Below are 72089 nucleotides of genomic sequence, written 5' to 3'. Positions count from 1 at the left end.
CATGACCAGGAGGAATCTGGCCCAATAATGATGTACTGTTTCAGTGGGATCTTGCCGGATTTGGGATAGATCACTTATGTTTGGGTGGGCGGGTGGAGTTAAATTCCGAACTCCGTCCAATCTAAGACTCAGGGGCCAAGAAGCTTCCGAACTTGGAAGCTTGGGTTCTTGGACGTTGTCCGATGAATCTGGCCCGCCGCCTGACTTTAAGTTCAGGGCTTGAGTGGTGTTCTCCCCTCTGCAGGAATCTGGCATGGAGGGGTCAGGAATCCGGACATAGCTGGTCCTTAGGATAGAAGAAGGGTCGCCGTATTGTTCCTCTACCACAGCAACGTGGTGGGTAGCCTGGGAGAGTTAATCTCTCTCAGATCGGTTTTAGGCCCAATCTGGTCGTAATCTGTAGCGACTCTCAGGGCGGAGATGCAATCCAGGAGCTCGTTTAGGGAGGAGAGCTCCATCGGATCTAACTGCTCGGCAAGTTCTGAGTTGATGTGAAGATTGCTTTTGATGACTCGATAAGTCATCGTCGGCGCGGTGGCCGAACAGGCGGTCATAAGAAAACCACCTAGTCGGAGAGTTTGGCCGATGGCCAAAGCTCCTTTGGCAACGGTGCAGTCTTTAAAGATGGGATGAGGCATCCTTCCTGATGGTGACGGCACAGAGGAACTCTCAATGAAAGCACCAATGTCGGTGTCAAAACCGGCGGATCTCAGGTAGGGGTTCCCGAACTGTGCGTCTAGGCGTATGGTAACAGGAGACAAGGGACACGATGTTTTTACCCAGGTTCGGGCCCTCTCGACGGAGGTAAAACCCTACTCCTGCTTGATTAATATTGATGATATGGGTAGTACAAGAGTAGATCTACCACGAGATCAAAGAGGCTAAACCCTAGAAGCTAGCCTATGGTATGATCGTTGTTCGTCCTACAGACTAAAACCCTCCGGTTTATATAGACACCGGAGAGGGTTAGGGTTACACAGAGTCGGTTACAATGGTAGGAGATCTACATATCCGTATCGCCAAGCTTGCCTTCCATGCCAAGGAAAGTCCCATCCGGACACGGGACGAAGTCTTCAATCTTGTATCTTCATAGTCTAGGAGTCCGGCCAACGGTGATAGTTCGGCTATCCGGACAGCCCCTAATCCAGGACTCCCTCAACCAGGCACATCAAGCGTCGCTTCAACTCCATCCGTAAAAATCTTCAAGATGGAGACAATGATATTTGTAAAGTACATACGAATCTGAATGTAGCAGATCCGTTGACTAAACCTCTCCCTAGAGCAAAACATGATCAACACCAGAACGCAATGGGTGTTCGATACATCACAATGTAACTAGATTATTGACTCTAGTGCAAGTGGGAGATGTTGGGGAACGTAGTAATTTCAAAAAATTTCCTACGTACACGCAAGATCATGGTGATGGCATAGCAACGAGAGGGGAGAGTGTTCGTCCACGTACCCTCATAGACCATAAGCGGAAGCGTTTAGCACAACACGGTTGATGTAGTCGTACGTCTTCACGATCCGACCGATCCAAGCACCAAATGTACGGGGCCTCCGAGTTCAGCACATGTTCAGCTCGATGACGGTCTCCGGTCCTCCGATCCATCAAAGGCTCCGGAGATGAGTTCCGTCAGCACGAGGCGTGGTGACGATGATGATGTTCTACCGGCGCAGGGCTTCGCCTAAACTCCACGACGATATGACCGAGGTGGAATATGGTGGAAGGGGGCACCGCACACGGCTAAGGAACGATCCGTAGATCAACTTGTGTGTCTTTGGGGTGCCCCCCGCCCCCGTATATAAAGGAGCCAGGGGGAGGAGGCGGCCGGCCTAGAGGGCGCGCCAAGGGGGGGAGTCCTACTCCCACCGGGAGTAGGACTCCCTCTTTCCAAGTAGGAGTAGGAGAAGGGGGGAAAGACGAGGAAGAGGGGAAGGAAAGGGGGGGCGCCGCCCCCCTTCCCTTGTCCTATTCGGACTAGGAGGGGGAGGGGCGCGCGGCCCCCTTCTGGCTCCTTCCCTCTTCTCCCTCGTGGCCCATGTAGGCCAATCAACCCCCCGGGGGGTTCCGGTAACCTCCCGGTACTCCGGTAAAATGCCGATTTCACCCGGAACCATTCCGATGTCCAAACATAGGCTTCCAATATATCAATCTTTATGTCTCGACCATTCCGAGACTCCTCGTCATGTCCGTGATCACATCCGGGACTCCGAACAAACTTCGGTACATCAAAACTTATAAACTCATAATAAAACTGTCATCGAAACGTTAAGCGTGCGGACCCTCCGGGTTCGAGAACTATGTAGACATGACCTAAAACCATTCTCGGCCAATAACCAATAGCGGGACCAGGATGCCCATGTTGGTTCCTACATATTCTACGAAGATCTTTATCGGTCAAACCGCATAACAACATACGTTGTTCCCTTTGTCATCGGTATGTTACTTGCCCGAGATTTGATCGTCGGTATCCAATACCTAGTTCAATCTCGTTACCGGCAAGTCTCTTTACTCGTTCTTTAATACGTCATCTCATAACTAACTTATTAGTTATAATGCTTGCAAGGCTTAACTGATGAGTATTACCGAGAGGGCCCAGAGATACCTCTCCGACAATCGGAGTGACAAAACCTAATCTTGAAATACGCCAACTCAACATGTACCTTCGGAGACACCTGTAGTACTCCTTTATAATCACCCAGTTACGTTGTGACGTTTGGTAGTACCCAAAGTGTTCCTCCGGTAAACGGGAGTTGCATAATTCTCATAGTTACAGGAACATGTATAAGTCATGAGGAAAGCAATAGCAGAATACTAAACGATCAAGTGCTAAGCTAACGGGATGGGTCATGTCAATCACATCATTCTCCTAATGATGTGATCCCATTAATCAAATGACAACACATGTCTATGGTTAGGAAACATAACCATCTTTGATTAATGAGCTAGTCAAGTAGAGGCATACTAGTGACTATATGTTTGTCTATGTATTCACACATGTATCATGTTTCCGGTTAATACAATTCTAGCATGAATAATAAACATTTATCATGATATAAGGAAATAAATAATAACATTATTATTGCCTCTAGGGCATATTTCCTTCAGTCTCCCACTTGCACTAGAGTCAATAATCTAGATTACATAGTAATGATTCTAACACCCATGGAGTCTTGGTGCTGATCATGTTTTGCTCGTGGGAGAGGCTTAGTCAACGGGTCTGCAACATTCAGATCCGTATGTATCTTGCAAATCTCTATGTCTCCCACTTGGACTTGGTCCCTAATGGAATTGAAGCGTCTCTTGATGTGCTTGGTCCTCTTGTGAAATCTGGATTCCTTTGCCAAGGCAATTGCACCAGTATTGTCACAGAAGATCTTCATTGGTCCCGATGCACTAGGTATGACTCCTAGATCGGAAATGAACTCCTTCATCCAGACTCCTTCATTCGCTGCTTCAGAAGCAGCTATGTACTCCGCTTCACATGTAGATCCCGCCACGACGCTTTGTTTAGAACTGCACCAACTTACAGCTCCACTGTTTAATATAAACACGTATCCAGTTTGCGATTTAGAATCGTCCGGATCAGTGTCAAAGCTTGCATCGACGTAACCTTTTACGACTAGCTCTTTGTCACCTCCATATACGAGAAACATATCCTCAGTCCTTTTCAGGTATTTCAGGATGTTCTTGACCGCTGTCCAGTGATCCACTCCTGGATTACTTTGGTACCTTCCTGCCAAGCTTATTGCTAAGCATATGTTAGGTCTAGTACACAGCATTGCATACATGATAGAGCCTATGGCTGAAGCATAGGGAACATCTTTCATTTTATCTCTATCTTCTGCTGTGGTCGGGCATTGAGTTTGACTCAACTTCACACCTTGTAGTACAGGCAAGAATCCTTTCTTTGCCTTATCCATTTTGAACTTTTTCAAAATTTTGTCAAGGTATGTGCTTTGTGAAAGTCCTATTAAGCGTCTTGATCTATCTCTATAGATCTTGATGCCCAATATATAAGCAGCTTCACCGAGGTCTTTCATTGAAAAACTTTTATTCAAGTATCCCTTTATGCTATCCAGAAATTCTATATCATTTCCAATTAACAATATGTCATCTACATATAAAACTAGAAATGCTACAGAGTTCCCACTCACTTTCTTGTAAATACAGGCTTCTCCAAAAGTCTGTATAAAACCATATGCTTTGATCACACTATCAAAGTGTTTATTCCAACTCCAAGATGCTTGCACCAGTCCATAAATGGAATGCTGGAGCTTGCACACTTTGTTAGCACCTTTTGGATCAACAAAACCTACCGGCTGCATCATATACAACTCTTCTTCTAGAAATCCATTCAAGAATGCAGTCTTGACATCCATTTGCCAAATTTCATAATCATGAAATGCAGCAATAGCTAACATGATTCGGACAGACTTAAGCATCGCTACGGGTGAGAAGGTCTCATCATAGTCAACCCCTTGAACTTGTCGAAAACCTGTCGCAACAAGTCGAGCTTTATAGACAGTTACATTACCATCAGCGTCAGTCTTCTTCTTAAAAATCCATTTATTCTCAATAGCTTGCCGATCATCGGGCAAGTCAACCAAAGTCCATACTTTGTTTTCATACATGGATCCCATCTCAGATTTCATGGCCTCTAGCCATTTTGCGGAATCTGGGCTCATCATCGCTTCCTCATAGTTCGTAGGTTCATCATGGTCAAGTAACATGACTTCCAGAATAGGATTACCGTACCACTCTGGTGCGGATCTTACTCTGGTAGACCTACGAGGTTCTGTAGAAACTTGATCTGAAGTTTCATGATCAATATCATTAGCTTCCTCACTGATTGGTGTAGTTGTCACAGGAACCGGTTCTTGTGATGAACTACTTTCCAATAAGGGAGTAGATACAGTTATCTCGTCAAGTTCTACTTTCCTCCCACTCACTTCTTTCGAGAGAAACTCCTTCTCTAGAAAGGATCCGAATTTAGCAACGAAAATCTTGCCCTCAGATCTGTGATAGAAGGTGTACCCAATAGTCTCCTTTGGGTATCCTATGAAGACACATTTCTCCGATTTGGGTTCGAGCTTATCTGGTTGAAGTTTCTTCACATAAGCATCGCAGCCCCAAACTTTAAGAAACGACAACTTTGGTTTCATGCCAAACCACAGTTCATAAGGTGTCGTCTCAACGGATTTTGATGGTGCCCTATTTAACGTGAATGCGGCCGTCTCTAAAGCATAACCCCAAAACGATAGCGGTAAATCAGTAAGAGACATCATAGATCGCACCATATCAAGTAATGTACGATTACGACGTTCGGACACACCATTTCGTTGTGGTGTTCCAGGTGGCGTGAGTTGCGAGACTATCCCGCATTGTTTCAAGTGTAGACCAAACTCGTAACTCCAATATTCTCCTCCACGATCAGATCATAGAAACTTTATTTTCTTGTTACGATGATTTTCCACTTCACTCTGAAATTCTTTGAACTTTTCAAATGTTTCAGACTTGTGTTTCATTAAGTAGATATGCCCATATCTGCTTAAATCATCTGTGAAGGTGAGAAAATAACGATATCCGCCACGAGCCTCAACATTCATTGGACCACATACATCTGTATGTATGATCTCCAACAAATCTGTTGCTCTCTCCATAGTACCGGAGAACGGCGTTTTAGTCATCTTGCCCATAAGGCACGGTTCGCAAGTACCAAGTGATTCATAATCAAGTGATTCCAAAAGCCCATCAGTATGGAGTTTCTTCATGCGTTTTACACCGATATGACCTAAACGGCAGTGCCACAAATAAGTTGCACTATCATTATCAACTCTGCATCTTTTGGTTTCAACACTATGAATATGTGTATCACTACTATCGAGATTCAATAAAAATAGACCACTCTTCAAGGGTGCATGACCATAAAAGATATTACTCATATAAATAGAACAACCATTATTCTCTGATTTAAAAGAATAACCGTCTTGCATCAAACAAGATCCAGATATAATGTTCATGCTCAATGCTGGCACCAAATAACAATTACTTAGGTCTAATACTAATCCCGATGGTAGATGTAGAGGTAGCGTGCCGACTGCGATCACATCGACTTTGGAACCATTTCCCACGCGCATCGTCACCTCGTCCTTAGCTAATCTTCGCTTAATCCGTAGTCCCTGTTTCGAGTTGCAAATATTAGCAACAGAACCAGTATCAAATACCCAGGTGCTACTGCGAGCATTAGTAAGGTACACATCAATAACATGTATATCACATATACCTTTGTTCACTTTGCCATCCTTCTTATCCACCAAATACTTGGGGCAGTTCCGCTTCCAGTGTCCAGTCTGCTTGCAGTAGAAGCATGCAGTTTCAGGCTTAGGTCCAGACTTGGGTTTCTTCTCTTGAGCAGCAACTTGCTTGCCGTTCTTTTTGAAGTTCCCCTTCTTCTTCCCTTTGCCCTTCTTCTTGAAACTAGTGGTTTTGTTAACCATCAACACTTGATGCTCCTTCTTGATTTCTACCTCCACGGCTTTCAGCATCGCAAAGAGCTCGGGAATAGTCTTGTTCATCCCTTGCATATTATAGTTCATTACGAAGCTCTTGTAGCTTGGTGGCAGTGATTGGAGAATTCTGTCAATGACACTATCATCAGGAAGATTAACTCCCAGTTGAATCAAGTGATTATTATACCCAGACATTTTGAGTATGTGTTCACTGACAGAACTATTCTCCTCCATCTTGCAGCTATAGAACTTATTGGAGACTTCATATCTCTCAATCCGGGCATTTGCTTGAAATATCAACTTCAACTCCTGGAACATCTCATATGCTCCATGACGTTCAAAACGTCGTTGAAGGCCCGGTTCTAAGCCGTAAAGCATGGCACCCTGAACTATAGAGTAGTCATCATCTTTGCTCTGCCAGACGTTCTTAATGTCGTCAGTTGCATCAGCAGTAGGCCTGGCACCCAGCGGTGCTTCCAGGATGTAACTTTTCTGTGCAGCAATGAGGATAATCCTCAGGTTACGGACCCAGTCCGTGTAATTGCTACCATCATCTTTCAACTTTGCTTTCTCAAGGAACGCATTAAATTCAACGGAACAACAACACGAGCCATCTATCTACAAACAAACATAGACAAGCAAGATACTATCAGGTACTAAGTTCATGATAAATTTAAGTTCAATTAATCATATTACTTAAGAACTCCCACTTAGACAGACATCTCTCTAGTCATCTAAGTGATCACGTGATCCAAATCAACCAAACCATGTCCGATCATCACGTGAGATGGAGTAGTTTCAATGGTGAACATCGCTATGTTGATCATATCTACTATATGATTCACGCTCGACCTTTCGGTCTCCGTGTTCCGAGGCCATATCTGTATATGCTAGGCTCGTCAAGTATAACCTGAGTATTCCGCATGTGCAACTGTTTTGCACCCGTTGTATTTGAACGTAGAGCCTATCACACCCGATCATCACGTGGTGTCTCAGCACGAAGAACTTTCGCAATGGTGCATACTCAGCGAGAACACTTCTTGATAATTAGTGAGAGATCATCTTAAAATGCTACCGTCAATCAAAGCAAGATAAGATGCATAAAGGATAAACATCACATGCAATCAATATAAGTGATATGATATGGCCATCATCATCTTGTGCTTGTGATCTCCATCTTTGAAGCACCGTCATGATCACCATCGTCACCGGCGCGACACCTTGATCTCTATCGTAGCATCATTGTCGTTACGCCATCTATTGCTTCTATGACTATCGCTACCGCTTAGTGATAAAATAAAGCAATTACAGGGCGTTTGCATTTCATACAATAAAGCGACAACCATATGGCTCCTGCCAGTTGCCGATAACTTCGGTTACAAAACATGATCATCTCATACAATAAAATATAGCATCACGTCTTGACCATATCACATCACAACATGCCCTGCAAAAACAAGTTAGACGTCCTCTACTTTGTTGTTGCAAATTTTACGTGGCTGCTACGAGCTTAGCAAGAACCGTTCTTACCTACGCATCAAAAACCACAACGATAGTTCGTCAAGTTGGTGTTGTTTTAACCTTCGCAAGGACCGGGCGTAGCCACACTCGATTCAGCTAAAGTGAGAGAGACAGACACCTACCAGTCACCTTTAAGCACGAGTGCTCGTAACGGTGAAACCAGTCTCGCGTAAGCGTACGCGTAATGTCGGTCCGGGCCGCTTCATCTCACAATACCGCCGAACCAAAGTATGACATGCTGGTAAGCAGTATGACTTGTATCGCCCACAACTCACTTGTGTTCTACTCGTGCATATAACATCAACGCATAAAACCTAGGCTCGGATGCCACTGTTGGTGAACGTAGTAATTTCAAAAAATTTCCTACGTACACGCAAGATCATGGTGATGGCATAGCAACGAGAGGGGAGAGTGTTTGTCCACGTACCCTCGTAGACCGTAAGCGGAAGCATTTAGCACAACACGGTTGATGTAGTCGTACGTCTTCACGATCCGACCGATCCAAGCACCGAACGTACGGGGCCTCCAAGTTCAGCACACGTTCAGCTCGATGACGATCTCCGGTCCTCCGATCCAGCAAAGGCTCCGGAGATGAGTTCCGTCAGCATGACGGCGTGGTGACGATGATGATGTTCTACCAGCGCAGGGCTTCGCCTAAACTCCGCGACGATATGACCGAGGTGGAATATGGTGGAAGGGGGCACCGCACACGGCTAAGGAACGATCCGTAGATCAACTTGTGTGTCTTTGGGGTGCCCCCCGCCCCCGTATATAAAGGAGCCAGGGGGGAGGAGGCGGCCGGCCTAGAGGGCGCGCCAAGGGGGGAGTCCTACTCCCGGTGGGGAGTCCTACTCCCACCGGGAGTAGGACTCCCTCTTTCCAAGTAGGAGTAGGAGAAGGGGGGAAAGAGGAGGAAGAGGGGAAGGAAAGGGGGGGCGCCGCCCCCCTTCCCATGTCCTATTCGGACTAGGAGGGGGAGGGGCGCACGGCCCCCTCCTGGCCCCTTCCCTCTTCTCCCTCGTGGCCCATGTAGGCCCATCAACCCCCCAGGGGGTTTCGGTAACCTCCCGGTACTCCGGTAAAATGCCGATTTCACCCGGAACCATTCCGATGTCCAAACATAGGCTTCCAATATATCAATCTTTATGTCTCGACCATTCCGAGACTCCTCGTCATGTCCGTGATCACATCCGGGACTCCGAACAAACTTCGGTACATAAAAACTTATAAACTCATAATAAAACTGTCATCGAAACATTAAGCGTGCGGACCCTACGGGTTCGAGAACTATGTAGACATGACCTAAAACCATTCTCGGTCAATAACCAATAGCGGGACCTGGATGCCCATATTGGTTCCTACATATTCTACGAAGATCTTTATCGGTCAAGCTGCATAACAACATACGTTGTTCCCTTTGTCATCGGTATGTTACTTGCCCGAGATTTGATCGTCGGTATCCAATACCTAGTTCAATCTCGTTACCGGCAAGTCTCTTTACTCGTTCTGTAATACGTCATCTCATAACTAACTTATTAGTTATAATGCTTGCAAGGCTTAAGTGATGAGTATTACCGAGAGGGCCCAGAGATACCTCTCCGACAATTGGAGTGACAAAACCTAATCTCGAAATATGCCAACTCAACATGTACCTTCGGAGACACCTGTAGTACTCCTTTATAATCACCCAGTTACGTTGTGACGTTTGGTAGTACCCAAAGTGTTCCTCCGGTAAACGGGAGTTGCATAATTCTCATAGTTACAGGAACATGTATAAGTCATGAAGAAAGCAATAGCAGAATACTAAATGATCAAGTGCTAAGCTAACGGGATGGGTCATGTCAATCACATCATTTTCCTAATGATGTGATCCCATTAATCAAATGACAACACATGTCTATGGTTAGGAAACATAACCATCTTTGATTAATGATCTAGTCAAGTAGAGGCATACTAGTGACTATATGTTTGTCTATGTATTCACACATGTATCATGTTTCCGGTTAATACAATTCTAGCGTGAATAATAAACATTTATCATGATATAAGGAAATAAATAATAACATTATTATTGCCTCTAGGGCATATTTCCTTCAGGAGACTGTTGGAAATATGCCCTAGAGGCAATAATAAAATGGTTATTATTATATTTCTTTGTTCATGATAATTGTCTATTGTTCATGCTATAATTGTATTATCCGGAAATCGTAATACATGTGTGAATACATAGACCACAACAAGTCCCTAGTGAGCCTCTAGTTGACTAACTCGTTGATCAACAGATAGTCATGGTTTCCTGACTATGGACATTGGATGTCATTGATAACGGGATCACATCATTAGGAGAATGATGTGATGGACAAGACCCAATCCTAAGCATAGCACAAAGACCGTGTAGTTCGTTTCGCTAGGGCTTTTCCAAATGTCAAGTATCATTTCCGTAGACCATGAGATTGTGCAACTCCCGGATACCGTAGGAGTGCTTTGGGTGTGCCAAACGTCACAACGTAACTGGGTGACTATAAAGGTGCACTACGGGTATCTCCGAAAGTGTCTGTTGGGTTGGCGCGAATCGAGACTGGGATTTGTCACTCCGTATGACGGAGAGGTATCTCTGGGACCACTCGGTAATGCATCACCATAATGAGCTCAATGTGACCAAGTGTCTGATCACGGGATCATGCATTACGGTGCGAGTAAAGTGACTTGCCGGTAACGAGATTGAACAAGGTATTGGGATACCGACGATCGAGTCTCGGGCAAGTAACGTACCGATTGACAATGGGAATTGAATACGGGATTGATTGAATCCTCGACATCGTGGTTCATCTGATGAGATCATAGAGGAGCATGCGGGAGCGAACATGGGTATCTAGATCCCGCTGTTGGTTATTGATCGGAGAGGCGTCTCGGTCATGTCTGCATGTCTCCCGAACCCGTAGGGTCTACACACTTAAGGTTCGGTGACGCTAGGGTTGTAGAGATATGAGTATGCGGTAACCCGAAAGTTGTTCGGAGTCCCGGATGAGATCCCGGACATGACAAGGAGTTCCGAAATGGTCCGTAGGTGAAGAATTATATATAGGAAGTGCAGTTTCGACCATCGGGAAAGTTTCGGGGGTCACCGGTATTGTACCAGGACCACCGGAAAGGTCCCGGGGGTCCACCGGGTGGGGCCACCTATCCCGGAGGGCCCCATGGGCTGAAGTGGGAGGGGAACCAGCCCCTGGTGGGCTGGTGCGCCCCCCCTTGGACACCCCTGCGCCTAGGGTTGGAAACCCTAGGGGTAGGGGCGCCTCCACTTGCCTTGGGGGGCAAGCCACCCCCTTGGCCGCCGCCCCCCCTTGGAAATCCCATCTCCTAGGGCTGGCGCCCCCCCCAGGGGGCCTATATAAAGAAGGGGGGAGGGCAGCCGCACCCTAGCCCCTGGCGCCTCCCTCTCCCTCCTGCTACACCTCTCCCTCTCGTAGTGCTTGGCGAAGCCCTGCCGAGATCGCTGCTGCATCCACCACCACGCCATCGTGCTGCTGGATCTTCACCAACCTCTCCTTCCCCCTTGCTGGATCAAGAAGGAGGAGACATCTTCCCAACCGTACGTGTGTTGAACGCGGAGGTTCCGTCCGTTCGGTGCTAGGATCTCGGGTGATTTGGATCACGACGAGTACGACTCCCTCAACCCCGTTCTCTTGAACGCTTCCGCACGCGATCTACAAGGGTATGTAGATGCACTCCTCTCTCTCGTTGCTAGATGACTCCATAGATTGATCTTAGTGAAGCATATAATTTTTTTATTTTCTGCAACGTTCCCCAACAAGGGGGTGGCGCGCCCTAGGGGGGGAGTCCAATCCCCACTGGGAGTAGGACTCCCTCCTTTCCTATTAGGAGAGAGAGAGGGAAGGAAGAGGAGGGAGGGAGGAAGGAAAGGGGGGCCGGACCCCTTCCCAATTCGGATTGGGCTTGGGGGGCGCGCCCCCTCCTTTGCTCCTCTCCCCTCCTTTCCACTAAGGCCCAATAAGGCCCATATACCTCCCGGGGGGTTCCGATAACCTCCGGGAACTCCGGTATTGTCCCAATCTCACCCAGAACCTTTCCGATGTCCAAATATAGTCGTCCAATATATCGATCTTTATGTCTCGGCCATTTCGAGACTCCTCGTCATGTCCGTGATCACATCCGGGACTCCGAACAACCTTCGGTACATCAAAACTCATAAACTCGTAATAAAACTGTCAACGAAACCTTAAGCGTGCGGACCCTACGGGTGCGAGAACTATGTAGACATGACCAAAACACGATTCCGGTCAATAACCAATAGCGGAACCTGGATGCTCATATTGACTCCTACATATTCTACGAAGATCTTTATCGGTCAAACCGCATAACAACATACGTTGTTCCCTTTGTCATCGGTATGTTACTTGCCCGAGATTTGATCGTTGGTATCCCAATACCTAGTTCAATCTCGTTACCGGCAAGTCTCTTTACTCGTTACGTAATGCATCATTCCGTAACTAACTCATTAGCAACATTGCTTGCAAGGCTTATAGTGATGTGCATTACCGAGAGGGCCCAGAGATACCTCTCCGACAATCGGAGTGACAAAACCTAATCTCGAAATACGCCAACTCAACATGTACCTTTGGAGACACCTGTAGAGCTCCTTTATAATCACCCAGTTACGTTATGACGTTTGGTAGCACACAAAGTGTTCCTCCGGTAAACGGGAGTTGCATAATCTCATAGTTGTAGGAACATGTATAAGTCATGAACAAATCAATAACAACATACTAAACGATCAAGTGCTAAGCTAACGGAATGGGTCATGTCAATCACATCATTCTCCTAATAATGTGATCTCGATAATCAAATGACAACTCATGTCTATGGTTAGGAAACATAACCATCTTTGATTAATGAGCTAGTCAAGTAGAGGCATACTAGTGGCTTTAAGTTTGTCTATGTATTCACACATGTATCATGTTTCCGGTTAATACAATTCTAGCATGAATAATAAACATTTATCATGATATGAGGAAATAAATAATAACTTTATTATTGCCTCTAGGGCATATTTCCTTCATGGTTACCCAAGAAATTCCCTCCAGTAATGGTGTCAAGAATATATCTATTCCAAGGGGTAATGCCTACATAAAAATTGCGAATAAGAACGGAAGTATATTGCTTCCTAGCAGATCTGTTTTGGGCATTGCAAATTCTATGCCAAGCATCTTTTAGATTTTCTCCCTTCCTTTGTTTAAAATTAAGAACTTCATGATCGGGAGTATTAACAATGATAGGAGGACCAGCCATAACGACGAGCACACAAAAGGCAAGCGGAAGAGAGGGGAGATTGGGAAAGGGAGTGCGAATAAAACGGCAAGGGTGAAGTGGGGGAGAGGAAAATGAGAGGCAAATGGCAAATAATGTAATGCGAGGGAGATGAGTTTGTGATGGGTACTTGGTATGTCTTGACTTGAGCGAAGACCTCCTCGGCAACGGCGCCAGAAATCCTTCTTGCTACGTCTTGAGCTTGCGTTGGTTTTCCTTGAAGAGGAAAGGGTGATGCAGCAATAGTAGCGTAAGTATTTCCCTCAGTTTTTGAGAACCAAGGTATCAATCCAGTAGGAGGCTCCTCAGAAGTCCCACGCACCTACACAAACAAACAAGAACTCACAACCAACGCAATAAAGGGGTTGTCAATCCCTTCACGGCCACTTGCAAAAGTGAGATCTGGTAGAGATAATATGATAAGATAAATATATTTTTGGTATTTTATGATATAGATTGGAAAAGGAAAGATGCAAATAAAAGTAGATTGAAAGCTTTATATGATAAGAGATAGACCCGGCGGCCATAGGTTTCACTAGTGGCTTCTCCTCAAGATAGCATAAATATTACGGTGGGTGAACAAATTACTGTCGAGCAATTGATAGAAAAGCGAATAATTATGAGATTATCTAGGCATGATTGCTGCGTCTTGAGCTTGTGTTGGTTTTCCTTGAAGAGGAAAGGGTGATGCAGCAATAGTAGTGTAAGTATTTCCCTCAGTTTTTGAGAACCAAGGTATCAATCCAGTAGGAGGCTCCTCAAAAGTCCCACGCACCTACACAAACAAACCAAGAACTCGCAACCAACGCAATAAAGGGGTTGTCAATCCCTTCACGGCCACTTGCGAAAGTGGGATCTAATAAAGATAGTATGATAAGATAAATATATTTTTGGTATTTTATAATATAGATGCAAAAAGTAAAGATGCAAATAAAAGTAGATTGGAAGCAAATATGATAAGAGATAGACCCGGGGGCGATAGGTTTCACTAGTGGCTTCTCTCAAGATAGCATAAGTATTACGGTGGGCGAACAAATTGTTGTCGAGCAATTGATAGAAACGCGAATAATTATGAGATTATCTAGGCATGATCATGTATATAGGCATCACGTCCGTAACAAGTAGACCGACTCCTGCCTGCATCTACTACTATTACTCCACACATCGACCGACTCCTGCCTGCATCTACAGTATTAAGTTCATAAGAACAGAGTAACGCATTAAGCAAGATGACATGATGTAGAGGGATAAACTCAAGCAATATGATATAAACCCCATCTTGTTATCCTCGATGGCAACAATACAATATGTGCCTTGCAACCCTTCCTGTCACTGGGTAAGGACACCGCAAGATTGAACCCAAAGCTAAGCACTTCTCCCATGGCAAGAAAGATCAATCTAGTAGGCCAAACCAAACTGATAATTCGAAGAGACTTGCAAAGATAACTCAATCATACATAAAAGAATTCAGAGAAGATTCAAATATTATTCATAGATAAAATTGATCATAAACCCACAATTCATCGGATCTCGACAAACACACCGCAAAAAGAGTTTACATAGAATAGATCTCCACAAGAGAGGGGGAGAACATTGTATTGAGATCCAAAAAGAGAGAAGAAGCAATCTAGCTAATAACTACGGACCAGTAGGTCTGTGGTAAACTACTCACAACTCATCGGAGGGGCAAGGGTGTTGATGTAGAAGCCCTCCGTGGTCGATTCCCCCTCCGAAAGAACACCGACGAAGGCTCCAAGATGGGATCTCGCGGATACAGAAGGTTACGGCGGTGGAAATTGTGTTTCGGTAGCTCCCTGGATGTTTTTGTGGTACGTAGGCTTATATAGGGGGAAGAAGTACGTCGATGGACACCCGAGGGGCCCATGAGACAGGGGGCACGCCCTATAGGGGGGACGTGCCCTCCTATCTCATGGAGTCCTCGGCAACATCTTGACCTGCACTCCAAGTCCTCTGGATCACGTTCGTTCCAAAAATCACGCTCCCGAAGGTTTCATTCCGTTTGGACTCCGTTTGATATTCCTTTTCTTCGAAATACTAAAATAGGCAAAAAAATAGCAATACGGGCTGGGCCTCCGGTTAGTAGGTTAGTCCCAAAAATATATAAATATGTAAAATAAAGCCCATAAACATCCAAAAGGGGTAATATAATAGCATGAAACAATCAAAAAATATAGAAACGTTGGAGACGTATCAATGATCATGTATATAGGCATCACGTCCGTGACAAGTAGACCGACTCCTGCCTGCATCTGCTACTATTACTCCACACATTGACCGCTATCCAGCATGCATCTAGAGTATTAAGTTCATAAAGAACAGAGTAACGCATTAAGAAAGATGACATGATGTAGAGGGATAAACTCATGCAATATGATATAAACCCCATCTTTTTATTCTCGATGGCAACAATACAATACGTGCCTTGCTTCCCCTGCTGTCACTGGGAAAGGACAGCACAAGATTGAACCCAAAGTTAAGCACTTCTCCCATTGCAAGAAAGATCAATCTAGTAGGCCAAACCAAACTGATAATTCGAAGAGACTTGCAAAGATAACTTAATCACACATAAAAGAATTCAGAGGAGATTCAAATATTTTTCATAGATAAACTTGATCATAAACCCACAATTCATCGGATCTTGACAAACACACCGCAAAAAGAGTTACATCGAATAGATCTCCAAGAAGATCGAGGAGAACTTTGTATTGAGATTCAAAGAGAGAGACGAAGTCATCTAGCTTATAACTATGGACCCGAAGGTCTGTGGTAAACTACTCACAACTCATCGGAGAGGCCTTGGGGATGATGTAGAGGCCCTCCATGGTTGATTCCCCCTTCGGTGGAGCACCAGCGAAGGCTCCAAGATTGGATCTCGCGGATACAGAAGGTTACGGCGGTGGAAATAGTTTTTTGTGGTTGCTTCTGATGTTTTCGGGGTACGTAGGTATATATATAGGAGGAAGAAGTAGGTCGGTGGACGCTCGAGGGGCCCACGAGGGTGGGGGTAGGGGGCGCGTCGGGCACCCTTGTGGTTGCCTCATTTGTTTCTTGACTTCCACTCCAAGTCCTCTGGATCACGTTTGTTCCAAAAATCACGGCCCGAAGGTTTCATTCCGTTTGGACTCCGTTTGATATTCCTTTTCTTCGAAACACTGAAATAGGCAAAAAAACAGCAATTTGGGTTGGGCCTCCGGTTAGTAGGTTAGTCCCAAAAATGATATAAAAGTGTAAAGTAAAGCCCATAAACATCCAAAACGGGTAATATAATAGCATGGAACAATAAAAAATTATAGATACCTTGGAGACATATCAGCGGTCGCGTGGGCCAGTGATTGTGCGGAGGCTTGAGGACCCCGCGAAGGTGGTACGTCACCGTGTCAGCGAGGAGAACGTGCACGTCCGTCGCTGCATGGTTGCATTGGAGGGCAGGTTCTCCAATACCTGGGAGGTTCTTCAGGGGTCTCACTGGGGCTATGATCCTGTGATGGTTCCTTCTCTTTGGGTGTCCACCGCCCACGCCGATACCCGTCGTTCGCTACAGTTTTAGCTGTATTAGTGATGTTATATGTATGATACTATTCGAGATCTATTAGTGATAATATTCGACAATGTACGGACGAAAGAGATGATTTAGTTTTGCTTATTGAATGAATGCTAATTTGAATACTAATTTATTTTATGATTTGGTTTTGCTTATTGAATGCTCAAATTGGAAAACTACTCCATCAAGTTTGAATGCTCATATGATGTAGATATAAATATGTATATGTTGTGTTGCTCAAATAGGATATGTGCTTGCCCAAGTGGCCGACCATGTTTGCAGGTTACACCTCCTATAGTGGCCTATGTTTTGCCTGAGTGTTGATTAATTTCTATTCCGGCAAATTTCAGGCGCTCGATATGTCCTTTTTTAGCAAAGGTAATGCCAGATTTTTTCGTGAATTCTAGCATGACTTATGCTAGAATATGTAGGAAATATCGAGTGGCCTGGATTTTCTAGAGAAATAATTAGACGACATTTCGGGTTGACTTTAAGTCTGTCGAGGCTCCATCACCGAAGGTCGAAAAATCAGTGAGGGAGTGTATCCACCATATATGAGAGAGGACGAAGAAGCCCGACTATTGTCGTGGGGGTCATTTCTCCTTCTTCTCCGGGTGCTAGACCTTCGTTATACAATAGGGGAAGGAGGAGTAACGACCATCACCGAAGGTCGCAAATGTCAGAGAGGAATCAGTGAGTGAGAGTCTCCACCACATATGAGAGGACGAAAAATCCGACTGTTGTCGTGGGGGTCGCTTCTCCTTCGTTCCCGTGTGCTAGACATTTTTGTGTAATGTACTCTGGAATGAAAGAAAGAGCGACCATCACCGACGGTCGAATGTATACACCACGCGAGCTGAGAGTTTTCAAGAAAAAGACTCGACGGACCGATAGTCAACCCGTGATGAATAATGATGATCTAATTTAATTTTTGTAGTACATATATTGAATTGTACAAGTTTAATCTTAGAACTAGAAATGTAGGAAATTTCATCATCGGACGATGAAAGTCTCCCGAGGGAGTGCAGCTGGTGCAACGACGACCGAGGTCTGTGCGACAGGCCTCACCTGGACAAAGATCGGCGCTTCAGCATTAAGCTCCAGGAGACCTTCGATGTTGAAACGGTACGCAATGACGACAAGTGTTTTTTTCATAATTAAGCATGTCTTCAACTATTTCAACATGTAATTTTCATCATTTACAATTCGAGTAGCTTATCCCGTACCATGTGAGATGCTATGTCTTGGAGAGGATGGATTTTGAAGACCATGAAAATGTCGAAACAAAGAAAATTCACCTAAGGACCCATCATGGTATGGATTTGGAAGTAAATCTGTATAATTCTAAGAGCGTAACCCATTTTGGTTGCAAAAATTGGGAAGCACTTTGCAAGATGTATGGTTTTTATGAGGGTACCCTTGTCACCATAGATCTTGGTGATCCTGACATCGACCAAGACAATATGGACGTTTGGGTCCTTGTTGATACGCTTCCAATTCTACTGCTATGTGAGTTCCTCTAACATAGTTATTAACCAATTTATATTATTCATTTCAGCATAGCTGACAGCTTATTTTCATTCTTCAAACAATGTCGGAACATGGTAGACAGAACCTACTACACCGATGGCTCTGAGTTAACTTATCAGGAGAAAAATCATCTAGTCGCATTTTGTACTGATCTTGATAATTACAATACCTATTATAAAACCCCCTCCACATTATGGTCAATACGTGCCACTAGTGCACGTGTTGAACTATGGTAACATCCATGGAGATGCCATGGTAAGATTTTTTTACTATTACGACATCCGTGTATCTTTTGCATAAATTCTTTTAAAACTTAACTACGTTGCTAACTACGAAGTTATTACTATGTTTTTCAATAGAAAATCCCAAAGGATTGTGTGCCTCATCTGATGTATCAGAATGGTCGCCTTGATGTTTTGAACATACAGCCAGGTCATCCTACGAATCTCACCTGTCCATATTGGATTTCTAAAACAAGTGAAGACATGAAATCAAAGAATGAAAAAATGTATGGACAGTCATAAGGAGGTACTTGGAAGCAACATTGTGCGAAAGGCAAGAATTGGAGACGGGATAATCTCCATTCTCCATAATGGCGAGTCAGGGCCTATCTTGTTTTATGCTATTTTACCTAAGAGAAGGTAGTAGGTCCTAGTTAATAATACTCATGATCATGTGCTAAGAACAACTAAGTAGGATTGATTAGATGACTATGATGATGATGTGGTATCGAGTAGAAGTTGTATGATCGATGATGATGAGTATGACTTGTTATTATGATACCAATGATGAGTTATTTATTATTATGATCGATGATGCATGATGCTAAGTTGTTATATGAGCATGATGAGTTATTATATATATCAGTAGGTGAAATGAACATGGATTAGATTCAAGTGGAGCCAACATGTGGTGCACATCGAAAGTACTACTAATCCAAACTAGATCAAGTTTGGATTAGAGTAGTACTTTTGACATACACCACATGTTGCCTCCACTTGAATCTACTCCATGTTCATTTCACCCACTGTTATATATAATAAGTAATCATGGTCATAAAATCATATGATGAAAGTACTGTATATAAAACCACACAACGAAAATAAGCTGTATTTTTTAAAATACAGGAAAAGTTAGCAGCGGCACTTTTTAGAACAAGTGCTACTGCTACTTACTAGAAGCAGTAGCTGTGTCCAAAGGGAAGCGCTACTGCTAACTAGGTATAGCAGTAGCGCTCCCTTTCCAGCGCTACTGCTACTAGTTAGATGTAGCGCCTTAGTGGTAGAGCTGGTACCAGCGCTACTACTAGCTATAAAACAAGCGCTACTACTAGGGTTTTCCCTAGTAGTGGACGTTGGCAACAAAATGGATGGTGGGTGGGTCAAAAAATCAACTTCCGCCGGCAACTCCATGATTCGATTTGACATCCATATCGGGAGATCCGACATCTTATGTTCCTCGATCTGGTGAGATGCGGATTTTGTGTCTGCAACTACTGCAACCTGAGAACACCAGCTCTCCATGGAGGTTTGCAGTTTACTCCATGTTGATGAATCTTATGATCCATCCTATAGCAAAGGCCTCGATCCTGGCCGAGGTGGCTAGTCGAGTTGGGGTGAATCTGCCGAAGATAAACATCTTGCCTGGCACGAAGATCATGTCATAACCGATCTGAGCATTGATCCGGAATCCCATCGCGGCACGGCTTTCACCTAGTAGGACCTGCATGGGCCACCACTATGGAGCTAAATTTGGCAGATCCATTAGTGGGGTATCATAAGCTAGGCTACTTGGCATGATGATAGCTGAGATGAGGTTTTACCTAGGTTTAGGCTCTCCAGAGAAGATAATAGACAATGTCCTTCTTGTGTTTTATTTCATAGGAGTGTATCGAGACATTGTTAGTTGTCGATCTACGAGCTTGGCCCCTCGGCTTATATAGCATACTGGGGGGGTCCTAGGTACATAGATCCTAGTCGGCTACTGATGGGGAACATAGTAATTTCAAAAAAAATCCTACGCACACGCAAGATCATGGTGATGCATAGCAACGAGAGGGGAGTAACAACGCGGTTGGTGTAGTCATACGTCTTCATGATCAACCGATCCTAGTACCGAAAGTACAACACCTCCGCGATCTGCACACGTTCGGCTCGGTGACGTCCCACGAACTCACGACCCAGCAGAGTGTCGAGGGAGAGCTTCGTCAGCACGACGGCGTGATGACGGTGATGATGAAGCTACCAGTGCAGGGCTTCGCCTAAGCACTACGACGATATGACCGAGGTGGATTATGGTGGAGGGGGGCACCGCACACGGCTAAGGGATCAATGATCAACTTGTTTGTTCTAGGGTGCCCCCTGCCCCCGTATATAAAGGAGCAAGGGGGGAGGCCGGCCGGCCCTTGGGGCGCGCTAGGAGAGGAGGAGTCCTCCTCCTAGTAGGAGTAGGAGTCCCCTTTCCTAGTCCTACTAGGAGGGGGAAAGGAAGGAGGAGAGGGAGAAGGAAAGGGGGGCGCCGCCCCCTTCCCTAGTCCAATTTGGACCAGAGGGGGAGGGGGCGCACGGCCTGCCCTGGCCGGCCCTCTCACTAACCACCAAGGCCCATGTGGCCCATTAGTTCCCCCGGGGGTTTCCGGTAACCCTCCGGCACTCCAGTTTTCTCCGAAATCACTTGGAACACTTCCGGTGTCCGAATATAGCCATCCAATATATCAATCTTTATGTCTCGACCATTTCGAGACTCCTCGTCATCTCCATGGTCACATCCGGGACTCCGAACTACCTTCGGTACATCAAAACACATAAACTCATAATATCGATCGTCACCAAACTTTAAGTGTGCGGACCCTACGGGTTCGAGAACTATGTAGACATGACCGAGACACGTTTGTGGTCAATAACCAATAGAGGAACCTGGATGCTCATATTGGCTCCCATATATTCTACTAAGATCTTTATCGGTCAAACCGCATAACAACATACGTTGTTCCCTTTGTCATCGGTATGTTACTTGCCCGAGATTCGATCGTCAGTATCTCAATACCTAGTTTAATCTCATTACCGGCAAGTCTCTTTACTCGCTCTGTAATGCATCATCCTGCAACTAACTCAATAGTCACATTGCTTGCAAGGCTTGTAGTGATGTGCATTACCGAGAGGACCCAGAGATACCTCTCCAACAATCGGAGTGACAAATCCTAATCTCGATCTATGCCAACTCAACGAGTACCATCGGAGACACCTGTAGAGCACCTTTATAATCACCCAGTTACATTGTGACGTTTGGTAGCACACAAAGTGTTCCTCTGGTATTCGGGAGTTGCATAATCTCATAGTCATAGGAACATGTATAAGTCATGAAGAAAGCAATAGAAATATACTAAATGATCAAATGCTAAGCTAAGGGAATGGGTCAGGTCAATCACATCATTCTCTAATGATGTGATCCCGTTGATCAAATGACAACTCATGTCCATGGCTAGGAAACTTAACCATCTTTGATTCAACGAGCTAGTCAAGTAGAGGCATACTAGTGACACTCTGTTTGTCTATGTATTCACACATGTACTAAGTTTCCGGTTAATACAATTCTAGCATGAATAATAAACATTTATCATGATATAAGGAAATATAAATAACAACTTTATTATTGCCTCTAGGGAATATTTCCTTTAGCTACATACGAGGAGGTACAATCCTCCATGATACCATCTTCTTGTCTTGCATGTAAGTCTTGTGAAATCCTCGTGTGATACCCCATGGGCCGTCCAAAGTGACCAAGGTGGGAACCGACAAGGAGTCCTCAGCCAAGCCCACTAGGCCAGGAACCTTCATGGTGAGAGGCACCTTAGCCAGGACATCGTCATATTGCTTAGCTAATTTTGCTAGATATTTGATGGTAGAACTATGACCTTGATTGGTTTTGGACCTCTAGTTGAAGTTGACATGTCTATCGATGATTGTAAGGACCTTCTGATTGAGTAATACAATGTACTCACCCGTAATAAAAATTGGACTTGCAACACATATGCATGACAAATATTGACATAAAACCAATCAGTCTCATAAAGGCTAGACAACTTTGCAGCAATAACCAATTCCCTGAAACTCGGCGTGATGGTGATATAAACCGTTGATAACATATAATTTTGAACAAAAGACATAATGCATGATATAACCTAAAAGTGGGGAATTCATGTCCCTTTAAAATGAGGGGAATGGGGGGAAGAGACAACCTGATCCTGGTTCTCAAGACTAATATGTTGTACTCCCTCCGTCCAAATATCCTTGTCGGTGAAATGGATAAAAATAGATGTATCTAGAACCAAAATACATCTAGATACATCAATTTATCCAACAAGTATTTTCAGACGGAGGGAGTATATAGGAATTTGTAAGAAGGTGAAGAGAGCCGGTGAACGTAGGGAAGACACAAATGTTTGTGTTCCAAACTTAATTTTAAGATAGCTAAGAGCATCCCCAACAGTCTTTTTATATTTGCACTCAATTGCTATTTTAGCTATCTTGACCAAAAAACTTCTCAAACAGCCATTGTATAAGTGGTCCCTCACCATTTTTTTTTACAAAGCTTACTAAATCTGGCCTTTCACGTTGCATATTGCGGAATCCAAAGGCCATTTGCTAAATTTTAGCAAGCCTTTGTAAAAGTGGTCTTCATCTTTTGTCTCAATGACTAGTGGGCCTATGTGTGATGTGTACGCGTATGTGTGTTGTGCGCATGCTTGTGTGCTGCTTGTGTGCGTGTGTGTATATGTGTACGCGAGTTGTGCTAGTATATGTATACACATGTGCGTATGCTAGTGTGTGATGTGTCTATGACAAATTGTCCCCACATTTAATTGTGTGTTTTGTGCAAATATATAGCAATCCAATATGTACAAAGGCTATCAAAGGGCACCTACTGCTAGGGTTTCCAGTGCCTCCTGCCGGCGTCGCCGCCAGTCTGCCTCGTCTCCTGTGGTCTTATGACCATGGAGGCGGATCTCGGCCCTTGCCGACAGGAGGGATCCGTTTTTGTATGTTTTTCTGAATTTTATTAGAGTGTGTGTCCCGCTCAGAGAGATGAGATGGTGACGACTCTTTGAAGATAGAATAAGGTTCTTCCAGCCTAGCCCCCATCCCGGCGGTGCTTCTAGCGTCATTGGAGGGCGCATGGGGTTTTCCTCTGGCAGATCTCGTGGGATTCGGCCGGAGTTTGTCTTTGGTGGATCCAGTCTTCGTTCGTCTGTGTTCCTGTGTCCATATGTTGGATCCTTTTGATCTACGCTTTGCTTCATCAATGACAGTTGTTGTTCTGGTTCGCTGGTCCTTTAGGGCCTTAGCACGAATACTCCCCGACTGTCTACTACAATAAGGTTTGCCCGACTCCGGTGATGGATGGGTGATGACGGCGATGGGCCTTCAGCTCGCTCTATTGATTGTAATCGTCGCTAGGTGGTCTACAAACCTAGATGTAATTTTTACTTCTGGTGTTCTTTATATTAACTTCACAGTTGATGAATGGGCGCTGCTAGGCGTCATCCGACTTACGCGAGGCAAAACATCAACCACCCCGTGGGCCGTTGGATCAGGAGTTGTGCAGCCGTCAGATCATGCCAGTCATCCTGCTCCCGTAACCAGCCGCTTTTGCAGTCTTGCACGCCCCGCATCGCCAAGAAAAGAGAAGAAAATAACACCACATCAAGGAAGGGAAGAATGGCAGCACACAACACGTTTTCCTTGCAGCGCCCCGTAGATGCAAAGCTAGCTTCCGGGGGCGACGCTCTGCTGCAGGCGAGGCTCCAATGCTGCCACTCCCTGGCTGATGCTCACCTGACGATGTTTGCATGTGAGGCTTTGAGGCCGCCACTGTAACGCAACAGCAGTGAAGCTTCATTGCAGCAGGTATCCGCTGGTGCGGTGCCGCTGCCATGCCTCGACGGTGGTACTGCTTAGCAGCAGCTTATCCGCTAAAGAGCTATGCGGTACCGCTGCCACGCCTCAACAGCGATGCTGCTTTGCAGCAGGTGATCCGCTAAAGACCGGCTGTGTGCTGCCGCTGCCATGCCTCGACGGCGATGTTGCTTTGCAGCAGGTCGTCGCCGCACACACTGCTGCCACGGACGGTGGTGCTGCCTTGTAGCAGTTGGTCCGCTGCAGACCGGTAGTGTTGTGCCGCTGCCACGCCTCGACGGCTGCCACGAGTGTTGCATTGCAGCAGGTAGTCCGCTACAAACCGGCGAGCGACAACAATGCTGTGTTGCCGCAGGTCATTCGGTGCATACCAGTGCCATGCGGCAGCCTGTGGTTGGCCAGCGTGTTTGACGGTGCCATCTGTTGCCGTCTAATGAAAATCTGCACCGACGGTGTTTTTATGTTGACGGCCGTACGGACGCCGTCGACATATATGCCATCCGCACTTTGCCATGTGCACTGGACATCACAGAATATACGGCCATGTACTCTCTCTGTTTTGACAAATCCAGACTTTCTGCCACTTTCTCAGATTCTCCATGGTCAACTCATGTCCATCAACTAGCACCGATAGACCCAGTCACCAACTTGAATCCGGTACTTGTCAACACTACTTCAGCACCCCCTGCACAATTTGGCTAACCACATGTCTGACCACCAGTGCCTTGGTCTGTCGCTGTGTCCCGTGCTTACCGCACGCCTCGCCGCTATCACCGCGTCGAGCCTCTACTGTCCTGGTCGAGTCTCCCGGGTAGCTAGCCCACACTGCCTCAACCCCCACTGCAGAGAACCACCGATCATCACCGACCGATGTCGAGTATCACGTCTCCATCAGACCATTGTGCCCCAGTCCGATCCACGTATCTCTCGCTATCCCGCTGAAATAGGCTTCGGTTCTCCGATATCTTACACCGTAGCCCCTCCATCAGCACAAAGCATAGTCATCTATCAGACTCCAGCTCCACCTTCAATATGACTCCATGTAGTTGCGTCATGCTACCCCACGCCCTGTCGACTTCAAGCTCTCATGTGTACATTGCCTTGAATCAACCCCGCGCATTAGTCTTGTCGAAGTCGCACAAGCCCTCGGGCCTGCACCGCGTGTTTCCACGCCCCATAAGCTGGCCACCATCAGCATCACGCTCCTATGTCGTCGTCGCTGAAATCACCGCCGTCTTCTGCTTTGACCAACATCCATGTCAGTCCATCAGACAATCCAGTCTGACCCAGTCGAAATTATCCGACTGCAACCATGCTCCACCCTGCGTCGTGTCTGCCTGTACACATCTCCGTGCATTGCCTTGAGGCCCTGTGTATGCATGATCCTTGTCACGACACGGTCGAGACTCCTTCGAGCCTTATACGCATGTCGCCGTCGCCGCACACGTCCATCTTCATTGACTTGCAACCTGTCAATCTTTCATGGACCAGCGACTGCGCCTTTATATTTTGTGACATGCACTTCTACCATCCCGTACATTACATGTACGTGTTCCAAGAAAATAGAGCCAATTGGAGAATTCATCTAGTAGTCGGTGCACCCAAGATCAAAACATCATCCTTGCTCACGTGCAGCCCCAAAGGTTCTCCGTCCTTGCTTTTACTTTTCTTGCTTCCGATGGAAATCTACACGCACATATACGTGGCGCCTTTTTTCCGAAACAAATCTCGCTCAGCTCCCGCAGCGCCTACAACAACCACCTGCGTACAGCGCGCCTCCGCATATACCCGAGCGCCCGCCCAACCTTGCTACGGTCGTGCTCCTGGGCCTGGCAATGCGCCCACCAGCCCACCGCTCAGTTGAGCCCAACATGGCTTGTCGTGTGCTGCCCTGGACTGCCTCATCGAGCAATCCGCCTGCTGCTTTACGCGACAAGCCGCCGTTGCTGCTCGGATCCCTGTTACCGCACGCAACCATCCGATCTCGACGAAACCGGCCTCAGCCTCCAACCGATCGAGCCACCAGCGTCCTTGGCATGGCCCTGCTTCCCTTGGCGCACTCAGGCCCCAACTGGGCTGCATCGCCCTTGCTTGAGCCGTGGGCCACCGAAGCTCTGCCTAGCTACTTACCGCGCGTGGCACGCCCTCGGATTGGCCTCGCGTGTGCTAACTATGCTGCTGTGCCGCCTCCTGCAGCAATTCCACCTATGTCGCGGCCTTGCTATCGATCAAACTGACGGATCTGAACGTGCATGCTTCCGTGCGCGACACAGACTCCACCTTTCCCGATTGATCGAATAGATCTTCGTCGCCGCTGCTGTCCGCTAGGTCTACCTGCTGCTGGATGCATCTGGCGCAGCGCCGCGTGCTTCCCATTGCTTCTCACACGAAACAGAACTCCCGTCGCCTCCATCGATCTTTTCCAGTCGAATGACTTGACTGCTAGCCGATTTTTCGACAAATTCTGCTCCACCTCTAAATCAACATCCGGAACCTCAAATCGAACCTTGCTCATGATACCACTTGTTAGAATAAATCTGAGGCACTCCGTCGATCTACCGAGGACCAAGCAATCACACAAGCACGACACCGGGATTTGTTAACGAGGTTCACCGATATGGCTACATCCCCGGGGCATGACTATGGGCGCTCCTCTCCATGACACCGCTACAATACCGCACCCCGGCCGCCAGGGCGGCGGTACACGCCGCCGGCTCCCCCGCGTGCCCGTGCTATTATGTTGGCATAGGTTACATCATGTGTCTACCCCGCTATATATGGGAGGTCTAGGATACAAGTGTCCTATTAGAATACAACTCCTACCCTGTCTACACATAGTACGACTCCAAGTCCAACTGTAACCTAACTTGTACAATAATATCCGACACAAGTCTAACAGCTGCCATGCCTCGACGGCGTGTGCTGCTTAGCAGCAGCTGATCCGCTAAAGAGCTATGCGGTACCGCTGCCACGCCTCAACGGCGATGCTGCTTTGCAGCAGGTGATCTGCTAAAGACCGGTTGTGCGGTGCCGCTGCCATGCCTCGACGGCGATGCTACTTTGCAGCAGGTCGTCGCCGCACACACTACCGCCACGAACGGTGGTGCTGCCTTGTAGCAGTTGGTCCGCTGCAGACCGGTAGTGTTGTGCCGCTGCCACGCCTCGACGGCTGCCACGAGTGTTGCATTGCAGCAGGTAGTCCGCTACAAACCGGCGAGCGACGACAATGCTGTGTTGCCGCAGGTCGTTCGGTGCATACCAGTGCCATGCGGCAGCCCGTGGTTGGCCAGCGTGTTTGATGGCGCCATCTGTTGCCGTCTGATGAAAATCTGCACCGACGATGTTTCTATGTTGACGGCCGTACGAACACCGTCGGCATATATGCTTTGCCGACGGCTTTTCTATGCCGACGGTCTGACACAAGTACACTAACGTTATCTATGCCGACGGTGGCCGTCGGCATAGACCTTGGCCGACGGCATAGGGTGTTAGTCCCGTAGTGGATGCCGCTGCCATGATTACTGACAGTGAGGGTGCTGCAGGGTGGAACGCACCAGGGTGCTACGAGCGGCCGGCCGTCCACAGCGTGGCACCTCTGCAAGGTGGTGTAGGACTGGATGGCGGCTACAATTAGGGAGGGGTTGCTGCGAGGCCTCTCGCCAGATTTGGAGGAGAAAAGAATTGCCGGCAAGATTCGTCGGGCCGAGAGAGAGAGGGAGAAAACGTCAACGCATGAGAATGTGCGGCTCCCTTCGCTCGCATTAGGATAACTGGATAAGGGAGAACGTGGAGCGGTGGCTGGCCCACTAGACGCGTGGCACGCGCGGCGCGCGGCTGATTTCTTCCCTAAATCAGTCGGGCAAAAGTAAGTGTTTTCCTTGATGAATAGAACGGGAGTTTTTCTCAAAAAAAAGGTACTAAAGCAAAAAAAATGTTGGATTGCTAAACCTTTTCTCTCTTTCTCTTTTATCATAAGTTTTTAGCAATCAAATATGCAAGGCTGTTAATGATGCTCTAAGATAGCAATGATCATGCAATCGTAGATTTGTGAGGTTCTAAAATTGTTTCAGGCGTCGTGTCCTGGGATGGTATGGATCGAAGTAACTCGGATGGGACTCTTTGTTTCTGCTATTCCATCTACGATCCATGGCCGTCAGATTTAGCATCGACGGTAAGGATTGAGGGCATTCAGATGTCAGTGTTTCTTTTCTTTGCTCCTTATATTATCTGGCGGCTCGTTCTGGACGCAGGAACACAACCTAACGAAAGAAGATGGGAGTAAGGTCGAAGAGGAGAGCCAGAGCCCCAGCGACCGATCCGCCGTCCCGCCGCCACCGGAAGGACATGCAGCATGTGCATGGTCTTCCTTGGGAGTCGAAGTAGAGGGACTGGGCGGAGGTGCCCCGCGACGTCCTGTGGGTCATCCTGAGCCTGATCCCGCAGGCCGACATCCTCCGTGGCGCCGGGCGCACGTGCGCCTCGTGGCGGCGGCTGGCCGTCGACGAGCCGCTGCTGTGGCGGCACATCGACCTCGCTGCCGATGAAGACTCAGACTCGGACTCGGACTCGGACTCAGACTCAGACTCAGACCCAGACCCACAAGCAGGGCGGCAGGCGATGGCACGTGCCGCCGTGCGGCGGAGCGCCGGCTGCTGCGAGTCCTTCCGCGGCCCCGTCGACGGCAATTTCCTGCTCTACCTCGCTGAGTGGTACGCATGTGACGCGTTGATCGGTCCACATCTGGTCACATGTACACCTCCCCTGATCTGCCTATATCTTGATCTCTCTCCCGTGCGAACCCAACGGGTCGAACGGGCCCCTGACTCGCGCCCTAATCAGGGGCGCCCAACCAAACCATGGTTGGTGGGCCCCTATGACCCGCGCTATATAAACAGAGGTGGGGGATGGGGCACGACTTACGAGGTGAATCGCTGCCATAATCCCCACCTACAATCCCTACCGATCTAGGGTAAGCGCGGTACTCACGGGAAGCACACCACCGCCGCCATCTCAGTCCACATCGCCGCTGTCATCACACCACCATGGCCGGCGCTGGATCCAGTTCATCCGCACCAGGAGAAGGTAGGTTACCGGATCTCCTAGCCCACTCCGATCTAAGGATCTATCAATGGTATCAGGTAGCCAGATCGGGCTAGAAGATTTTCGGTAAAAGTATACATCAAAGAAATAGAAAGAAAATCCCTCCCCCCAAAGAACCCTAGAAACCCTAGAAGGGCAAAGAAACCTAAAAGAAAAGTTGTGCCACCGTCATGGCCGCACCTGTTCCTCTCGATCCCGAATCGCATCGGCACACCGATGATCCGGGACAAAGAACACTACCCCGCAAGGGGCAAAGGACACCACCACCGAACCGCTTGACGGAGGCGCGCTCTCCTTCGGGAGCTCGCGCGCACCAGCAAGGGGGACGGGGGAGGCGCCGCTGTATCAAACAAAGGAGCAGAGCAGGGCTCTGTTTTGGCGTGCTGCTCTCTCTCTCTCTCACACTGGCTTCGGAAGGAAGAAAAAAAAAGGGGGGGAGGGAGAAGAGCTCGCGGGGACCGGTGGCTTTCAGCCCCGTCTCCGGCAGCCGGCGGCCTCCCCTGGTGCCGCGGCGCGATGGCCCGACTCGTGCTCGAGAGAGGCTGAGCGGCGCGCGAGGAGAAAGGGGAGCGAACGGATTAGGTTTTGTCCCGAATGCCGCGATGGGTCGGTTTTGTTCGAGCGCAATGAGCGTGTGTTCGTCCGATCAAATCTGACGACCCAGATCGAAACCCTAGCTGGTTGCGGGCCAATGGGCCGAATGCAGAGGCGAGGCCAGCTTGGGCTGCGCTGGACCGAGGCCGCCAGCAGCGGGCGCTGCCGCGCGCGCTGGGCCAAGGCCAGCAGCCGCAGGCGCTGCCACGCGAGCTGGGCCGAGGCCGATAGCCACGGGCGCTGCCGCACGAGCTGGGCCTAGGCCGACAGCCGCGGGCGCTGCCGCGCGAGCTGGGCCGAGGCCGACAGCCGCGGGCGCTGCCGTGCGGGCTGGGCCGTGGCCGGCTGTGCTGCAGAGTTATTCTCTGTCATTTTTTTATACAATTTTATTCAACAGTACAGAAAAAGAAAAATTCAAAGAAATGTTTCTAAAAAGTTCATGATTTTTTATTCGGTGAAATAAAAGTTTCTGTAAAAAGTAAAAAAGTTTGTGAATTTTTATTCACATTTTTTTCCCGCTGCGTAAATAATTATTTGTGCTCTTTTTAAAAGAAAATAAAAGTTTAGATAGAATTATGTTTTTAAGAGCATGTTAAAGTAATTATTGAAATGATATGATTATGTTATTTTTTATGACCAACGTTATTAATAACATGATCATGTTCTATTATTGAAATTTAGAGGTGCATTTATTTCTAATATTTTGCCCAACGGTAATATGGATTTAATTGCATAGACAATTTTATGTTTTAATTTCACCAATGTTAGATTATTGCATATGATTGTTTTATTGATGTCACTTAAATTGTGATTTCAGGAGGCTTTCACTTGATGAGTTGCCTAAAAGAAGTTCCGACACTCAGAGGTGACAACCACACTAAGTGGAGGAAGAAAGTTGAACTGGCATTTGTTTGTGCTGATCTTGACTGGGTTGTGGAGAAACCACAGCCGGTCAGACCCACAGAGCCAGTAAGAGAGGCCACTGATGATGATGCTGCATGGGCTAAAAAGAAGGGGGACTATGCTCTTTTGGAGCAGTCCTACCTAATAGATAACCAAAAGTGGGTCAATGCAAACAAAAAGTGCATGGCATTTATAAAGAATACAATTGAGAGCGCCATTGTGGGCTCCATTGCAAAGTGCACTTCCGCAGGCGAGTTGCTTACAAAGATAAAGAGCCAGTTCACTGGCTCTTCAAAGATCTATGCCACCTAAATGTTAGAGCAACTGGTGACAGAACGCTACACAGGTGGTAGTCATGGAATAAGAGAGCACATCCTCAGGATGAGTAATATGGCAGCAAAGCTCAAGCCCATGGATGCGGATCTGGAGATCAAACCAGCGCTCTTGGTCCACCTGGTCATGGCTTCACTGCCACAGGAGTTTGCAACTTTTGTTGTAAACTATAATATGTCACCTGGAACATGGGACATTGAAAAGACAATAGCAATGTGTGTCCAAGAAGAGGACAGACTCAAAGCCGCACATGGTGGTTCACTCAACTATGTGAAGGATTACAACAGAAAGAACTACAATCAAAACAACAAAAGTTTTCCTTCAAAGAATGGAAAAGCCCCCTATCAGCATCAGCATCAGCAACAGCATTTCTCAGTGGACAAAGACACGTGTCTCCACTGCAAGAAGAAAGGGCATTACAAGAAAGACCGTGGTGCTTGGCTGAAGTCAGTCATGGCAAAAAGAGGTAACAATATAGTTTCATTTGTAAATGAATCCTTGTATACACAGTTTTCAAAATCCACTTGGTGGATTGATTCAGGAGCAACTGTTCATGTTGCAAATTCTTTACAGGGATTCCATTCGACGCGAACTACGCTAAGAAGCGAAAGACGCATTGAAGTGGCAAACGGAGTTGAAGCAGAAGTTGAAGCTGTCGGTGACATCTGCTTGGAGTTAGCTGGCGGATTCAATCTTCTACTTAGAGATGTTTTATTTGTTCCATCATGTCATAGAAACTTAATTAGTGTTTCTTGTTTGGAGAAAGATGATTATGAATGTCATTTTGGACATGGCAAGTGTGCCATTTGGTATAATAATGCTTATGTGGGTGATGCTTTACTACATGATGAGCTTTATTTGTTATCACTTCGTGAAAAAGTTTATTCCGTTTGCAATGTGAAAGAAAATGTTTCCGTGTCGAATAAAGAGCAAAAGAAAAGAAAAAGAACATTCGACTCATCGAAATTATGGCACTGTCGCTTGGGCCATATTTCGAAGGGGAGAATAGAAAGATTAGTCAAAAGTGAAATTCTTCCTCCGTTAGAATTTCCAGACTTAGAACAATGCATAGATTGCGTTAAAGGAAAGTACGTAAAACAAATCAAAAAAGGTGCAATCCATAGCACAGGCACACTAGAAATCATCCACACTGATATTTGTGGACCATTTCCGGTGAAAAGTGTGGATGGATATGACTCGTTCATAACATTCACAGATGATTACTCTCGCTATGGATATATTTATCCAATCAAAGAAAGATCTGAACGGTTGGATACATTTAAAATATTCAAAGCCGAAGTTGAAAATCAGCATGATAAAAGAATAAAGATAGTTAGGTCCGACCATGGGGGAGAGTACTACGGTCGGCACACTCCATATGGCCAAGTCCCTGGACCTTTTGCAAAGTTCTTGCAGGAGACTGGCATAGTTGCCCAGTATTCAATGCCGGGCGAACCTCGGCAAAATGGAGTAGCTGAAAGGCGCAACCGTACACTTATGGATATGGTGCGCAGCATGATAAGTTATTCCAACTTGCCATTGGGATTATGGATGGAGGCGCTTAAAACCGCCATTCACATTCTCAATAGAGTACCAAGCAAGTCGGTGCCCAAAACACCGTACGAGCTATGGACAAGAAGGGTGCCATCCCTACAACACTTTAGGGTGTGGGGATGCCCTGCTGAGGCCAAAATGTTTAATCCAAACATTGGAAAGTTAGATCCCAAAACAGTGAGTTGCCACTTCATTGGCTATCCAGACAGATCAAAGGGTTTTCGTTTCTACTGCCCAGACAGATATACAAAGTTTGTAGAAACGAGACATGCAGTCTTCTTAGAGGACGAAATGGTGAGGGGGAGCTTGGTAGCTCGGAAAATTGATCTTGAGGAGAAGAGGGTGCATGCACCTAATCCGATGATTCAGGAGCCATTTTTCTCACTACCAGTTGTAACTCCACCCATGACAACTATGGGGGCAGACCCGGAACCTGTCCGTCGGGAGCTGACTGAACCCGTTGTTGAGCATGAAAGGGAGGTGCGGCAGCAAATTTTAGAAGAAGTGCCAGAAGTTGAGGCACAGAATGTGCCAGAAAGTGAGGCCCTTAGAAGGTCTACAAGACCAAGAAAGTCAGCTATTTCTACTGACTTTAAAGTTTATAACACAGAAATGGTTCATATGAAAAAAGATCCCACCTCATATGAAGAAGCCATGAGAAGCCCTCATTCATCAATGTGGATGAAGGCAATGGAAGACGAGATGAAGTCAATGAGTTCCAAAGATGTTTGGTACTTAGAGGAAATTCCTAAAGGAGCCAAATCAGTAGGCTGCAAATGGGTCTACAAAATTAAGTATGACTCTAAAGGGAATATAGAAAAATATAAAGCACGACTCGTGGCAAGAGGATTTACACAAAGAGAAGGGATAGATTACAAAGAGACATTTTCTCCGGTCTCATGTAAGGATTCCTTCAGAATCATAATGGCATTAGTTGCTCATTTTGATTTAGAGTTACATCAAATGAATGTAAAGACGGCATTTCTCAACGGAGATTTAAAGGAAAATGTCTACATGAAACAGCCCAAGGGTTTTATCATGGAAGGCAAGGAAAATATGGGATGCCGCCTAAAGAAATCCATTTATGGATTAAAGCAAGCCTCTAGGCAGTGGTATTTAAAGTTTAATCAAACGATTAAAAGTTTTGGATTTAAAGAAAATATTGAGGATAACTGCATTTATGCAAAGTTTAAAAATGGGAAATATATTTTCCTAATCTTGTAAGTGGATGACATTCTGCTTGCTAGCAGTGATGTTAGTCTACTACAAGAAACAAAGTTCTTATCCTCGAATTTTGACATAACAGATCTTGCTGAAGCATCATATGTTTTGGGCATAGAAATTCACCGAGATAGAAACAATGGAGTCTTAGGACTATCGTAGAAAGCATATTTGGAGAAGGTTCTTAAAAAGTATAATATGCATGCGAGTAAAGCCACACCTGCTCCTATAGTTAAGGGCGATAGTTTTGGGAAATTCCAATGTCCCAAAAACCAGTACGAGATCGATCAAATGAAAGGAGTACCATATGCTTCGGCAATTGGCAGCTTGCAGTATGCACAAGTGTGCACTCGCCCTGACTTAGCCTTTATCACCGGGGTACTCGGTAGATATCAAGAGAATCCAGGCATAGAGCACTGGAAGATGGTAAAGAAAGCATTGTGTTATGCGCAAGGCACGAAGGACTACATGCTAACATACAGGAGATCTGATTCCCTAGAGGTAAAAGGGTATTCAGACGCAGATTTTGCGGGGGACAAAGATGATAGAAAATCCACGTCAGGATACGTATTCACCCTCGCTAGGGGAGCTATTTCGTGGAAAAGCTCCAAACAGTCGACAGTTGCATCATCCACGATGTATGCAGAATTCATAGCATGCTTCGAAGTCACGGGGCAGGCGATATGGCTAAAGAAAATTATACCCGACTTGAAAGTGGTAGATTGTATTCACAAACCACTAAAGATGTACTGCGACAATCAGCCCGTGGTATTTTACGCTCACAACAACAAGTCGAGTAATGCTGCCAAAACAATAGAGATAAAGTATTATGTTGTGAAAGATAAAATCCAGGATCAAACTATAAGTCTCGAGCATATAAAGACAAAAGATATGCTTGCGGATCCGCTAACGAAAGCCTTACCACCCAATGTGTTCAAGGAACACTTAGCCGGCATGGGTTTAAGGGAAAGCCTTATGATTCCTGGATAGGCCCAAAAGGAACAGAATTTGTTTCTGAACAAAACGTATGTTGTAGCTGAATGATTTTATCGGCAATTGAGCTGTGACCATAAAACATGCTCTATGTACCAATATGTGATGAAACAAATAAACTAGAAAGTATAAAGTTAAAAGTAAAGTTGAGATCAAGGGGGAGAATGTTAGGTTGATCTCTCTCCCGTTCGAACCCAACGGGTCGAACGGGCCCCTGACTCGCGCCCTGATCGGGGACGCCCAACCAAACCATGGTTGGTGGGCCCCTGTGACCCGCGCTATATAAACAGAGGTGGGGGCCGGGGCACGACTTACGAGGCGAGTCGCTGCCACAATCCCCACCTACAATCCGTACCGATCTAGGGTAAGCGCGGTGCTCACGGGAAGCACACCACCGCCGCCATCTCAGTCCACATCGCCGCTGTCACCACACCACCATGGCCGGCGCTGGATCGAGTTCATCCGCACCAGGAGAAGGTAGGTTACCGGATCTCCTAGCCCACTCCGATCTAAGGATCTATCAATCTGGTCACATGTACACCTCCCCTGATTTGCTTATATCTTGATTACTGCAGGGCGCCATCGTTGGGGAGCCTCCACGTGACGTGCCGGTACGACATGCTCAGCCAGAGCTTCATCTCGATGGTGGCGAAAAGGCTCCCTCTGCTGGAGCAGCTCGTGCTTTCCGGCGGCCTGATCGAGCAGGCCTCGTTGGCCGCTCTCGTCGACAACTGGCCACGCCTCCGGCTGCTCCACGCCCGCGGCTGCCACACCATGAGGGCAATTGACAAAACGCTGCGAAGGAGGCTGGAGGATAGGATCAAGGATCTCCGGCTGCCACACCCAGCAAGGTATGTTCAAGGGCGGTTCCATATCGTCCATAGTACTCGGACAGTCGGACGGGATGTTTTCGCCGGTCAGTCAGGCCCTGAACTTAAGCCCTACTTACGGGTTCAGCGACGATGTTGATTTTTCGATCAAAATCAACCGGCTACCTCGAGTCCTCGACCACATCAGTCGTTGTTTAGTTTCACACAACGCCACTACGTTCCAGCTGCTTCGCCGTTCCCCGTCAATTTGTTATGATACAATATGATAGTTATCCGCCCAAATTCGACTCTATTTAACGCCCACTATTGTGATGGTCCCATCGTAGTCCGCCTGTTATCTACGCCATACTTTTTCATGTTGTAATCTTGTGGTTCAAATCAGAGTTTTTATTTATGCAGCAACCATTTTTGTATGCATCAATACACTTAATGCAGAAATACTTACTAATGAATTAAATAAACTATCAATCCCACATACTTTAGGACAATATAAAGTTGATCACTTCCCATGCCCTCTCAGCGATTTGGCCATCAAATCACGCGTACTGGTCGCTTTTGGCCGCACATGCATATCTAATCACATACCCCATCTATTCCATAATATAAAAAGATGAATATTTTTATATTATAAAACGGAGGAAGTAATTAACTACTGATTCGATCGGCTGTCTTGGGAAGCTATTCTCATATAAAAGTCGGTCACGCTGGTTAATTGGGTCTGTTTTTTTTTTTTTGACCTGTAATTGGGTCTGTTACCACACAGAACCCAGAGTGACCATCCCACACACCGCCCTCTCGATGAGCCTGCCGGAAAACCTAGGTACATGGCCGCTGTCATTGTCAACACTGAGATGGAGAGATAGAGAGATTGTGAGAGGCGATGGCAACCGCAGAGAGATTGGCTTGGACCCCTCCCTCTCTCACTCTGCATCATGGCTAGGCGGCCGTACAAAACTCTCCCTGGTCTCTCCTCAACCTTCACGCCGCAACAGGTTTGTACATCCTCAGAGCATCTCCAGCCATTGGCCCCCTATAGGGCGCCTAAAATCGCTGCCTGGGGGGATCCGGCGCAAAAAATGGGCCTGGGGTGAGTTGGTCCCCAGCCGCCGTCCCCAGGTGCGTTCAAAAAATGAAAAAAATATAACAAATTTAGCCAAAGTTCGGCGAAGTTCGGCTTAAACACTACAAATTTCAGCGTATATTAGACATGTTCGCGGATTTTCATTACATGCATAGTAAACTAATCAAAAAAAACTTGCTGAACGCCGAGTAGTCGGCGTCGTCGCCGCCGTCGTCGGCCTTCTCCTCTTTGACGCGGGCGCCCCTGCTGGACCCCTCCCCGGCGTCGCCATCGTCGAGCTCCCCTCCTCTTTGGCGGTGGTGGCGCGTCGTCGTCGTTGATGTTGTCGATGATGACGGCCCCTCCTTCGTCGCAGCCTCGGCGGCGCTGCGCGAAACGCCGCAGGGCGGCACACTGGCGCTCCCTCGCCATTTTCAGGGAGTCCTGGCGTGCCCATTCAAGGGCCGCGTCATCATCGAGCTCGACCTCGCTGTGCTCTTCACCGGCGCCAGCCCCGGCTCCGTCTTCACCGGCGCCAGCCCCGGCTCCGTCTTTGGCTTGACGAAGCGCGGAGGAGGAGCCGACGAGGAGGCGCGTCGGCCGCCCTCGTTGATGACGATGCCGGCACTGCGAGTGCGCCGGCCGAGCGGCGTCTCCGCCGCGGGCTCGGCCTTGACGCCGAGCAGCATTGGAGTGCCGGAGGAGTGGGAGGAGGAGCACGAGGAGAAGGAGGAGGAGGAGGAGGCGCCGAACCTCCTTGGCGCCCATTGCCCGTCGCGTCGGCGGTGCGCCGGGGCGCCCGCCCTCGCCGGGGGGTATGCCAACGGCGGGTTTTTGCCGCCCTCGAGGTGCGTCAGCACGCCCTCAAGGGTGCGGCCGGGGGCACCCCACCACAGGTGGCGCCCTTCGCTGTTCTTCAGGCCGCCGACCACCGGCGCGCCGTTGGTGGACGCCAGCCGCTGCTGTTGACGTCGCTCGAAGTACGCCGCCCAAGCCGCGTGGTTGTCGGCGGCGTACTGGGGGAGGGAGAGCTGGGCGTCGGTGAGGGAGGCCCTCACGACCTCGACCTCGTCGGCGAAGTACGAGGGTTTGGCCACGGCGTCGGGCAACGGGGGAATGGGCACTCCCCCGTTGCTGAGCCTCCAGCCCGTCGGCCCGGCGCGCATGTCCGGCGGCACCGGGATGTTCGCTTGGAACAGGAGCCACGACTCCTGTTCGCGGAGCGAGCGGCGGCCGAAGCCGTTGGCCGCCGCCTCGTCGCCGGGGAAGCGTTCGGCCATCGGGAAAGGGGAGGGAGATGGAGGGGGCTGGGCGGCGGCTCACGGGAGAGGGAGGGCTGGGGGAGAGCTCGGTGACGGCGCTCGGGAGAGGTAGCGCTCACCAGAGGCGAGCGAGGCCATATATAGCCGGGCCGCGCCTGTGTGTACGCGTCCGAGGGAGGGGAGGCGTCGGCGCACCGTTCCGTGACGTGCCGCCCGTGAGGAATGAATGGCAAAGCTGACCGGCGGCAACCTTGCCATTGATTCCCCGCGGAAAACCGAGGCGTCGGAGAAGACGAGGCGAGCGGTGTCGCTGACGCAGCTGGCCCGCGGCTCTTTCGCGCCAAAAACGGTTCGCCTGGCGCCCCTGAACGTCCCCCAACGCACCGGGTTCGGGTTGGGCCCGCCGGCACCAATTTCGGCCCGAGCCGGCGAAAAATGGGCCCTTAGGGACGCGACTGGATCGATTTTTTTACGCCGACGGCCGAAAAGTCGCCTAGGGAGCCTTGTTGGGGACACGGCAGGAGATGGTCTCATGGTGCAGGGGGGCGTCGGGTGAGTGCTGCGCTCACTTTCGCCACCATGTGGTTGGAGCTCATGGGGTTCACGCGCTAGGGGACCAGCGTCATCACCAACCTCAACCTGCTGGCCAGAGCGGTTTAGATACAGTACTTTGTGGGTTCATCAGAGATCCCATGTCGTGGAGATTCCCCAACGACGGTATGGTCAAGGTGGCGCTAGTGAGCACAATGTCAACCATCTCGTCCGCTGATGTCCTGCTGCTCAAGCTACCCACCGACCCATCGGCGGGGGCCGCTTTACAACGCTGCCTTCACCGTCCTGGGCTTTGTCATGCCCTGGTGCCCCTAGACAACCAACAGGCGAGTGATAACGGTGGCACGACGTTTGAATCTTAGCATGCAACAATGATCCACTTACTAACTCACGCCATTGTGATGTTAAAATCTTGCATATAGGAATTTGCAAGAAGATGAAGAGAGGATGTTCACGTACGGAAGATACAAATGTTCTTTTTACAATAATATAATGGGCCAATACCAACGCCATGGTCACAGGTGCATGGATTTAGCTTGGTTCTTTCTTTTCTTTCAGGGAAATTCAGCTTGGTTCTAGAGTTGCTTCATGCCTCGATCGTGTCACTCGTCTTGATGCAAGCGTACGTACCTGGGATGGTTTGGCCGAAAGTAAACTCGCATGTGACGTTTCCTTTGCTACCATGACCTGTTATGTTGGCCGTTAGGTTTAGCGTCGATGGTCAGAATTGAGTGCTATGAGATGTGCACGCTTCTTTACACTATATTTTACGAGATTCAAAAAATAGTGCTTCCTTAGAGCATCTACAGCCACATATAGCAAATTTGGCCCATCAAACGACCGCGGACGCGCCCGGTCCGGACACACCTTAAATTTCACTTGTTGACATCTCATACTCGATTCTTATATCCATACAAAGACATGCAAAAGAAATAGAACCTACGTATTTGTCGATCCTAGCTACTCCTCGTCGGAGATCACGACGATCTCCGTCCCCGGTTCCGGTAGCATGGGCGGCAGCTGCAGCTCTGACTCCTCCGACTGCTCCGCTCCGGCCTCCTCTGCCTCTATCTCCGCGTCGAGCTCGGCGAAGAGCGCGTCGGACTCCGCCTGCTCCCGCCGGAGGAACACTCGGTTGGCCTCCACATAGGCCTCATCCTGGATGGACTCCAGGATGGCCTGCTGCTCGGCCATCTTGTCGGACTGGGCGACGGCGAACTCCGCCTCCACCTACTCCATGTTGAAGGCCGGCACCTGCTGGTCCGGCTCCTCCGCCTCCTCCACCTCCATCAGAGTCATCGCCTCCTCCACCTCCATCGGAGCCATCTCCTCCTCCTCTTCCCCTAGCTGCTCCTCCTCCTCCTCAGGCTCCGGCGAGTCCAGAGGCAGCCCGACAGCGATGCGGGCGGCGCGTGCGGCTTCCCTCGCCCAGATGTGCAGGGGGATCACGTAGCGGCGCTCTGGCGTCAGCATGGGATAGTACGTGATCTTGCTCCGGACCATGGCGGAGCGTCGGAGCATGGGCAGAGCGCCGGAGCGGGAAAGGGAGGAGCTGGATGGGTTCGGACTAGCAGCGCGGAGAGGGGGGTGGGTTAGGGTTGCGGGACGCCGGCCAGCTTAAATAGCCGGATTTTGTCTTGGGCGGCGAGCACGGCGTTCACACCGCGGCGACGGACGCAGCGTCCGTCGGACCGCCGGGTTTTCGGCCGTTTCTGTCTGGGGCCACGCCATCATGCAGACGTGGCGGGCATGCCCGGGCGCACGCAGGCGCCCCATATCTACCCCATATCTGGGCTGGATATGGAGGGTGCCGATCAGCTCGGACATTTGAGTCATGTTTGAGACGTCCGTCTGGATTAAAACAACATGACCGGTCAGTGACCAGTCGGCTCGCCCGGCACAAAGTCATTTTGCACGGTTGGGTCACGTACCGACAGATCTGAGGCCGTCCACTTTTTCTGAGATTCGTGAAATGGTATGGCCCACCTAGATGTATATCACTAGTATATTTCTTGTATCTTTATTTTTAGTCAAAACAGTGGCAACATACTGGACCCCAAAGTATACCTTTTATCACGGACGGTACGCATGCAAGACTCTCCTCTCACTTTACCCGCGGAACAAATCCATAGACTTCATTTCCTCTTAGACAATTTTAATCAACCATATCTTTTGAACTATAGACTTGTTTTTCAAACTTTTCATATATTTGGACTCCTGGCGTCAAGAACTTTAAAACTAGATCAATTTTGGTTATATTTCAAACATATTTAATTTTCGACATTTCGTGAAATAAATCCATTTCACTAGAAAAATCTGAAACTAACATTTTTCACATAAACGCATTAAACCCGAATATGAAACTCAAATATCAACTTGTGAAACTAATTATTTGGAAGTGTGTAACATTATTATTTCAGAAGAGTAAAATAAGTTATTTCACAACTGTGCAATTGAAATAGATGTCATTTTTGTGAAAGAAGCTACCTACTGAAAGTGAAAAAAAAATGTGAAATTAAAATCTCAACTTGTGAAATTGAAAATTATGAAAGGTGTAACGATTTACTTCAAAAGAGGGAATATTGTGAAATAGAAATATGTGTACTTTTTGTGAAACAAGCTAGTGCAAAGTGAAATGTAGGTTCTGAAAGTGAAAAGAAAATGTGAAACTGAATATCAACTTCTGATACTGAAAATTTTGAAATGTGTAACGGCTTATTTTAAAAGAGCGAGATATGCTTTTTCAATATTGTGAAATTGAAATAGGTGCAATTTTTGTGAAACAAGTTAGTGCAAAGTGACATGTAGGTTCTGAAAGTGCAAAGAAATGTGAAATTGAATGTCAACTTATGAAATTGAAAATTTTGAAATGTGTAACAGTTTGTTTTAAAAGAGCTAAATATGCTTTTTCGATAATGTGAAATTGAAATAGCTGTGATTTTTGGGAAACAAACCAGTGAAAAGTGAAATGTAGGTTCTGAAAGTAAAAAAGCAATATGGAACTGTAATGTCAACTTGTGAAATTGATTATTTCAAAATCTGTAACATCTTTTTCAAGAGTGAAATATGTTATTCGAAAATTGTGGAACTGAAATATATGCCATGTTTGTTAAATGCGGCTTTCGAAAGTGACAATAATGTAAAACTGAAATGTCAACTTGTGAAACTGAGTAGTTGGAAATGTGTAACTGTTTATTTCAAATGAGTGAAACATGTTATTTTAAAAGTATGAAATTAAAATAGATGTGATTTTTGTGAAACAAGCCAATGAAAAGTGAAATGTGGGTTCTAAAAATGAAAATTATATGTAACTGAAATGTTAACTTATGAAAATGATTATTTAAAAATGTGTAATAGTTTATTTCAAAAGAGAGAAATATGTTATTCGAAAAATGTGGAGTTGAAATAGATATTATTTTTGTGAAACAAGCTTATGAAAAGTGAAATGTGGGTTCTGAAAATGAAAACACTATGAAACCAAAATGTCATCTTACGAAACTAATTATTTTTTAAATGTGTAAAAATTTATTTGAGAATAGTGAATTTTTTTTTTCAAAAATGTGATGTTGAAATAGATATGATTTATGTGAAATATGTTTCATGAATTTCAAATTGATTTAAAATGTATCCAAAATCGATCTTGTTTTAAAGGTTTTTGCGACAGAAGTTCAAATATATAAAAAGTATTGGAATTGGAATTTTGGTTTATGAGATATGAATGATTTAAGTTACTAAAGGTGAAATAAATGGATGAATTAGTTTGGCAGACTAAAAGCTGACTCTAATGGGACCTCGCGTACCGTGTTGACATGTTTAGTAGCGGTGAGGTACCGGAACCGCTCAATTTTACTTTTCAGTTCGTCCGGACATATGAGATGGGTTTGAAAGGGCCGGTTGTAGACGCTCTTACATTAATAGGCTCCGCTCGATCTACCTGGAGACACAAACCTAACCAGAGAAGACGAGATGGGAATAAGGTCGAGGAGGAGAGCTAGAGCCCCAGCAGCCGATCCGCCGTCCCGCCGCCGCCGCAGGAAGGACGTGCAGCATGTGCGTGGCCTTCCTTGGGAGGCGGAGCGGAGGGACTGGGCGGCGCTGCCCCGCGACGTCCTGTGGATCATCCTGAGCCTGGTCCCGCAAGCCGACGTCCTCCGCGGCGCGGGCCGCGCGTGCGTCTCGTGGCGGCGGCTGGCCCTCGACGAGCCGCTGCTGTGGCGGCACATCGACCTCGCCGCCGACGAGGACTCGGGCTCAGACTCAGACCCACTGGCGGGCTGGCAGGCGATGGCGCGCACCGCCGTGCGGCGCAGCGGCGGCCGCTGCGAGTCCTTCCGCGGCCGCGTCAGCAGCACCTTCCTGCTCTTCCTCGCCCGCACGTACGCCGATCGATCCATCCATCCAAATCGTCTCACGTATGGTATACACCTCTCCTAAACCCGAGATCCCGACTGATAATCTGCCTGTTTCTTATCAACAGGGCGCCATTGCTGCGGAGCCTCCACGTGACGTGCCGGTACGACATTGTCAGCAGGCACTTCATCCATGCGGTGGCGAAGCAGCTCCCTCTGCTGGAGCAGCTCGTGCTGTCGGGCGGCAGGATCGAGCGAGCCTCGTTGGCCGCTCTCGTCAAGCACTGGCCGCGCCTCCGGCTGCTCCACGCCGGCGGCTGTCACACCTGGAGCCCGATTGACAAGAGTTTGCGGGAGAGGCTTGAGGGTAGGATCGAGGATCTCCGACTTCCATACAGCCGCACCGTAGGGCGTTATCTCGGTCCTATCGCTAGTGCTCGGACGGGACGTTTGCGCGTGTCAGTCAGGCCCTGAACTGCATACATGAATATAACTGAAGTTCAGTTACCTCAGGTCTTATTTACCGGTTCAGCGACAAGGCCACACACCTGTTGATTTCCTCGACCGTTCCCCTTCTCTTACGGTAGTACTATCGGGTCCGACTATGTCACATCTAGATGTGAGATAATACATCACATCTAACTGTGATATCGGCCCACGTCAGCGGATAAATAAGGCATCACCATTGTATTCTTTGTTTGTTTTGTTTTATTTTGTTTTCGTACTTTTTTTGTTTGTCGTACACGAAAAAGTCACGCATCCACTGTGCCGCAACTCGGACAGAAAATATCGGACCCCAGTTACGAGTTGAGGGTGGACTTGCAATTGGGACAAAAAAAAGTCGGGCCCGAGTTGCGAGTTGGGGATGGACTTGCAACCGGGAGAAAAAGAAGGCCGGACCCCAGTTGCGACGCCAGATCCTATTTGGCGCCTTAAGCGCCAATCGGGCGCATAGCCCTCTGCCTTCCTTCGCTACTAACGGGCCTGGCCCATCCCCCCTTTAGTTATATGTTTATAAGGCAAAAAAGGGCACTGGAGGAGAATCAAACCTGAGACCTTCAACATCGAGGAACAATGTAATTACCACTGCACCAGCTCTCCCACTGTACTCTTTTACATATTTTTCCTGCCTTTATTCTTCCATCTTTCCTTGTTCCCTTTTTCCAAAGTTTATTTTTCAAATTCGAGAATTCTTCTTTTCTTCATGTTTTTTTCTGCAAAATGGATGAACATTTTTTGTTCAAATTCAATGACCTTTTTCCATTTTTGATGAACTTTTTTCAAGGTCGACAATTTTTTTTTCGAATTTGATGAACTTTTTCAAATCTGATGATTTTTTTTAGAATTTGATGAACTTTTTTCAAATTCGATGAACTTTTTTCAAATCCGATGAACTTTTTTTCAATTCTGGTGAACTTTTTTAAAATTCGGTGAACTTTTTCAAAACCGATGAACTTTTTTCAAAGTCGATGAACTTTTTTTTTGAATTCGATGAAATTTTTTCAAATCCGATAAACTTCTTTTAGAATTCGGTGAACTTTTTTCAAATCTGATGAACTTTTTTCAATTTTGGTGAACTTTTTTCAAAACCGATGAACTTTTTTCAATTTTAATGATTTTTTTGAAAATTCGATGAACTTTTTGTCAAAATCGATGAACTATTTTTCTAAAAACTGTAGTACATACTGTAGTAAACCGGTTGAGTTTTTCTAAGAAAATCAGTACCTAATGTAGTAGTTTTTGGCGAGAGAAAGAAAATGATCGAGCTGGGACCAGCGATCGAGCGGGAGCCAACGAAGGGAAGCGAAGAGGGAGCGATGGTGTAATGGGCCGGCCCAGAAGGAGGCGCGTGCGGGCGCCACGATCGCTTGCTGGCGCTGAAGGCGCTGTCGAGGAGGACTCAGTTGCGACTGGAGGGTGGGATTGCAACTTAGACAAAAAAAAAAGGTTGGACGCCAGTTGCGAGTCGAGCATGAACTTGCAACTGAAAAAAAAGGTCGAACCCCAGTTGCGAGTCGAGGGTGGACTTGCAACTGGGACAAAAAAGGTCGCGCTCCACTTGCGAGTTGAGGATGGACTTTCAACTAGGACAAAAAAATGTTAGACCCAGTTGCAAGTCGAGGGTGTATTTACAACTGTGACAAAAAAGGTCGGACCCCCAGTTGCGAGTCAAGAGTGGACTTGCAAATGAGACAAAAAAGGTTGGGCCCAGTTGCGAGTCGACGATAGACCTGCAACTGGGACAAAATGTTGACCCAGTCGTGAGTCAAGGTTGGAAAAAGGTCGAGTCCAGTTGTGAGTCGATGATGGACTTACAATCAGGACAAAAAAAAGTCGTAGCTCAGTTGCGAGTCAGGATGGACTTGCAATTGTGACTAAAAAAGGCCAGGCTCCAATTGTAAGTTGAGGGTGAACTTGCAACCGGGACAATAAAAAATTAGGCCTTAGTTGCAAGTGATGGTGGACTTAAAACTAGGACCTAAAAATGTTTCAGGCCCCATCTACATTTCTATGACAAAAGAAGGTCGGGTCCGAGTTGCAAGTTGAAGGGAGGCTTGCAACTTGGAAAATAAAAAGACATCTCATGTTTGATGGTGGATAGTCAACTAACAACAATGAAGAAATCATGAATGAAAAAATAAAAGGAAAAAAAGTAAAAAAATAACAAATAACAAATCATGAATTTAAAAAGTTTACGAATTTGAAACAAATAAAATAAAAAAGAAGAAAAGGGAAAGAAGAAACAAAAAGGAAAATTAAAAAAAGTTCACTTGTGGCCACTACAGCCAACGAGGCAACGCACAGGAACCAAATCAATCTATAAACAACGGCCTAGTGCCACGACGGGCACCCTGCGAGTGACGCGTACAGGAACGAGATCAATCAATGAAAAAGAGCAAAAGAATACCAATCTTGATGTCAAAATCATGTGATTAGAAAGGTAGATGTGAGGTAACTATTTTTACATCCAGATGTGAAATAGCAAATCTGATACGTAAGCGCTCCAAGTTCTTCCATGTTTGGCTCTAAAGTTCTTTATGATAACTAAAAGACAAGCAAAAGTGTTTCGCTCTAAAGTTCTTTATGATAGGCTCTAAAGTTCTTTATGATAACTGAAAGACAAGCAAAAGTGTTTCGCTCTAAAGTTTTTTATGATAGGCTCTAAAGTTCTTTATGATAACCGAAAGACAAGCAAGAATTGGCGGTTATTTATCTAGAAGTTGACTAGGCTTGGATTATGTATCTGGAGTTCTGGTTGTCAATTGATTAAATACCCAGTAAGTATTTTGGCGCAAATACAAAATAATACTCAGCCTCAGCCGTGATCAATGTTGTTGCTGCTGTCCCAGCGACGCTGCCTTCATCAACGACACATTCTTGCGTGTTGCAACGTTGTGATCCAAATCGTAAGTTTTAATCTATACGTCGTGAACATTTTTGCATCCATCGATCCATTTCAGGAAGAATACATAGAAATGAAGACAAAAGAGTCAATCGACTCAACAGTGATAAATCATACCCCCATTTTCTCAAACTGACAGACAACTTTAGGGTACATAATGCAACACCTTGTGGATAAAAAACCAATTTTCTGAAATGCCGCTACTGCAATATCGACCATTGATAACATAGGTAATAAGTAGTAGTTTTGAACAGAAGACATAATGCATATGGCTTAAGCCTTTTCTCATCTTTTCCCGAAGGCCAACAAGAATTGCTACTGAACTACAAACGACAAGTGATGTGGCCGAATAATCAACTGCAATCTTTTTTCTTGACAAGATATCATTAACCATGTCCATAATAAAGACTACATAACTTGACGACAGCACCGAATGGGACGGTAGGTTGCGGCAGCGAGGTGGGCACACAGGTAAACTGATATGTGCTCCAGTTCCCCTCTACTCACTAATAAAGATCAGGAATACTTATAAATCAGATGATGAACGACTATCTAGTGGCATGCTGGCAGGGTAGCGCGCCGTGAGCTCCTTCGGTACTTCTGGGGTCACCTGAAAACACACGTAATGGATGTGATGAGGCCACGCATGACAACAGCAGCAGTAACAGTTTATTTCATCGAGCAAGTCTGGCAAGCAGGTTTCCATCCTACTTCATGATTACGACCCTAAGTGAGTAGCAGATGGAAATTATGACTTTTAAGTTCTCACTTTCAATGTTTTTTTTTGAGGGAACACTTTCAATGTTGAGTTGACGGAACAGAAAAAAAAACAGTTAAGAGAGCTTATACCGTTTTAGTGAACCACATATTTTTCGCATGAGCGCATCTATGCGGCCTGATTGAGAAGAACATATTGTTACCATTTGCAAAAAGACGGTATGTCGTAAATATTGGTATTCACATTTCATGTACCAACAAAATAATATTACTCCCTCCATTTCTGTATACAAGGCCACTTCGTTTTTCATGTCAAACTTTGACTTATAATTTGGTCAACAACAATATGGGTTATATGTCATCAAAAATATATCATTGGAAATTTCTTTCAAATGTGCATCCAATGACATACTTTTTGTGGCATACAATTCACCTTTTCTTGGTAAAATTAATGGTCAAAGTTAGACATAGAAATATGAAGTGGCCTTGACGCCTTGTATACTGAAATGGAGGGAGTATGCTACATCTGTGCACTTAAGAAATTGTTAAAACTTAGTCAATTGGGTATGATATGACATTACCTTTGGGCCATATGGCTGAAAAATGGTTTTCACATCTTCAAACACCTCAGGGATTGGTTTTGCAGCATTAATCTGGTAAAACAGTGGATCGACCAACAGGTGATCAAAGTGCGTACATTGAGAAAACATATCAACCCAGCGCTAATGGAAGCGTACACAAAAATAAAGTCCCGACACACTGCAAAATTGATATATCGGATTGTACAAATGCACCTATTTGTTCGCGAGTATATATTCTCTACAGCCTCTACTCAAGGATGAGATATTCATTCCAAATTCCCAATGTCCCTGCTGAGAATACACTCTGTTGTGTGGCAATGGTTCACTGAGATCAGAGTATTCTGTAAATTACTTGTTTCCACATTCTTGAGTTAATGTGTGCTTATTATTGATATTCCAGGCATCAACTGCACTCAATTAGACCCTGAACTACAGAAGCATTTGCTAGACATACTAAAAAATTCTACAACGTGGCTGTTAATGCAGAAGTGTGTCATATCCTTTTACATAAAAATTGGATATACCTTCTTAACCTTGCCCTTAGAGTCATAGTACTGAACTACAGGCAAACTTGATTCTTCAAAAACTCTGAATCTTTTCCTGATAGTCTCAATGTTATCGTCAGCTCTTCCCTGCAGTTGGTCAACAAAAGAAAACAATGTTAGAAGCAATGAAGAGATCATGTCACATACAATCCAGCAAATAAACATAAGAGATTAAATCTAACCTGATTGCGACCCAGAAGACGCCTTACCATCTCTTCCTCAGAACAGTCAAAGAATAGCACAAACTCAGGAGATATTTTTATCTGCAGTAATGTAAAATAACTAAAGGTTGTTAGCTTGCTTTTAAAACACAAAAGGAAAAGGTCAAAGTACCAAATAATTTTGAAGTTAGGAACTCTATTATTTTATAGAAGTCCAAAAACAAAGTAGCCTTACAACATTCTCAAATGACAGACGGTTTTCTTGATTCCTTGGAAATCCATCAATGAGGAATTTGTCATTTTCACTTTTTATCATAGCTTCTTGTAGGAGCTTTACGGTTATCTCAGATGGAACAATTTTCCCTTCCTTTATAATGCTGTCAATCATGGTTCTGTAGGGAAAAAAAAGCCAAAGTAAGCGTTATTAATAAAACAAGGAATATAGCCTCTAGGGTCAAGCGGGTTTGTTACCCATTTTCAGAACCAGACTTGATTTCTGAGCGCAACAGCTCTCCAGCACTAAGATGTGTAAATCCGAAATGCTCCACAATATTGCTACATTGTGTACCTTTTCCACTTCCAGGACCACCTGTGGATTTGCATAAAATGAGGAACCATGAATTGTCAGCAGCATAGGTACTGACAGCAAGCTCATTTTCCACTATGTAGAAGTTGGAGCCATCATTACAGAATACAGAAGTTACCTAGAACAAATACAACTGCAACTTTCTTCCCACCCAAGATATTCGCAGTACCATCCTGCAATAGAAGCAATTCAATCGATCAAAGTAAGAATGTGAGGATTTAATCCAGGATTAACTTCACTGGTAACACTGAAAATGGAATCAAAATTAAATAGAACATTGAGATTGAAGGAACCTGCCTTACATATTAAAGAGCATGTATAACATAAGTGTCATGTACAGTTTTAAACTACAAAGCAATGGGATACATAGATGAAGACTCAAAAGTAATCTAGGAATCCAGTAACAACTGCAAGTTTTATCCTAATGTGAAAAACATACCTCCTGCTCGGCGACAGGCACTGAAGCATCCACGGCTGTGCTCATTGCTGCAAGCATTCCATGACTCAGCTTGAGCAAGCAATGGATAATAAACTTTGGATAGCTCAGCAGAAAAGAGGGAAAGTGTCAAGACTCTACTCTACTGTAAACTGGCAGTGCAGCACAACATAGCAAAATTAAGTTAAATAGTTAGCAAGAAGGGTGATGAACTTGCAGTTTCTTATATTTCATATGCTTTCAAGATTTGAAATGCTGAGCAAATGAGGCCACAATTTTGCTTCAGCTACAGTAACAGTACATAGACAAACCATCTTGTCTCATTGTACATACAGCTATTCGTTTTTCATCATGATTTTTCCTTAGATTTCTTGATTCATAGTTCTGCTTATAAATTGTGCAGCAATGAGGTAACACCGTTTATACACTACATTTTATACACAAATCATCGCTGTGCATAAAGTCACTCTTGACCGCTTATATTTGGCATTACTTATGCAAACCCTATGCTGCTCATTCTAAATACTGGATTGCTGCTCTGTAACAAAGTACCGAACGCAAGGCAACAAAAATGACGGCAACCACTCGTAGATGTGGCTAGTGGTACACAACCCTCTATCATTTGATTATTTCTTGGTCGGATCCACACCCTGCACCGCCATTGCCACGCGGCTCAGCGCAGGAGATCACTCCACCAGAACCTAACCAGTAAGCCACCAGAGGTCTCTGTTAACCCCAAAAAACAGAGCGAATTTAGTGGTTAAAAGCATCCATGAATCCATCAGGCAGACAGGCAAGCAGACCTAGCCATGGAGCTTATTTTGATCTACCGCTTACTCTATAGGCTAGAACAATCAAACCGGGATGAGAAGTGTGGCAGAGCAGAGAGAATAGGTTCGAGAAACACGCACCCTACTTGTCGAGCTGGGCGGGTCGCTAGAAGTGGGTCCAATCGGCGAGAGTGGTGCCAGATAGCAGCACCTGTCTAGGAGGTGGACGGAGAGGGAGGCGCGGTGGCGAAGGGAGGAGCGGAGGAGGTCGGCGGCGACGGCGACGGCGGCGGGAGGAACTTGGAAAGGACCCGGCTGAAAAAGTGACAGCCCTCGAGCCAGTTATGGCCAGCCAGGTGCCCTCACCAGACCGTCTCCCAGCTGTTGGATTGCGATCAAACGGTTGGCAAGGGCCAACGGGGGAACGGTTCCGCGGTGGAGAGGGCCCACCACGCCTCTCGCCGTTTTGCGCTGGCTTCCTCGGCGGCGCTGCGCCGCTACCCCGCAGAGACGCTAGAGTCCGCGCTGGTCTAGCGTGGTCCAGGCGGCTGCTCGTCGGGCGACCATCTATCCGATCCGACTCCGAAGTGCTGGGAGGGGGCGCCGCGCTGACGGCTCCAGCCGCGGCGTCGGCGGGCGCAGGCGGCGGAGGAGATGGCGCACGAGCGGCGCGGCGCGGCGGCGTCGTCCGCGGCTGCGCACGACGCTGCAGGGGAAGCACTGTGAGTCTGTCGCCGCAACCCTTATTAGCTAAGACGCTCGCTCTAATCATGCTTGTGGCGGAGGAGTTCGATCTGACTTCAGAGATCCGCCCCCGTAATCGCGTCATGGTACTTGTGGAACATACCAGATCCCTGATCTGATCTTGTAGCCCCTCTTCGAGGGTGGAATCATATCATAATTTGCTGAAATCGTGGACAGCAACCTGCCTCTGCTCTGCTGCATGTTTTGCATATATGGTTTTAAAAGCTCTGTGTGAATTCGGTCAGTACGATTGGGGAGGAACTGAGGGCAGTCCGTGTGCAAAATGCTGTGTCATCATTTGGATACAAGCTTATATACTGCCTTTTCAGTGGGGCTATCTACTGTGATTCTAGTATAGAAATTAAATGCATCTAGATTTTTTTTGCCCTACCATATATTTTGATTGGTTGTGTGCAAATCACAATTTTTGGAGTTTGGGACAGGACACTGTATCTATATGTAGATGCAGCTTTCATCTCTTTCTTTCTTAATTAATTGCCTCTCACCTCAGCTTCAATATATATGGCATAGTTTATTACTTTAGATACAGCCGATTGGTGGAGAATCGGGACTGCCATAAGATCGGTGTGGCATTGTGAGTTAGTTGCCCCCTCGGTGCAGAGTTTGATTTGTTTGGCTATTTCTTGACCCATTGGTGTGTGACGGAGGCACCAGTTGCATGTCCATGTAGCAAATCTGAGTTTAAGGTGGTCAACCACCTTGATAGTCTATGTGATTATTGCGATGATGCATGATATATGATTTGTTTTGATGTAAGTACATGAATATATGATTGTATCTTGTCTAAATCTAATAAGTAAACAAATAGAGGCAGTTTTAGATTTCCATTCTGTATCTTTCTTTTGTTGAGAAACACAATTACTTTGCATCGATGATATAAAAGAACGCTGTATGAACAATACTTAGATAAGGCACAACCCACAGCACACTCACACAATCACTAAAAAACGAGCTGTTGCATGAACAACAACATAGTCCATAAAGAAGCTTTTTGAGGAAAAGAAACTGTAAATGTTCTTCATATAAGTCCACCTTTTATTGGTGGCCATTTGCGTTAACATTTCATCAAGAGAAGCAAATATGTAGTGATTTACTGAACAAAAAGATATTAGTCTCTATCATGTAGTTTCATTTTTTACCATTCAGGTTTGATAATTGCAGTGATCACACAGGGCTCTGCAGTGGTCCTGATTTTTCTGTGTTTTGTTGTTTTCCATGCACAACAGTTTTGCAACGCAATGACAGTGCTGTCATGTTTCATACAGGCTCTTATTTTCCATCATAGTTTAGTGTTCTCTCTTTTGTTGACGTTAACCTTAGTTGTCCTTATACTTGGTACATTTCATAGTGCAATTGCAATGAACATACGCCTCACGATATTTTTCCTGAATGTGTTTATGTTTCTTAAAAACTCTTCCAATCATGTCTTACTTTTTTATTAGAGTCTTTGCTTTCTCAAGCCGCAGCAGCAGGATTTATCCTTTTCCATTTTGTGTGTGTTTGCTTCGTCTGCTTTTTACGTATGCCAGTATGCCACTATATCAGGGGTGCCTAGTTTTCTGAATACAAACATCACTAGTATGAGAATAAACATAAATAGCAGCACTAAGTATTATATGATATGCATTTAATCCATTTCTTCTTATGTTGATCTGTTGTTGCAATCTGATTTCCTCCTTTCCTACCATTTCTCCAGATTTGTTGATGTAGTACATGAAGCCCCTCTGTCTGGTCAGCGGCAGCCTCGAAGCATAGTTGGTGGCACTCTGTACTGTATCTTATTGGCAAGTGAATATTTGCTAGGTTTCCATTATTTTATTAATAGTTGTAGACCATGTTATCTTTTCTTATTTTGCTGGAGAGACCTTTGAAACATGTTTTTACTTCATCTTACTTTATATTTAGCCAGGAGAATATGTATCTTATGTGTGCTAGTCCCTTTCACTCCTTTAATTGTGCTGTTGTTTTTCCTTTCTCCCTTGCAGTTTCTGGCAGCTGTGATTAACTTCTTCTTCTTCTCTAGGCAGGTTATGCTGGTGTTGTCATAGCAGCTCCATGGATATTTGTTCTTATACCAGACATGATCCTTCCGTTGCTATGCAGCTGCAATGTTCTGCTTCTAATTATTACAGGTTCTTGTTTAATTTACTGGTTATCTATACTGGTAGATTTTCTCTAACAGAAATTTGCTGCAGGTATATTCCAACAATATTGGGTCCATCAGGTCACAAAAGTGCGACTACAGGTACGTCACGAAAGAAAAGAAAGAGAAGATCTTTATGAATTCTGTTCAGCGCAAATAGAGGATTTACACATTAATATTGCCGACTATGTGTAATTTCAAAAATAAAAAGGCTGTCAACCATCAGTTTGTAGCCATGAACCATTCACTGTTCCGGTTTGCTGCGACTAAAGTCTGTTCATCAACCTTTGTTTTAAGTCATGGCTAAATGTTAACATATTAGCTCTGTAATGTTTACTTGCTGATATTGGTAGTGTTATCATAACATTTACCAAGCTTCATCTTGTAATTGCAGGGCTACTATGATTTAAGCCAAAAACTGAAGCGCATTGCTCGAGTTCCATTTGCCGCTATTGCTTGCGGTAAGTATTACCTAACCAATGTGTGCTACAGAGCATCTGCTATGTTCTAATGCCAGCACCTACCATTTCTTTAAACCTTCAAGGAGAATCATATTGTACTAAGGAACTGCTATCCTTCTGATCTGCATTGGATTATTTGCATTTTGTAGTGAATATGTTGGTATCTGGGTTGTTTTTACCTCAGCCTGGACATTATATGGTAGAATCTATACTGGTTTGGCTGTTATTATGTTTCTGCATTTGCTGATTTGGTAACACATTCATGCTAGTTGCTGGTACCCTTAGATAGAACTAAAACCACGACACTTATTTTGGAACGGAGTATATTATTGTTATTTCTTTTTATTTTACATTAATTATTTGGAGTAAAAACAACATGTTTGATCCCTTTACGCAATTATAGTGACGAATTATTTTGTTAAAAATATGGTTGCAGGTACTGCCCTATTGCTCTTAATTCTAGTTTGGCAGCCTCAAGTAGAAGTATTATCAATTTCAGTTTTGCTCAGGTACAGTTCTTCTGTTGAGTTGAGTATAAGCTTTCTTTAAGTTAACCTTCTCATTATTAACATAAAAGATTAAGATGACCATAAGCTGCATTCTGTAAATAAAAGCATTATTGGTATCTTTAGGATCAAAATGTAAGGAATGCATTTGCATAGTTTATGCCATTTTGAGGTGGAGATTTAGTATTCTCTTATACTGATACCATGACATGTGAAGCTCTTGGGTTATTCAGGAAGTTCAAGGTTTAATGTAGGATAAATATGGTTATAATTCTTTAGTGCACCTGGTCTTAGGTGCATAGTGAACTTTAGTTTTAGATTATTATCATCACTCTGGTAGAGTAAAAATGATTAGGTAGGCAAGCTACACACAAAAAAATACTTGTATTGCTTATTTTGTTAAATCTTGTGCACTGCCCTCAGCAACCTCAAAGCCAAGTAAATTTCTGGAACTTATGATACATACTGACGTATTATGTCTTTCCGCCTTTAATGAAATTTCAGTACGCATATGCTAAATTGGTTTCTTATTTAGCGGGATACTGCGGCTGTTCTGCTTTGGTTCTAAAAAGAAATGAAACTCTCCTATGTGATTTTTAATGCTATCACTTTCTAATTATGCAGGATTGCACTAGTTGTTGAAGTGATATCCGCTGGATGTTTCATGAGCTTATACATAGGTAGATTCTGTTGTGTGGTTTATCTATTTTATTCTTGTGTATGTTGCAGCCAGCATAAATTACTGGTCATTTTTCGGTAACTTTTTGGGCTTGACTTCTTTCTGTTTGTGGCCATGTAGCGTTGGGAAGTTCATTAACCATCTTCCTAAATTTTTAATTCCTGTCAACAATTAACTTTGTTTTTCCTTGAATCACAGTAGACAGTAGATCAAGAAACATGCAATACGCCTTACTTACCAGATGGTAATTCTGCATATTTGTTCACTAATCATTAATTACATGGTGATTCCACATGTTTGTCTCATTAGTTATTAAAGGGTTCTCTGACTTTTGTTTGGTCGATAGCTCCTAATCATTTCCTGCAAGCAATTAGATGACATTTTGTAATATTATGTCTGTATTGTCTAAATTTTGATATGCAGGGCACATCCATAAATACAACTCTTTGAATGAGCAGCCTGACATTCTACGGCCACTTTATTCTGCACTGCAACCATCTAGTTCGTTGGAAGAGATAAGGTACAAGATATTTGTTGCTTCATTAATAATCACATGGACTTAATAAGGTACAATATATTATCACATGGACTTGATATGGTTTACCTAATTATATTGGTTGTGTGTTTTTTCTTGGCAAATAATAACTGCGTATGCAAATGCTTTTCCTTTTTAGTAAAAACACATGTGTTTTAACATCTAAAAATTGCTTCATAGGAGTATACTCCTGTCTTTGCATGTACAACTGTCTGTTCTTTCACTGAGTGCCACCACACCCAATTATTGTGTGTTTGCTTTTATGACAATGTAGGGTATAGTCTCGTAAAGAAGAGGAGCTTTGTGGTAATGTTTTGAATATCAAAAAATAGAAATCAATGCCATTTTGAAAGCTTTTAGCCATCAGTGAACTTTCTTCATGAAATCAATTAACATTCCTGTCATTTGAGCTTTGTGGGTTGATACAATAATATATTTGCAGATACTATGATTCTCGTCTGTCTGACCAACAAATGGCATTGCTCCAGTACCAGAGGGAAAATATTCATTATCTGAGTGAAGAGGTACTTGGAATAATTCTGTTTTTTTCATGTACTTGGTTAGCAACTGCATTTACTGGCCATGTTTATTTTCCTCGATTATGTTATTATCACAGAATAGTAAAGTAGTAGATACAATAATATTATTATAGAGAGAGACTTTCAACTTGCTGTCCTTACAATATACATGTGTTGTAATTAAGACAGTATTCATTTGGCATCATTGATCATTCCTTTTTTCTTTCTAGATACTGGCTGGGCACAGCACACCGTTGCAGAAAGTGGTTAATGGCATGTGTTGTAATAAGTTTTGACATTTTGTACATGTTGTCATTACAAAGTAGAATAGTCAATGCATTACACGCTACGAACAAATTCTGATTTATGCTATTAGAATAGTGGTGTTGTGTTGATTGATTAATGCGGTTTTTTTTCTACATCAGGTGCTTAGGTTGCAAGAAAGCTTAAGTAAGTACCATAGAAGTGTTGCTGCCAGCACTCCACAGGTTCAAATTAAATCTGCCGCCAAACCTTTCCCTCCCATCTGTTGAATGCTTAAGCAGACTAAAAACTTCTTAATATTAATTATTTGTAAATCAACCTGCTTAATGTTGGATGAATTGGTGCATCATGATTTAGTATTTATGTTTCTCATCATATTTCGCCAGGTTGATCTCACTCATCTTTTGGCGTCTCGTGATCAAGAACTTCGTGCACTGTCTGCTGAGGTAAATACTCTCGGATCTCGGTCGACCAGATATTCGCACTATGCATACGGCAGAGGTGGTATCAACACCTAAAAATATTTGGTGTTGGTGGATAATTTGCTCTTTCTGCCTCTGTTCATACTCTAAATGTTACCGAGACTTCGACTTGGATAAGTACAGTGCTGGGCGAACAAGAACTCAACCTATTCTTTGTTAGCTTAAGGATATGTAGATCATACTTTTCTGTTAGTACTCCAGCATGGACTAATACTTTGCTCATCTATCATATAGATGAATCAAGTGCATTCGGAGCTTCGTCTTGCTCGTGGTTTGATTGCTGAGAAGGACTCGGAGATCCAGCACATTCGTGGGAACAACAATCAAGTATGTTACCGTTCAGTTTTGTGTGTCTGTCTGCAAATTTTGCGGTAGTCGGATAATAGTTCAGTTCTGGCAAAATATATATGACTATTTGTAAGAGGAGGCAAAGCATTATTTGTTGATGGTGAACATGATAAAATGCAGTACGTCGAAGAAAACGAGAGACTAAGAGCTATCCTTGGTGAATGGAGCACTCGAGCAGCAAAGGTAATCATGAATGATAGAACCTGATGTTGGTTTTAACAGAAGCATTTTCCTTATCATCATCTCGTTCACGTGTGTACTCGACAGCTTGAGCGAGCGCTTGAGGCTGAGAGAGTGTCCAACATGGAACTGCAGAAGAACCGCGCAAAGCTCAGACGCCAATCAACCAGGGAGAAAATACCTGACATTCCTCAGTCAGAGAGTTCCTCCATAGGTGTGCTCTAGCTTATCTGATTGTGTCAGCAGTTTTTGTGTAACACGGTCCATAGGTGAACTTTGTGGCGTCATGTCAAGATTTGAACCTTCAAACCTCGGAGATCAGTTACTATGTAGTTGTAGATTGAAGTACAGCAGTAACGAGAAATGTTGTATTGTTGGCTGTATGGGAGCACTTGTAAATATGCAGTACTACGATTAAAAGTAGAACGGTGCAGTTTCTGGAGTGTGACGTTTTGGCTCCAGGGCTCTATGGAGCCTGCTGTTATCAAAAAATTACGAATGTCGCATTTAGAAGTTACAAAAAGATTCTGATTTTTTTTTCATATACATATACGTGTGTTTCTACATATCGTGGTATTTTGGAACGGAGGGAGTAGTTCACATCTAAATGTACATGCAGGCTATTTTTTTGTAACAGAGGCAAAAGGCTTGCCTTATTCATTACTCAAGGAGTTTAGAGTACATGCAGGTTCTATAATGCATTTGTGAGGTTTCTGTCAACTCACATTTTCCTGATATATCTTGAGTTGTTCTTCACTAGCATTCTCTCATTTTTGCCTGCATCTAGGTGAAGCAATGAACACTCGCGAGGAAATGTATCCATCCGCTATGCAGTTCTGCGATTGCCTGCGTGGTGCCGCAGCACGGGCGTGGCGGCCAGCTGCTGGGTGTTGCACATAAGGACATTGCATTGCTTGAGCGTCGTGGCTCGGGTTTTCGAGATTTCCCTGCTGGTATTATTGCTGGTAGGTCCAAAACGGCAAACCCTATTCGGCGCCTTTTGTGCCCGTTATAGGGAGCTCCTATGTACCGCCCGCTGCGATAGAATGCCGAGCAAAAGCACAAAGCGCGATCGCCTGGCCGGCCCACTCAGTTTTTGCTGTATCAAGTCGGTTTTCCCATAGGGGCACGGGATATCCTGTACCGCACCGTTTTTTTCTGCAGTGGCACTGTAGCAACTCGGTTTCTTACATGGCGTGGCACTGTAGCAAATGGTTTTTCAGTTGGTTTAAAAATGAAAAAAATTAAACGCCGACACTTTTTGAATTTTTGAACACTTCTATTTTTGAAATTTTGATTTTCTTTGAAAACATGAATATTTCTTGTGAAAGCAAACGTTTTCTGAAATTAAGAACAATTTATGATAACACGAACATCTTTTCAAAATTGAAAGATTTTTCGAAATTTCAAAACAATTTTGTAAATGCAAATAATTTTTGAATATACAAACATTTTTTACACACACAGACATTTTTATTAAAAAGACAAACATTGTTTGAATTTTCTAAACATGTACTCCCTTCGTTCCTAAATATAAGTCTTTGTAGAGATTCCACTATGAAACCACGTACGGATGTATATAGATGCATTTTAGAGTGTAGATTCACTCATTTTGCTTCGTATGTAGTCCATAGTAAAATCTCTACAAAGACTTATATTTAGGAACGGAGGGAGTATGATCATAAAAGACAAATATGTTTTAAATGTAAAATAAAAAAAATAGAAAACCAGAAAAATAAAAAAAAAATAGAAAATGGACCCGAATTGGATTGAACCTTTCGAAAGGTTCTCAAAACCTAGATAACCTAGCTAAATGGGCCGGCCCAGTTAAAATCTATGCTACATTACCTTCCCTCTGCGTTTCAGCTGCCGGCAGATAGGGTTTACCATCCAAAAGCGACGGGAGGAGGGGCATAGGTATTGTTATACATCCAAATTATTATTATTTACGCATTCACATCCCTACCCGTATGAGCACCTTCGAGATACTAAGTCGGTGGGTTTGGGGATTGACGAAGTCACCGCAAGCATCTTGCTAACGATGGGAACATCACCTCGCACTAAAAGAATATTTCACCTTTATGAGACATCAAATCGTCTAGCCTGATCGCTGGTGTGTTGAGGATATCACCAACTTTCTAACCATCCAACCACAAATTAATTCTCATGTACAGTCAAATTAGCCATAGTGAGTCGGACAATGGGTTGTGCCCGTTGTCGACCATATGTCCATGCCGGCATCCTTTTTTTTTTGCGAAACCATACCGACATCCTTGTTAACGTCTCTCAGTCAATACCCTATGCCAACGAGCTATCATCCACCGTGGAATGTACTCCCTCCGTTCCTAAATACTTGTCTTTCTAGAGATTTCAACAAGTGACTACATACGGAGCAAAATGAGTGAATCGACACTCTAAAATATGTCTATATACATCCGTATGTGGTAGTCCATTTGAAATCTCTAAAAAGACAAATATTTAGGAACGGAGGGAATACTAAGTACCTACTAGGTTGGGCAGATCATGTATGTGCTGCTAGCTGCCATACATGCATAGGGACATTGCACGGGAGATGAGACGAGATGAGCTATCTGGTTGGGCAAAAATCAACCTAGTCGTAAAGTAGGACGCGGCCCATGCCGCGCTCAACTTTTCGAGATTTCGCTGGTATTATTGCCGGCGCGTCCAAAAGAGACGACGTATCAAGTGGGACGAAGTATAGTATAGGTATAGCCATATAGCAAGTCGACAGTAGGAATGTGGGATGGTCGACCACAGAAGCTCCCGCACCGACGCCCTTGACGACGCCTCTCCGTCAATGCGCGCTACGCCGAGGAGCTATCTAGTCTAGGGTTGGGCAGAGCATGTTCGGTCGTATGATCGTCGTCGACCACACGAGCTCCTGCCCGTACCATGCCGACGAACTTTCCATTGGGAAATGTATGTATGCACGTACGTAGCACTGTAGGTTGGGCAGAGCCCCCGTTTCTAGGTACTGTGCTCGTTGTCCTAGGGTTGGGCAGAGCCGGGCCGGTTCCTTTCTTTCCTGTTTTCGGTGGAGCCTCAGAGGAAGGGGATATGCACGCACATGCCTGTAGAGTGTAGATCCATGCAAGTGTGCTGCCAGATCATAGGATATTCTTAGGTTAGTGGGAGTGTGTGCGTAGCTCGAGGTTGGCAGTGGGATTTGGAGAGCCTAGCCGGATTTCTGCTGCAGCGGACCGGTCGATTTCCGCTCCGCAATGCAGTACGCAATGCAGTACGTTGAAGCCGGTCGTTTTGTTATAGACCGGGTGTAAAGTAGGGTCTAGTATATTGTTCTTGTACACGTATTTGTATACGTATGTAATTGTAATTGTGATCCTTTATATATTGAGACGTGAGGCTGGATGTCAACCACCCACGCAAAACCCTAAACCCTGTGTTTCAACTTGGTATCAGAGCACAAAGCTCGTCTTGTTGCTCATGGTTTCACTCAACAGCACGGGATTGACTACGGAGATACTTTTAGCCCGGTGGTGAAGCCTGCCACGGTTCGCTTGATTTTGTCTCTTGCTGTGTCTCGTGGCTGGAGCCTCCGACAGATTGATGTGAGCAATGCCTTTTTATATGGGTTCTTGGCCGAAGATGTGTACATGCAGCAGCCACCTGGGTTTGAGGATGCCACTTACCCTCTCATGTCTGCAAACTTCAATGGTCTATTTATGGTCTCAAGCAGTCACCCCGTGCCTGGTATGCTCGTTTGAGTCAGCGCCTTTCGCAGCTCGGTTTTGTTGCCTCCAGATCAGATGCATCTCTGTTCATCTTCTCCCAGGGTACTATACAGATATACATGCTGGTGTACGTTGATGATATTGTGATTGCTGGCTCTACCCCCGCCGTGGTGGATCGTCTTGTGCAGTCGTTGTCTGCTAGCTTTCCCATCAAAGATTTAGGTCGCCCTCAGTACTTTCTTGGTTTGGAAGCGTCCTTTCATTCAGGGGGCATGACCTTGACGCAGAAAAAGTATGCTTTAGATCTTCTTCATCGCGTCAACATGGAGAACTGCAAGGCCACTTCCACTCCGCTTGCTACATCCGAGAGTCTCTCACGTCATAGTGGTGCACTACTGGGTAGAGATGACTCCTTTCGGTATCGCAGTGTGGTTGGGGCACTTCAGTATTTGACCCTCACTCGTCCTGATATCTCCTTCGCAGTGAACAAAGTGTGTCAGTTCCTGTCTCAGCCAACGGTGGATCATTGGGAAGCAGTCAAGCATATTCTGAGATATGTCAAAGGTACGCTAGACATGGGACTACGGATTCGTAAGTCCAGATTCACTGGAGTGAGTATATTCACCGATGCAGACTCGGCAGGCTGTGTTGATGATAGGCGCTCCACTGGTGGTTTTGCTATATTTGTTGGACCTAACCTTGTATCTTGGAGCTCGAAGAAGCAACGCACAGTCTCGAGATCAAGCACCGAGGCAGAGTATAAGGCATTAGCCAATGGCGTGGCTGAAGCCATTTGGATAGACTCGGTTCTCACAGAACTTGGAGTCCCACAGCAGCGCACTCCTATATTGTGGTGTGATAACTTAGGGGCAACTTACCTGACGGTGAATCTGGTGTTTCATGCTTGGACCAAACACATTGAGATTGATTTTCACTTTGTGAGAGAACGAGTAGCTGCTTGTGAACTGGAAGTCAGGTTTATTTCTACAGATGATCAGTTAGCGGATGTATTTACTAAACCCGCTACTAGACAGATGCTAGACCGTTTTAGAACCAATCTGAATCTTGTATGTAGTTCAGATTGAGGGGGCATGTAAAGTAGGGTCTAGTATATTGTCCTTGTACACGTATTTGTATACGTATGTAATTGTAATTGTGATCCTCTATATATTGAGACGTGAGGCTGGATGTCAACCACCCACGCAAAACCCTAAACCCCGTTTGCTAATTCTCGGATGCATGAAAACAAAATCTGGCGTCAAACAGTTTTCTGCTTTGCACGTGGCCGATTTCAGGGACAACTTGAGGAGTGACCGCGATGGCCACGGCAAGGCCAAGGCAGGACCTCGTCGGACAGAACGCATGCAGCGGGCTTGGTAGTGGCAAGGAAGCAGGTTAACTCTACAGGGGCGTGTTTGGTTGCCGTTGTGAACAGTTTCTGTAGCGCATGCACTTCTCAACCAAGCCTGGTTGAGCAAAAACATGCCCTAATACGTCATCTGCAAGTTGTTTGGTTGTCTGTATCTAGTGTCTCTGCATTAGGTAATGCGCAAGTGCACTTTGTTTGGTTGGCTGCATTGGCCCTAGCGGCACATGAACACGGTGTTTGGTTGCATTCGGCGTACATGTTGTGCTTACCTTGTACCCTAGTTGGTGAGCTTACCCACAATGATCACACCTAGCACACCAACATCACAACACAACAATGACAATGAACTGGGCGAAGATGATGAAGTTCTTCAGCTTCAGCCCAAACTGACGATCCACCTTAGCACCTTCCACTTTGACACCTCCAACCTTGCCATTGTCAACAATGTTGCATCCATACTTTCACACCCAGGCGGAGTAAGCTTGTTCTGCTGCCTGCCTAGTCATGAACCTTCTATGGTTGTTGTTGCTATATGATGCCACTTGTGCATTGGCTTCTTCCCATGAACTATAAACCCCTGGAGCCTCACCTATGAACACGGCATACCACTTGCCCTAGCAATGCACAAGAGCAAGAGTTGAAGCAGCAAATCAATGGAGCACATAAGTAGCAAGCAAAGTAGCACACAAACAACAATGAAGCAGAAGACAAGTAAAGCATGCATGATCATACGACATAACAAGTTCAATCTAGCACTACCTTGGTGTTAACCTACCACCACATCCAAAAGATGGTGTCGTCCTACCACCGCAAGTTCACCATCAGCGTGAGGGGTTAGTATATACCACCTCACCAAAATATACAGATCATCAAATAGTTTTTGAGCCCTAGCTACACAAAATGTACGTCGTCATCGTCGTCGTCGCCACTGCCATCTCGTCGGGGATCATGCACGCTCACAGGCAGCACTACTCTAGTAGTAGTGCTTGCCCAGTCAGCTCCTGAGCCGCAGCACCCTGTGAGCGTCGGCCATGGCAACGAACCCAACACCCTGGGCCTTGTTGTCAAGCAGGTGGCTGAGAGCTACCATGAGAGCCTCGTCGCTGAAGCCACCCTGGGTCATGATAGCGCCATACAGGTCAGGGTGGACGTCGAGGGGCTTGCACTCCCTGATGGCTGTTGCCACCTCCTTCACCGCCTCAGTCATGCTGCAAAAGACATTGATCTCCTCCTCCATCAGGCCTCCTCTCTTCCTCTTCTATCATGGACGGGGTCAAATGGCTTTTCAAAGGGCTTCGCAGCGGGCTTGTTAGGGCCATCAAGGACCTCGACGTCCGATGTCCCAGGGAAGTCTGGCATGGGAGAACCAAGAGGCTCACCCGAGCTCATGGCATGCTTCCCAGTTGACAGCCTGAAGGAGAAGATGTGTTGCATCTGGCTGTAGTTCTGGATGTGTGTGTTGAGGAACTCAGCGTCCCTTGGGTGGTCCTAAGAATGAAACACAAGTGTTGTTAGTTGCGATTAGGAGTAGGCAATGGTGGACAGTATGAAAAGGAAGAGGGTTGTGAGCTAATCGCAACATGGCCGGCGTAGTGCTCTGCCTCCAGAACTATGGAGCAAGTGTTCTCGTCCCATGAGGTGCCGCTAAGGTCTCTCAGCTTGAACATTTGGATCCATCGACTTCTCCACTTCCTCAGGTGGTTGTACACCTGGGTGGCAGACACCTCTTGCCCACAGAACTCGAACACCTGCTTCACAACGGTGTTCAAGTGCACCTTCTTGAAGCCCTTGTCAGTCCTAACTCCACTAGAGATGAGCTCACACATCTTATTCAGCACGAACATGGACATGAACGGCTGCCACTTCATGTTGTTCGACCTACCATCCTTCTTTGCCTTTGCTGCTGCTAGCTTGATTGCAGCAGCAGCAGGAGGAGGAGTTAGCTCAACAAGCACTAGGGGCACATAGAGGGAATCAGACTCGAACACCTCTGAATCAGGTGCCATCTCGGACATAGGCTACGGGTCCTCGACAAACGATGGAGCAAACTAGCTGTCGGACACGACAAGGGCCTGACTAAGATCTTGCGTCTGCATGGTCATGTCCTACAATCATAGCACGCATTGACAGTAAGCATAGCACACAACATACCGGACAATCCATGAAAGCTGAAGCATACATGTACATTGTTCATCACTATCATAGTAAGCACATGCTTCATCGCTATCATACCAAGCATACCGGACAATCTATGAGCAGGAACATACATCTACAACAAACATCATGCTAAAAATGGACCACCAATAGCTAAAAATCACAAACCTAAGCATGATTCAACACAAGCACAAGGTTCAAGTTCAAACTCTACTACTAATCTAGCCTACCACATGCTTGAACATCTAGCCCTACCACAAATTGCAACCACAACATAGCAACCAACCATATCAGCTCACAGATCATACCACTAATCAACCATGCATCTAGATCCACTAGTAGAAAACATGGCTTTCGTTCGGGACAGATAAGTCCATTAGTCCCGGTTCAGTCATGAACCGGGACTAATGTGAGCATTGGTCCCGGTTCATGCGGCAAAGGCATTAGTCCCGGTTCAAATGGGACCTTTAGTCCCGGTTGGTGCCACAAACTGGGACTAAAGGGTGCGATGCCCATTACTAATGGGGTTTGAGGCATTAGTACCGGTTCGTGGCACGAACCCGTACTAAAGGTCCCATTTTCAAACTCTACCCCCCCTGTGGATCGCCTTTTCAGTTTTGTAAAAAGCAAAAGAAAATGATAAAAACTTCAAAAATTAAAATCCTTCAAGATGTAGTTATGTTACTACATCTACTAGTTAGGAAAATAAAAAAACTTAAATTTGGACATGTTTTGCAAAAAAAGTGTAGGGAAAATGTAAAACGGCTATAACTTTTGCATACGATGTCGGAAAAAACGTATAATATATCAAAACATTCAGCACGAAAATCCACATCCGATTTTGACTACCTACGACCTGTTTGCAAATTTTTAGAATCCTCAAATTCTAAAAGGAAAAAAAGTTATGCTTAAATTTATGTTTTTTTGGATTTTTTTTTATTTTTTGTTAAATCTGGTCAAACTATGTTCAAACTACTTATTCAAGAAGTATTAGTGTTACTAAATAATTATTCAAGAATATTAGTGTTACTAAATAATTATTTTAGTTTTTTTGAATTTTGGTCAAATCTGGTCAAACTGTGGTCAAACAATGGTCAAACTACTTGTTCAAGAAATATTAGTGTTACTAAATAATTATTTCAGTTTTTTTTGAATTTTGGTCAAATCTGGTCAAACTGTGGTCAAACTATGGTCAAACTACTTATTCAAGAAATATTAGTGTTACTAAATAATTATTGTTTTTTAGAACAATAACTTCAAACTCAAACAGTGAAATGTGTGACTTTATGCTCAAGCTAAATTTCTGAGGGTTAATAGGATTGCCATCTTACTATTGTCAAGAAAACAACAAGTGCAGACTTGGAAACGAGGGAGAATAGAACCCGGAAGTTAAGCGTGCTCAGGCTGGAGTAGTGAGAGGATCGGTGACCGTCCGGGAAGTTAGATGATTTGGAATGATGAGGGGTGATTATAGATTAGAGGTTAAATTGAGCAGTGATGAGGGATGATTAGAGATTAGAGGTTAAAATAATTCAGAAATTGGAAAATAAAAAAATAAAAAAATAAAAAAAATCATAAAATTTCCTTTAGTACCGGTTGGTGTTACCAACCGGGACTAAAGGTGGACCTCCAGGCAGCGGCCACGTGGACGGCCTTTAGTCCCGGTTCGTGTAAGAACCGGGACTAAAGGGGGAGGCTTTAGTAACGACCCTTTAGTCCCGGTTCCAAAACCGGGACTAAAGGCCCTTATGAACCGGGACAATATGCCTTTTTCTACTAGTGATCAAACCCTAGTTGTAGCTCAGATCTAGCTAGAAGAAATAGAGAGAAAGGGGGATTGAACTCACAGAGGCCATGGCTGCAGCTTCAGGACGAGGGGGGCGGTCGTGGAAGATCAATGCCGGCCGGTGAAAGAGCGCCAACGCCGTGGACCGCCGGCCAATGAAGATGCGCCGCTTACCTGCTCGTCGGTGCTGATGCGCGTCGGCGGGAAAGCTCGAACAGAGGAAGAATGGTGGCGGGAGTTGGGGCAGTGAGGGAGGGGCTAAATAGGGGTGGACTAGGCGGGAGGTGAGCCGAAATCCTATCGTTGATTTTTCGACGACGCGGGCGAGCTCGCGCCATCTCCCCTGCTCGCACGGGGGGAGAAGCGCGTCACCCTCCCCTGCCTCGCCTGAGCCAGGCTCGCGAGCTACTGCTAATTCGGGTGTTTTCCCTGGGCCTGACCTGGACGTGCTTTAAGTTCCGTGTGATGCAGGCCGCACAGTGAACGCATGCAACCAAACGGGCCACTTTCTTCCCCGGCGGGCTAGGCTAGGCCTAATGGGGCAACCAAATATGCACCAGAATATTTCGACTAATTTAATCCATAAGTAGATGACTAGCATGGCATTGACAGAATTAATGACATACTGGTACTGATGTAAACAAGCACGTACTACACAAACAGTAGACAAATCTACACATGATGCTAGTACTGCTAATACGGAAATAATCAGGAGAGGGATAAACGCGTTATACCCTCCAGTAGGCCATGCAGAAGTCGCCGCGGCGGTGGCGGCAGTAGCAGCTGTTGGGGAACGTTGCAGAAAACAAAAATTTTCCTACTCGTTTCACCAAGATCATCTAGGAGTTCATCTAGCAACGAGTGATTAGATGCATCTACATACCTTTGTAGATCGCGAGCGGAAGCGTTCAAAAGAACGGTGATGATGTAGTCGTACTCGACGTGATCCAAATCACCGATGACCAGCGCCGAACGGACGGCACCTCCGCGTTCAACACACGTACGGAACAGCCACGTCTCCTCCTTCTTGATCCAGCAAGGGAGGGAGGAGATGTTGAGGGAGATGGCACCAGCAGCAGCACGACGGCGTGGTGTTGATGGAGCTGCAGTACTCCGGCAGAGCTTCGCTAAGCACTATGGAGGTTGAGGAGGTATTGGGGAGGGAGAAGGAGGCAACCAAAGGCCAGGGCGTTCAGGTATGAAGTCCCTCCTCTCCCCCACTATATATAGGGGTGCCAAGGGGGGGTGGCCGGCCCTAGGAGATCCAATCTCCTAGGGGGTGCGGCGGCCAAGGGGGGTTTCCCTCCCCCCCAAGGCACCTAGGAGGTGCCTTACCCTCCTAGGACTCTTGCCCCCTTAAACCCTAGGCGCATGGGCCTATGTGGGGCTGGTGCCCTTGGCCCATTAGGCCAAGGCGCACCCCCTTACAGCCCATGTGGCCCCCCCGGGACAGGTGGACCCACCCGGTGGACCCCCGGGACCCTTCCGGTGGTCCCGGTACAATACCGATAACCCCGAAACTTGTCCCGATGCCCGAAACAGGACTTCCCATATATAAATCTTTACCTCCGGACCATTCCGGAACTCCTCGTGACGTCCGGGATCTCATCCGGGACTCCGAACAACATTCGGGTTACTGCATATACATATCCCTACAACCCTAGCGTAACTGAACCTTAAGTGTGTAGACCCTACGGGTTCGGGAGACAAGCAGACATGACCGAGACGACTCTCCAGTCAATAACCAACAGCGGGATCTGGATACCCATGTTGGCTCCCACATGCTCCACGATGATCTCATCGGATGAACCACGATGTCGAGGATTCTATCAACCCCGTACACTATTCCCTTTGTCTATCGATATGTTACTTGCCCGAGATTCGATCGTCGGTATCCCAATACCTCGTTCAATCTCGTTACCGGCAAGTCACTTTACTCGTACCGTAATGCATGATCCCGTGACCAGACACTTGGTCACTCTGAGCTCATTATGATGATGCATTACCGAGTGGGCCCAGTGATACCTCTCCGTCATACGGAGTGACAAATCCCAGTCTTGATCCATGTCACCCAATAGACACTTTCGGAGATACCCGTAGTCTACCTTTATAGTCACCCAGTTACGTTGTGACGTTTGGCATACCCAAAGCACTCCTACGGTATCCGGGAGTTACACGATCTCATGGTCTAAGGAAAAGATACTTGACATTGGAAAACTCTAGCAAACGAACTATACGATCTTGTGCTATGTTTAGGATTGGGTCTTGTCCATCACATCATTCTCCCAATGATGTGATCTCGTTATCAATGACATCCAGTGTCCATAGTCAGGAAACCATGACTATCTGTTGATCAACGAGCTAGTCAACTAGAGGCTCACTAGGGACATGTTGATGTCTGTTATTCACACATGTATTATGATTTCCGGATAACACAATTATAGCATGAATAAAGACAATTATCATGAACAAGGAAATATAATAATAATGCTTTTATTATTGCCTCTAGGGCATATTTCCAACAGTCTCCCACTTGCACTAGAGTCAATAATCTAGTTACATTGTGATGAATCGAACACCCATGGAATTCTGGTGTTGATCATGTTTTGTTCTAGGGAGAGGTTTAGTCAACGCATCTGCTACATTCATGTCCGTATGTACTTTACAAATCTCTATGTCTCCATCTTGAACATTTTCACGAATGGAGTTGAAGCGACGCTTGATGTGCCTTGTCTTCTTGTGAAACCTGGGCTCCTTGGCAAGTGCAATAGCTCCAGTGTTGTCACAGAAGAGCTTGATCGGCTCCGACGCATTGGGTATGACTCCTAGGTCGGTGATGAACTCCTTCACCCATATTGCTTCATGTGCTGCCTCCGAGGCTGCCATGTACTCCGCTTCACATGTAGATCCCGCCACAACGCTTTGCTTGCAACTGCACCAGCTCACTGCCCCACCATTCAAAATATACACGTATCCGGTTTGTGACTTAGAGTCATCCAGATCTGTGTCGAAGCTAGAGTCGACGTAACCCTTTACGACGAGCTCTTCGTCACCTCCATAAACGAGAAACATTTCCTTAGTCCTTTTCAGGTACTTCAGGATATTCTTGACCGCTGTCCAGTGTTCCTTGCCGGGATTACTTTGGTACCTTCCTACCAAACTTACGGCAAGGTTAACATCAGGTCTGGTACACAACATGGCATACATAATAGAACCTATGGCTGAGGCATAGGGGATGACGCTCATCTCTTCTATATCTTCTGCCGTGGTCGGACATTGAGCTGAGCTCAATTTCATACCTTGCAACACAGGCAAGAACCCTTTCTTGGATTGATCCATATTGAACTTCTTCAATATCTTATCAAGGTATGTGCTTTGTGAAAGACCTATGAGGCGTCTCGATCTATCTCTATAGATTTTGATGCCTAATATATAAGCAGCTTCTCCAAGGTCCTTCATTGAAAAACTTTTATTCAAGTAGGCCTTGATGCTGTCCAAGAGTTCTATATCATTTCCCATCAAAAGTATGTCATCTACATATAATATGAGAAATGCTACAGAGCTCCCACTCACTTTCTTGTAAACGCAGGCTTCTCCATAAGTCTGTGTAAACCCAAACGCTTTGATCATCTCATCAAAGCGAATGTTCCAACTCCGAGATGCTTGCACCAGCCCATAAATCGAGCGTTGGAGCTTGCACACTTTGTCAGCATTCTTAGGATCGACAAAGCCTTCCGGCTGCATCATATACAATTCTTCCTTAAGGAAACCATTAAGGAATGCCGTTTTGACGTCCATTTGCCATATTTCATAATCATAGAATGCGGCAATTGCTAACATGATTCGGACGGACTTCAGCTTCGCTACCGGTGAGAAAGTCTCATCGTAGTCAACCCCTTGAACTTGTCGATAACCCTTAGCGACAAGCCGAGCTTTATAGATGGTCACATTACCATCCGCGTCTGTCTTCTTCTTAAAGATCCATTTATTTTCTATGGCTCGCCGTTCAACGGGCAAGTCAGTCAAAGTCCATACTTCGTTTTCATACATGGATCCTATCTCGGATTTCATGGCTTCTAGCCATTTGTCGGAATCCGGGCCCGCCATCGCTTCTTCATAGTTTGAAGGTTCACCGTTGTCTAACAACATGATTTCCAAGACAGGGTTGCCGTACCACTCTGGTGCGGAACGTGTCCTTGTGGACCTTCGAATTTCAGTAGGAGCTTGATCAGAAGTATCTTGATCATTATCATTAACTTCCTCTCTAGTCGGTGCTGGCACCTCAGGAACATTTTCTTGAGTTGCGCCATTTTCCGGTTCAAGAGGCAATACTTCATCAAGCTCTACTTTCCTCCCACTTACTTCTTTCGAGAGAAACTCTTTCTCCAGAAAGGACCCATTCTTGGCAACAAAGATCTTGCCTTCGGATCTGAGGTAGAAGGTGTACCCAATAGTTTCTTTTGGGTACCCTATGAAGACGCATTTTTCCGATTTGGGTTCGAGCTTTTCAGGTTGAAGTTTCTTGACATAAGCATCGCATCCCCAAACTTTTAGAAACGACAGCTTAGGTTTCTTCCCAAACCATAATTCATACGGTGTCGTCTCAACAGATTTCGATGGAGCCCTATTTAAAGTGAATGCGGCAGTCTCTAAAGCATAGCCCCAAAAAGAAAGCGGTAAATCGGTAAGAGACATCATAGATCGCACCATATCTAACAGAGTGCGATTACGACGTTCGGACACACCATTACGCTGAGGTGTTCCAGGCGGCGTGAGTTGTGAAACTATTCCACATTTTCTTAAGTGTGCCCCAAACTCATGACTCAAGTATTCTCCTCCACGATCTGATCGTAGAAACTTGATTTTCCTGTCACGTTGATTTTCAACCTCACTCTGAAATTCCTTGAACTTTTCAAAGGTTTCAGACTTGTGTTTCATTAAGTAGATATACCCATACCTACTTAAATCATCAGTGAGGGTGAGAACATAACGATAGCCACCGCGAGCCTCAACACTCATCGGTCCGCACACATCAGTATGTATGATTTCCAATAAGTCGGTTGCTCGCTCCATTGTTCCTGAGAACGGAGTCTTGGTAATTTTACCCATAAGGCATGGTTCGCACGTGTCAAATGATTCATAATCAAGAGACTCTAAAAGTCCATCAGCATGGAGCTTCTTCATGCGTTTGACACCTATGTGACCAAGGCGGCAGTGCCACAAGTATGTGGGACTATCATTATCAACTTTACTTCTTTTGGTACTCACATTATGAACATGTGTAGCATCACGTTCGAGATTCATAAAGAATAAACCATTCACCATAGGAGCATGACCATAAAACATATCTCTCATAAAAATGGAACAACCATTATTCTCAGATTTAAAAGAGTAGCCATCTCGAATTAAACGAGATCCCGATACAATGTTCATGCTCAAAGCTGGCACTAAATAACAATTATTAAGGTTTAAAACTAATCCCGAAGGGAGATGCAGAGGTAGCGTGCCGACGGCGATCACATTGACCTTGGAACCATTCCCGACGCGCATCGTCACCTTGTCCTTTGCCAGTTTCCGCTTATTCCGCAGCCCCTGCTTTGAGTTACAAATGTGAGCAACTGCACCGGTATCAAATACCCAGGAGCCACTACGGGCACTAGTAAGGTACACATCAATTACATGTATATCACATATACCTTTGGTTTTGCCGGCCTTCTTATCCGCTAAGTACTTAGGGCATTTCCGCTTCCAGTGACCGCTTCCCTTGCAATAAAAGCACTCAGTCTCGGGCTTGGGTCCATTCTTTGGCTTCTTCCCGGCAGCTTGCTTGCCGGGCGCGGCAACCCCCTTGCCGTCCTTCTTGA

The 72089-nt window shown here is 45.7% G+C and overlaps 2 protein-coding genes and 2 pseudogenes across 5 annotated transcripts; 3 read left to right on the top strand and 1 right to left on the bottom strand.

The window, feature by feature from the left end:
- The first annotated feature begins 28644 nt into the window (after positions 1-28644).
- On the top strand, positions 28645-39353 carry LOC119338665 (annotated as a pseudogene).
- Positions 39354-42740: 3387 nt separating this feature from the next.
- On the top strand, positions 42741-43464 carry LOC119338664 (annotated as a pseudogene).
- Positions 43465-46700: 3236 nt separating this feature from the next.
- Positions 46701-50693, bottom strand: LOC119337040 (UMP-CMP kinase 4-like). 3 transcript variants are annotated; one of them, XM_037609144.1, is made up of 10 exons: positions 50464-50690; positions 49556-49648; positions 49235-49289; positions 49002-49119; positions 48766-48922; positions 48552-48632; positions 48349-48456; positions 47825-47896; positions 47376-47421; positions 46701-47136 (listed from the first exon to the last, which is right to left on the bottom strand). In XM_037609144.1, exons 2-9 carry the CDS (start codon positions 49610-49612, stop codon positions 47413-47415), a joined length of 657 nt encoding a protein of 218 aa, XP_037465041.1. In that variant the 5' UTR covers positions 49613-49648; positions 50464-50690; the 3' UTR covers positions 46701-47136; positions 47376-47412. The 3 variants fall into 3 exon arrangements, with proteins under 3 accessions (XP_037465041.1, XP_037465039.1, XP_037465040.1); XM_037609142.1 differs by lacking the exon at positions 47376-47421 and having other exon boundaries at positions 50464-50693; XM_037609143.1 differs by lacking the exon at positions 47376-47421 and having other exon boundaries at positions 49556-49602; positions 50464-50688.
- Positions 50694-50781: 88 nt separating this feature from the next.
- LOC119337039 (protein FIP1-like) lies at positions 50782-57726 on the top strand. 2 transcript variants are annotated; one of them, XM_037609139.1, is made up of 14 exons: positions 50782-51044; positions 52784-52871; positions 53111-53219; positions 53283-53332; positions 53625-53691; positions 54128-54200; positions 54822-54877; positions 55300-55396; positions 55854-55935; positions 56355-56417; positions 56580-56639; positions 56910-57002; positions 57144-57206; positions 57291-57726. In XM_037609139.1, exons 1-14 carry the CDS (start codon positions 50977-50979, stop codon positions 57426-57428), a joined length of 1107 nt encoding a protein of 368 aa, XP_037465036.1. In that variant the 5' UTR covers positions 50782-50976; the 3' UTR covers positions 57429-57726. The 2 variants fall into 2 exon arrangements, with proteins under 2 accessions (XP_037465036.1, XP_037465038.1); XM_037609141.1 differs by lacking the exon at positions 50782-51044 and having other exon boundaries at positions 53115-53219.
- Positions 57727-72089: the final 14363 nt, after the last annotated feature.

This window comes from Triticum dicoccoides, chromosome 7B (genome assembly GCF_002162155.2).
Source record: "Triticum dicoccoides isolate Atlit2015 ecotype Zavitan chromosome 7B, WEW_v2.0, whole genome shotgun sequence".
Classification (NCBI taxonomy): Eukaryota; Viridiplantae; Streptophyta; class Magnoliopsida; order Poales; family Poaceae; genus Triticum; species Triticum dicoccoides.
This window is presented reverse-complemented; position numbering and strand designations above follow the sequence as displayed.

What these genes read in the sequence shown, in the direction of transcription:
- LOC119337039 (XM_037609139.1), top strand. Translation starts at nt 50,977, where the DNA reads ATGGCGCACGAGCGGCGCGGCGCGGCGGCGTCGTCCGCGGCTGCGCAC. An exon ending in ATTTGCCGCTATTGCTTGCG is followed by an intron (nt 53,692 to 54,127) that starts GTAAGTATTACC and finishes ATATGGTTGCAG; the next exon opens with GTACTGCCCTATTGCTCTTA. An exon ending in TCAATTTCAGTTTTGCTCAG is followed by an intron (nt 54,201 to 54,821) that starts GTACAGTTCTTC and finishes CTAATTATGCAG; the next exon opens with GATTGCACTAGTTGTTGAAG.
- LOC119337040 (XM_037609142.1), bottom strand. Translation starts at nt 49,612, where the DNA reads ATGCTTGCAGCAATGAGCACAGCCGTGGATGCTTCAGTGCCTGTCGCC. An exon ending in TGCCTGTCGCCGAGCAGGAG is followed by an intron (nt 49,290 to 49,555) that starts GTATGTTTTTCA and finishes CTTCTATTGCAG; the next exon opens with GATGGTACTGCGAATATCTT. An exon ending in AAGTCTGGTTCTGAAAATGG is followed by an intron (nt 48,923 to 49,001) that starts GTAACAAACCCG and finishes TTTTCCCTACAG; the next exon opens with AACCATGATTGACAGCATTA.